Raw genomic sequence first — 72,089 nt, forward strand, 5'->3', positions numbered from 1 at the left:
CAGGTTCTTTCCAAGAAGTATGCGAAGAAGGCAAAATCATGAGCCAGATGCGGGCATAACCCAGACCTAACCCAGACCTAAACGGTGTTACCGACTAAAATACTGACCGAATCCAGGTTTAATTGACTGCTACTGTGTGGTACCACATTACTACGTGATTCAAACCCGAAAAAACCCAGGATCTGGCCAACAGGTATGCGAAGAAGGCAAAATCATGAGCCAGATGGGGGCATAACCCAGACCTAACCCAGACCTAACCGGATTTATCCTCTAAAATATTCATCGAAACCAGGTTTAATTGACTGTTTCACTGTGGTATCACATTACTACGTGATTCAAACCCGAAAATACCCAGGATCTGGCCAACAAGTATGCGAAGAAGGCAAAATCATGAGCCAGATGCGGGCATAACCCAGACCTAACCCAGACCTAAACGGTGTTACCGACTAAAATACTGACCGAATCCAGGTTTAATTGACTGTTTCAGTGTGGTACCACATTACTACGTGATTCAAACCCGGAAAAACCCAGGATCTGGCCAACAGGTTTGCGAGGAAGGCAAAATCATGAGCCAGATGCGGGCATAACCCAGACCTAACCCAGACCTAACCGGATTTATCCTCTAAAATATTCATCGAAACCAGGTTTAATTGACTGTTTCACTGTGGTATCACATTACTACGTGATTCAAACCCGAAAATACCCAGGATCTGGCCAACAAGTATGCGAAGAAGGCAAAATCATGAGCCAGATGCGGGCATAACCCAGACCTAACCCAGACCTAAACGGTGTTACCGACTAAAATACTGACCGAATCCAGGTTTAATTGACTGTTTCAGTGTGGTACCACATTACTACGTGATTCAAACCCGAAAAAACCCAGGATCTGGCCAACAGGTTTGCGAGGAAGGCAAAATCATGAGCCAGATGCGGGCATAACCCAGACCTAACCCAGACCTAACCGGTTTTATCCTCTAAAATATTGCTCGAAACCAAGTTTAATGGACTCTTTCTGTGTGGTACCACATTACTTCGCGATTTAAACCCGAAATAACCCAGGATCTGGCCAACAAGAATCTGATGAAGGCAAAATCATGAGCCAGATGCGGGCATAACCCAGACCTAACACAGTCCTAACCGGTGTTATCCTCTAAAATACTGATCGAAACCAAGTTTAACGAACTGTTTCTGTGTGGTACCACATTACTATGTGATTCAAACCCGAAAAAACCCAGGATCTGGCCAACAGGTATGCGAAGAAGGCAAAATCATGAGCCAGATGCGGGTATAACCCAGACCTAACCCAGACCTAACCGGTGTTACCGACTAAAATACTGACCGAATCCAGGTTTAATTGACTGTTGCTGTGTGGTACCACATTACTATGTGATTCAAACACGAAAAAACCCAGGATCTGGCCAACAAGAATCTGATGAAGGCAAAATCATGAGCCAGATGCGGGCATAACCCAGACCTAACACAGTCCTAACCGGTGTTATCCTCTAAAATACTGATCGAAACCAAGTTTAACGAACTGTTTCTGTGTGGTACCACATTACTATGTGATTCAAACCCGAAAAAACCCAGGATCTGGCCAACAGGTATGCGAAGAAGGCAAAATCATGAGCCAGATGCGGGTACAACCCAGACCTAACCCAGACCTAACCGGTGTTACCGACTAAAATACTGACCGAATCCAGGTTTAATTGACTGTTGCTGTGTGGTACCACATTACTACGTGATTCAAACCCGAAAAAACCCAGGATCTGGCCAACAGGTATGCGAAGAAGGCAAAATCATGAGCCAGATGGGGGCATAACCCAGACCTAACCCAGACCTAACATGTGTTATCCTCTAAAATGTGGATCGAAATCAGGTTTAATTAACTGTTTCTGTGTGGTACCACATTACTATATGATTCTACCACGAAAAAACCCAGGATCTGGCCAACAGGTATGCGAAGAAGGCAAAATCATGAGCCAGATGCGGGTATAACCCAGACCTAACCCAGACCTAACCGGTGTTACCGACTAAAATACTGACCGAATCCAGGTTTAATTGACTGTTGCTGTGTGGTACCACATTACTATGTGCTTCAAACACGAAAAAACCCAGGATCTGGCCAACAAGAATCTGATGAAGGCAAAATCATGAGCCAGATGCGGGCATAACCCAGACCTAACACAGATCTAACCGGTGTTATCCTCTAAAATACTGATCGAAACCAAGTTTAACGAACCGTTTCTGTGTGGTACCACATTACTATGTGATTCAAACCCGAAAAAACCCAGGATCTGGCCAACAGGTATGCGAAGAAGGCAAAATCATGAGCCAGATGCGGGTATAACCCAGACCTAACCCAGACCTAACCGGTGTTACCGACTAAAATACTGACCGAATCCAGGTTTAATTGACTGTTGCTGTGTGGTACCACATTACTATGTGCTTCAAACACGAAAAAACCCAGGATCTGGCGAACAAGAATCTGATGAAGGCAAAATCATGAGCCAGATGCGGGCATAACCCAGACCTAACACAGTCCTAACCGGTGTTATCCTCTAAAATACTGATCGAAACCAAGTTTAACGAACTGTTTCTGTGTGGTACCACATTACTATGTGATTCAAACCCGAAAAAACCCAGGATCTGGCCAACAAGAATGCGTAAAGGCAAAATCATGAGCCAGATGCGGGCATAACCCAGACCTAACTCAGACCTAACCGGTTTTATCCTCTAAAATATTGAACGATACCAACTTTAATGGACTGTTTCTGTGTGGTACCACATTACTACGTGATTCAAACCCGAAAAAACCCAGGATCTGGCCAACAGCTTTGCGAGGAAGGCAAAATCATGAGCCAGATGCGGGCATAACCCAGACCTAACCCAGACCTAACCGGTTTTATCCTCTAAAATATTGCTCGAAACCAAGTTTAATGGACTCTTTCTGTGTGGTACCACATTACTACGCGATTTAAACCCGAAATAACCCAGGATCTGGCCAACAAGAATCTGATGAAGGCAAAATCATGAGCCAGATGCGGGCATAACCAAGACCTAACCCAGACCTAACCGGTGTTACCGACTAAAATACTGACCGAATCCAGGTTTAATTGACTGTTATTGTGTGGTACCACATTACTACGTGATTCAAACCCGAAAAAACCCAGGTTCTTTCCAACAGGTATGCGAAGAAGGCAAAATCATGAGCCAGATGCGGGCATAACCCAGACCTAACCCAGTCCTAACCGGTGTCATCCTCTAAAATACTGATCGAAACCAAGTTTAACGAACTGTTTCTGTGTGGTACCACATTACTATATGATTCAACCCCGAAAAAACCCAGGATCTGGCCAACAGGTATGCGAAGAAGGCAAAATCATGTGCCAGATGCGGGTATAACCCAGACCTAACCCAGACCTAACCGGTGTTACCGACTAAAATACTGACCGAATCCAGGTTTAATTGACTGTTACTGTGTGGTACCACATTACTATGTGCCTCAAACACGAAAGAACCCAGGATCTGGCCAACAAGAATCTGATGAAGGCAAAATCATGAGCCAGATGCGGGCATAACCCAGACCTAACACAGTCCTAACCGGTGTTATCCTCTAAAATACTGACCGAAACCAAGTTTAACGAACTGTTTCTGTGTGGTACCACATTACTATGTGATTCAAACTCGAAAAAACCCAGGATCTGGCCAACAAGAATGCGTAAAGGCAAAATCATGAGCCAGATGCGGGCATAACCCAGACCTAACTCAGACCTAACCGGTTTTATCCTCTAAAATATTGAACGATACCAACTTTAATGGACTGTTTCTGTGTGGTACCACATTACTACGTGATTCAAACCCGAAAAAACCCAGGATCTGGCCAACAGCTTTGCGAGGAAGGCAAAATCATGAGCCAGATGCGGGCATAACCCAGACCTAACCCAGACCTAACCGGTTTTATCCTCTAAAATATTGCTCGAAACCAAGTTTAATGGACTCTTTCTGTGTGGTACCACATTACTACGCGATTTAAACCCGAAATAACCCAGGATCTGGCCAACAAGAATCTGATGAAGGCAAAATCATGAGCCAGATGCGGGCATAACCCAGACCTAACCCAGTCCTAACCGGTGTCATCCTCTAAAATACTGATCGAAACCAAGTTTAACGAACTGTTTCTGTGTGGTACCACATTACTACGTGATTCAAACCCGAAAAAACTCAGGTTCTTTCCAACAGATATGCGAAGAAGGCAAAATCATGAGCCAGATGCGGGCATAACCCAGACCTAACCCTGACCTAACCGGATCTATCATCTAAAATATTGATCGAAACCAGGTTTAATTGACTGTTTCACTGTGGTATCACATTACTACGTTATTCAAACCCGAAAATACCCAGGATCTGGCCAACAAGTATGCGAAGAAGGCAAAATCATGAGCCAGATGCGGGCATAGCACAGACCTAACCCAGACCTAACCGGTGTTACCGACTAAAATACTGACCGAATCCAGGTTTAATTGACTGTTATTGTGTGGTACCACATTACTACGTGATTCAAACCCGAAAAAACCCAGGTTCTTTCCAACAGGTATGCGAAGAAGGCAAAATCATGAGCCAGATGCGGGCATAACCCAGACATAACCCAGACCTAACCGGATTTATCCTCTAAAATATTGATCGAATCCAGGTTTAATTGACTGTTTCACTGTGGTATCACATTACTACGTTATTCAAATCCGAAAATACCCAGGATCTGGCCAACAAGTATGCGAAGAAGGCAAAATCATGAGCCAGATGCGGGCATAACACAGACCTAACCCAGACCTAACCGGTGTTATCCTCTAAAATATTGATCGAAACCAAGTTTAACGGACTGTTTCTGTGTGGTACCACATTACTACGTGATTCAAACCCGAAAAAACCCAGGATCTGGCCAACAGGTATGCGAAGAAGGCAAAATCATGAGCCAGATGCGGGCATAACCCAGACCTAACCCAGACCTAACCGGTGTTATCCTCTAAAATACCGATCGAAACCAAGATTAACGGACCGTTTCAGTGTGGTACCACATTACTATGTGATTCAAACCCGAAAAAACCCAGGATCTGGCCAACAGGTATGCGAAGAAGGCAAAATCATGAGCCAGATACGGGCATAGCACAGACCTAACCCAGACCTAACCGGTGTTACCGACTAAAATACTGACCGAATCCAGGTTTAATTGACTGTTATTGTGTGGTACCACATTACTACGTGATTCAAACCCGAAAAAACCCAGGTTCTTTCCAACAGGTATGCGAAGAAGGCAAAATCATGAGCCAGATGCGGGCATAACCCAGACCTAACCCAGACCTAACCGGATTTATCCTCTAAAATATTGATCGAATCCAGGTTTAATTGACTGTTTCACTGTGGTATCACATTACTACGTTATTCAAATCCGAAAATACCCAGGATCTGGCCAACAAGTATGCGAAGAAGGCAAAATCATGAGCCAGATGCGGGCATAACACAGACCTAACCCAGACCTAACCGGTGTTATCCTCTAAAATATTGATCGAAACCAAGTTTAACGGACTGTTTCTGTGTGGTACCACATTACTACGTGATTCAAACCCGAAAAAACCCAGGATCTGGCCAACAGGTATGCGAAGAAGGCAAAATCATGAGCCAGATGCGGGCATAACCCAGACCTAACCCAGACCTAACCGGTGTTATCCTCTAAAATACTGATCGAAACCAAGTTTAACGGACCGTTTCTGTGTGGTACCACATTACTACGTGATTCAAACCCGAAAAAACCCAGGATCTGGCCAACAGGTATGCGAAGAAGGCAAAATCATGAGCCAGATGCGGGCATAACCCAGACCTAACCCAGACCTAACCGGTGTTATCCTCTAAAATACTGATCGAAACCAAGATTAACGGACCGTTTCAGTGTGGTACCACATTACTATGTGATTCAAACCCGAAAAAACCCAGGATCTGGCCAACAGGTATGCGAAGAAGGCAAAATCATGAGCCAGATGCGGGCATAGCACAGACCTAACCCAGACCTAACCGGTGTTACCGACTAAAATACTGACCGAATCCAGGTTTAATTGACTGTTATTGTGTGGTACCACATTACTACGTGATTCAAACCCGAAAAAACCCAGGTTCTTTCCAACAGGTATGCGAAGAAGGCAAAATCATGAGCCAGATGCGGGCATAACCCAGACCTAACCCAGACCTAACCGGATTTATCCTCTAAAATATTGATCGAATCCAGGTTTAATTGACTGTTTCACTGTGGTATCACATTACTACGTTATTCAATTCCGAAAATACCCAGGATCTGGCCAACAAGTATGCGAAGAAGGCAAAATCATGAGCCAGATGCGGGCATAACACAGACCTAACCCAGACCTAACCGGTGTTATCCTCTAAAATATTGATCGAAACCAAGTTTAACGGACTGTTTCTGTGTGGTACCACATTACTACGTGATTCAAACCCGAAAAAACCCAGGATCTGGCCAACAGGTATGCGAAGAAGGCAAAATCATGAGCCAGATGCGGGCATAACCCAGACCTAACCCAGACCTAACCGGTGTTATCCTCTAAAATACTGATCGAAACCAAGTTTAACGGACCGTTTCAGTGTGGTACCACATTACTATGTGATTCAAACCCGAAAAAACCCAGGATCTGGCCAACAGGTATGCGAAGAAGGCAAAATCATGAGCCAGATGCGGGTATAACCCAGACCTAACCCAGACCTAACCGGTGTTACCGACTAAAATACTGACCGAATCCAGGTTTAAGTGACTGTTACTGTGTGGTACCACATTACTATGTGCTTCAAACACGAAAAAACCCAGGATCTGGCCAACAAGAATCTGATGAAGGCAAAATCATGAGCCAGATGCGGGCATAACCCAGACCTAACACAGTCCTAACCGGTGTTATCCTCTAAAATACTGATCGAAACCAAGTTTAACGAACTGTTTCTGTGTGGTACCACATTACTATGTGATTCAAACCCGAAAAAACCCAGGATCTGGCCAACAAGAATGCGTAAAGGCAAAATCATGAGCGAGATGCGGGCATAACCCAGACCTAACCCAGACCTAACCGGATTTATCCTCTAAAATGTGTATGGAAACCAGGTTTAATTCACTGTTTCAGTGTGGTACCACATTACTACGTGATTCAAACCCGAAAAAAACCCAGGATCTGGCCAACATGCATGCGAAGAAGGCAAAATCATGAGACAGATGCGGGCATAACCCAGACCTAACCCAGACCTAACCGGTGTTACCGACTAAAATACTGACCGAATCCAGGTTTAATTGACTTTTACTGTGTGGTACCACATTACTACGTGATTCTAACCCAGACCTAACCGGATTTATCCTCTAAAATATTGATCGAAACCAGGTTCAATTGACTGTTTCACTGTGGTATCACATTACTACGTGATTCAAACCCGAAAAAACCCAGGTTCTGTGCAACAAGTATGTGAAGAAGGCAAAATCATGAGCCAGATGCGGGCATAACCCAGACCTAACCCAGACCTAACCGGCGTTACCGACTATAATACTGACCGAATCCAGGTTTAATTGCCTGTATCAGTGTGGTACCACATTACTACGTGATTCAAACCCGAAAAAACCCAGGCCCTGTCCAACAAGTATGCGAAGAAGGCAAAATCATGAGCCAGATGCGGGCATAACCCAGACCTAACCCAGACCTAACCGGTGTTACTGACTAAAATACTGACCGAATCCAGGTTTAATTGACTGTTACTGTGTGGTACCTTATTACTACCTGTTTCAAACCCGAAAAAACCCAGGATCTGGCCAACAAGTATGCGAAGAAAACAAAATCATGAGCCAGATGCGGGCATAACCCAGACCTAACCCAGACCTAAGCGGTGTTACCGACTAAGATACTGACCGAATCTAGGTTTAATTGACTGTTACGGTGTTGTACCACATTACTACGTGATTCAAACCCGAAAAAACTCAGGATCTGGCCAACAAGAATGCGTAAAGGCAAAATCATGAGCCAGATGCGGGCATAACCCTGACCTAAATCAGACCTATCCGGTGTCATTCTCTAAAATGTGGATCGAAACCAGGTTTAATTGACTGTTTCAGTGCGGTACCACATTACTACGTGATTCAAACCCGAAAAAACCCAGGTTCTGTCCAACAAGTATGCGAAGAAGGCAAAATCATGAGCCTGATGCGGGCATAACCCAGACCTAACCCAGGCCTAACCGGATTTATCCTCTAAAATGTGGATCGAAACCAGGTTTAATTCACTGTTTCAGTGTGGTACCACATTACTACGTGATTCAAACCCGAAAAAAACCCAGGATCTGGCCAACAGGCATGCGAAGAAGGCAAAATCATGAGCCAGATGCGGGCATAACCCAGACCTAACCCAGACCTAAGCGGATTTATCCTCTAAAATGTGGATCGAAACCAGGTTTAATTGACTGTTTCAGTGTGGTACCACATTACTACGTGATTCAAACCCGAAAAAACCCACGATCTGGCCAACAGGTATGCGAAGAAGGCAAAATCATGAGCCAGATGCGGGCCTAACGCAGACCTAAACCAGACCTAACCGGTGTTACCGACTAAAATACTGACCGAATCCAGGTTTAATTGACTGTTACTGTGTGGTACCACATTACTACGTGTTTCAAACCCGAAAAAACCCAGGTTCTGTCCAACAAGTATGCGAAGAAGGCAAAATCATGAGCCAGATGCGGGCATAACCCAGACCTAACCCAGACCTAACCGGTATTATCCTCTAAAATATTGCTCGAAACCAAGTTTAATGGACTGTTTCTCTGTGGTACCACATTACTACGCGATTTAAACCCGAAATAACCCAGGATCTGGCCAACAAGAATCTGATGAAGGCAAAATCATGAGCCAGATGCGGGCATAACCAAGACCTAACCCAGACCTAACCGGTGTTACCGACTAAAATACTGACCGAATCCAAGTTTAATTGACTGTTATTGTGTGGTACCACATTAGTACGTGATTCAAACCCGAAAAAACCCAGGTTCTTTCCAAGAAGTATGCGAAGAAGGCAAAATCATGAGCCAGATGCGGGCATAACCCAGACCTAACCCAGACCTAAACGGTGTTACCGACTAAAATACTGACCGAATCCAGGTTTAATTGACTGCTACTGTGTGGTACCACATTACTACGTGATTCAAACCCGAAAAAACCCAGGATCTGGCCAACAGGTATGCGAAGAAGGCAAAATCATGAGCCAGATGGGGGCATAACCCAGACCTAACCCAGACCTAACCGGATGTATCCTCTAAAATATTCATCGAAACCAGGTTTAATTGACTGTTTCACTGTGGTATCACATTACTACGTGATTCAAACCCGAAAATACCCAGGATCTGGCCAACAAGTATGCGAAGAAGGCAAAATCATGAGCCAGATGCGGGCATAACCCAGACCTAACCCAGACCTAAACGGTGTTACCGACTAAAATACTGACCGAATCCAGGTTTAATTGACTGTTTCAGTGTGGTACCACATTACTACGTGATTCAAACCCGAAAAAACCCAGGATCTGGCCAACAGGTTTGCGAGGAAGGCAAAATCATGAGCCAGATGCGGGCATAACCCAGACCTAACCCAGACCTAACCGGTTTTATCCTCTAAAATATTGCTCGAAACCAAGTTTAATGGACTCTTTCTGTGTGGTACCACATTACTTCGCGATTTAAACCCGAAATAACCCAGGATCTGGCCAACAAGAATCTGATGAAGGCAAAATCATGAGCCAGATGCGGGCATAACCCAGACCTAACACAGTCCTAACCGGTGTTATCCTCTAAAATACTGATCGAAACCAAGTTTAACGAACTGTTTCTGTGTGGTACCACATTACTATGTGATTCAAACCCGAAAAAACCCAGGATCTGGCCAACAGGTTTGCGAAGAAGGCAAAATCATGAGCCAGATGCGGGCATAACCCAGACCTAACCCAGTCCTAACCGGTTTTATCCTCTAAAATATTGCTCGAAACCAAGTTTAATGGACTCTTTCTGTGTGGTACCACATTACTTCGCGATTTAAACCCGAGATAACCCAGGATCTGGCCAACAAGAATCTGATGAAGGCAAAATCAGGAGCCAGATGCGGGCATAACCCAGACCTAACACAGTCCTAACCGGTGTTATCCTCTAAAATACTGATCGAAACCAAGTTTAACGAACTGTTTCTGTGTGGTACCACATTACTATGTGATTCAAACCCGAAAAAACCCAGGATCTGGCCAACCAGAATGCGTAAAGGCAAAATCATGAGCCAGATGCGGGTATAACCCAGACCTAACCGGTGTTACCGACTAAAATACTGACCGAATCCAGGTTTAATTGACTGTTGCTGTGTGGTACCACATTACTATGTGATTCAAACACGAAAAAACCCAGGATCTGGCCAACAAGAATCTGATGAAGGCAAAATCATGAGCCAGATGCGGGCATAACCCAGACCTAACACAGTCCTAACCGGTGTTATCCTCTAAAATACTGATCGAAACCAAGTTTAACGAACTGTTTCTGTGTGGTACCACATTACTATGTGATTCAAACCCGAAAAAACCCAGGATCTGGCCGACAAGAATGCGTAAAGGCAAAATCATGAGCCAGATGCGGGCATAACCCAGACCTAACTCAGACCTAACCGGTTTTATCCTCTAAAATATTGAACGATACCAACTTTAATGGACTGTTTCTGTGTGGTACCACATTACTACGTGATTCAAACCCGAAAAAACCCAGGATCTGGCCAACAGCTTTGCGAGGAAGGCAAAATCATGAGCCAGATGCGGGCATAACCCAGACCTAACCCAGTCCTAACCGGTTTTATCCTCTAAAATATTGCTCGAAACCAAGTTTAATGGACTCTTTCTGTGTGGTACCACATTACTTCGCGATTTAAACCCGAGATAACCCAGGATCTGGCCAACAAGAATCTGATGAAGGCAAAATCAGGAGCCAGATGCGGGCATAACCCAGACCTAACACAGTCCTAACCGGTGTTATCCTCTAAAATACTGATCGAAACCAAGTTTAACGAATTGTTTCTGTGTGGTACCACATTACTATGTGATTCAAACCCGAAAAAACCCAGGATCTGGCCAACAGGTATGCGAAGAAGGCAAAATCATGAGCCAGATGCGGGTATAACCCAGACCTAACCCAGACCTAACCGGTGTTACCGACTAAAATACTGACCGAATCCAGGTTTAATTGACTGTTGCTGTGTGGTACCACATTACTATGTGCTTCAAACACGAAAAAACCCAGGATCTGGCCAACAAGAATCTGATGAAGGCAAAATCATGAGCCAGATGCGGGCATAACCCAGACCTAACACAGTCCTAACCGGTGTTGTCCTCTAAAATACTGATCGAAACCAAGTTTAACGAACTGTTTCTGTGTGGTACCACATTACTATGTGATTCAAACCCGAAAAAACCCAGGATCTGGCCAACCAGAATGCGTAAAGGCAAAATCATGAGCCAGATGCGGGCATAACCCAGACCTAACTCAGACCTAACCGGTTTTATCCTCTAAAATATTGAACGATACCAACTTTAATGGACTGTTTCTGTGTGGTACCACATTACTACGTGATTCAAACCCGAAAAAACCCAGGATCTGGCCAACAGCTTTGCGAGGAAGGCAAAATCATGAGCCAGATGCGGGCATAACCCAGACCTAACCCAGACCTAACCGGTTTTATCCTCTAAAATATTGCTCGAAACCAAGTTTAATGGACTCTTTCTGTGTGGTACCACATTACTACGCGATTTAAACCCGAAATAACCCAGGATCTGGCCAACAAGAATCTGATGAAGGCAAAATCATGAGCCAGATGCGGGCATAACCAAGACCTAACCCAGACCTAACCGGTGTTACCTACTAAAATACTGACCGAATCCAGCTTTAATTGACTGTTATTGTGTGGTACCACATTACTACCTGATTCAAACCCGAAAAAACCCAGGTTCTTTCCAACAGGTATGCGAAGAAGGCAAAATCATGAGCCAGATGCGGGCATAACCCAGACCTAACTCAGACCTAACCGTTTTTATCCTCTAAAATATTGAACGATACCAACTTTAATGGACTGTTTCTGTGTGGTACCACATTACTACGCGATTTAAACCCGAAATAACCCAGGATCTGGCCAACAAGAATCTGATGAAGGCAAAATCATGAGCCAGATGCGGGCATAACCAAGACCTAACCCAGACCTAACCGGTGTTACCTACTAAAATACTGACCGAATCCAGGTTTAATTGACTGTTATTGTGTGGTACCACATTACTACCTGATTCAAACCCGAAAAAACCCAGGTTCTTTCCAACAGGTATGCGAAGAAGGCAAAATCATGAGCCATATGCGGGCATAACCCAGACCTAACCCAGTCCTAACCGGTGTTATCCTCTAAAATACTGATCGAAACCAAGTTTAACGAACTGTTTCTGTGTGGTACCACATTACTATGTGATTCAAACCCGAAAAAACCCAGGATCTGGCCAATAAGAATCTGATGAAGGCAAAATCATGAGCCAGATGCGGGCATAACCCAGACCTAGCACAGTCCTAACCGGTGTTATCCTCTAAAATACTGATCGAAACCATGTTTAACGAACTGTTTCAGTGTGGTACCACATTACTATGTGATTCAAACCCGAAAAAACCCAGGATCTTGCCAACAAGTATGCGAAGAAAGCAAAATCATGAGCCAGATGCGGGCATATCCCAGACCTAACCCAGACCTAAGCGGTGTTACCGACTAAGATACTGACCGAATCCAGGTTTAATTGACTGTTACGGTGTTGTACCACATTACTACGTGTTTCAAACCCGAAAAAACTCAGGATCTGGCCAACAAGAATGCGTAAAGGCAAAATCATGAGCCAAATGCGGGCATAACCCAGACCTAACTCAGACCTAACCGGTGTTATTCTCTAAAATGTGGATAGAAACCAGGTTTAATTGACTGTTTCAGTGCGGTTCCACATTACTACGTGATTCAAACCCGAAAAAACCCAGGTTCTGTCCAACAAGTATGCGAAGAAGGCAAAATCATGAGCCTGATGCGGGCATAACCCAGACCTAACCCAGGCCTAACCGGATTTATCCTCTATAATGTGGATCGAAACCAGGTTTAATTGACTGTTTCTGTGTGGTACCACATTACTACGTGATTCAAACCCGAAAAAACCCACGATCTGGCCAACAGGTATGCGAAGAAGGCAAAATCATGAGCCAGATGCGGGCCTAACCCAGACCTAACCCAGACCTAAGCGGTGTTACCGACTAACATACTGACCGAATCCAGGTTTAATTGACTGTTATTGTGCGGTACCACATTGCTACGTGTTTCAAACCCGAAAAAACCCAGGTTCTGTCCAACAAGTATGCGAAGACGGCAAAATCATGAGCCAGATGCGGGCATAACCCAGACCTAACTCAGACCTATCCTGTGTTATCCTGTAAAATGTGGATCGAATCCAGGTTTAATTGACTGTTTCAGTGCGGTACCACATTACTACGTGATTCAAACCCGAAAAAACCCAGGATCTGGCCAACAGGTTTGCGAGGAAGGCAAAATCATGAGCCAGATGCGGGCATAACCCAGACCTAACCCAGACCTAACCGGTTTTATCCTCTAAAATATTGCTCGAAACCAAGTTTAATGGACTCTTTCTGTGTGGTACCACATTACTTCGCGATTTAAACCCGAAATAACCCAGGATCTGGCCAACAAGAATCTGATGAAGGCAAAATCAGGAGCCAGATGCGGGCATAACCCAGACCTAACACAGTCCTAACCGGTGTTATCCTCTAAAATACTGATCGAAACCAAGTTGAACGAACTGTTTCTGTGTGGTACCACATTACTATGTGATTCAAACCCGAAAAAACCCAGGATCTGGCCAACAGGTATGCGAAGAAGGCAAAATCATGAGCCAGATGCGGGTATAACCCAGACCTAACCCAGACCTAACCGGTGTTACCGACTAAAATACTGACCGAATCCAGGTTTAATTGACTGCTACTGTGTGGTACCACATTACTACGTGATTCAAACCCGAAAAAACCCAGGATCTGGCCAACAGGTATGCGAAGAAGGCAAAATCATGAGCCAGATGGGGGCATAACCCAGACCTAACCCAGACCTAACCGGATTTATCCTCTAAAATATTCATCGAAACCAGGTTTAATTGACTGTTTCACTGTGGTATCACATTACTACGTGATTCAAACCCGAAAATACCCAGGATCTGGCCAACAAGTATGCGAAGAAGGCAAAATCATGAGCCAGATGCGGGCATAACCCAGACCTAACCCAGACCTAAACGGTGTTACCGACTAAAATACTGACCGAATCCAGGTTTAATTGACTGTTTCAGTGTGGTACCACATTACTACGTGATTCAAACCCGAAAAAACCCAGGATCTGGCCAACAGGTTTGCGAGGAAGGCAAAATCATGAGCCAGATGCGGGCATAACCCAGACCTAACCCAGACCTAACCGGTTTTATCCTCTAAAATATTGCTCGAAACCAAGTTTAATGGACTCTTTCTGTGTGGTACCACATTACTTCGCGATTTAAACCCGAAATAACCCAGGATCTGGCCAACAAGAATCTGATGAAGGCAAAATCATGAGCCAGATGCGGGCATAACCCAGACCTAACACAGTCCTAACCGGTGTTATCCTCTAAAATACTGATCGAAACCAAGTTTAACGAACTGTTTCTGTGTGGTACCACATTACTATGTGATTCAAACCCGAAAAAACCCAGGATCTGGCCAACAGGTATGCGAAGAAGGCAAAATCATGAGCCAGATGCGGGTATAACCCAGACCTAACCCAGACCTAACCGGTGTTACCGACTAAAATACTGACCGAATCCAGGTTTTATTGACTGTTGCTGTGTGGTACCACATTACTATGTGATTCAAACACGAAAAAACCCAGGATCTGGCCAACAAGAATCTGATGAATGCAAAATCATGAGCCAGATGCGGGCATAACCCAGACCTAACACAGTCCTAACCGGTGTTATCCTCTAAAATACTGATCGAAACCAAGTTTAACGAACTGTTTCTGTGTGGTACCACATTACTATGTGATTCAAACCCGAAAAAACCCAGGATCTGGCCAACAAGAATGCGTAAAGGCAAAATCATGAGCCAGATGCGGGCATAACCCAGACCTAACTCAGACCTAACCGGTTTTATCCTCTAAAATATTGAACGATACCAACTTTAATGGACTGTTTCTGTGTGGTACCACATTACTACGTGATTCAAACCCGAAAAAACCCAGGATCTGGCCAACAGCTTTGCGAGGAAGGCAAAATCATGAGCCAGATGCGGGCATAACCCAGACCTAACCCAGACCTAACCGGTTTTATCCTCTAAAATATTGCTCGAAACCAAGTTTAATGGACTCTTTCTGTGTGGTACCACATTACTACGCGATTTAAACCCGAAATAACCCAGGATCTGGCCAACAAGAATCTGATGAAGGCAAAATCATGAGCCAGATGCGGGCATAACCAAGACCTAACCCAGACCTAACCGGTGTTACCGACTAAAATACTGACCGAATCCAGGTTTAATTGACTGTTATTGTGTGGTACCACATTACTACGTGATTCAAACCCGAAAAAACCCAGGTTCTTTCCAACAGGTATGCGAAGAAGGCAAAATCATGAGCCAGATGCGGGCATAACCCAGACCTAACCCAGTCCTAACCGGTGTTATCCTCTAAAATACTGATCGAAACCAAGTTTAACGAACTGTTTCTGTGTGGTACCACATTACTATATGATTCAACCTCGAAAAAACCCAGGTTCTTTCCAACAGGTATGCGAAGAAGGCAAAATCATGAGCCAGATGCGGGCATAACCCAGACCTAACTCAGACCTATCCTGTGTTATCCTGTAAAATGTGGATCGAATCCAGGTTTAATTGACTGTTTCAGTGCGGTACCACATTACTACGTGATTCAAACCCGAAAAAACCCAGGATCTGGCCAACAGGTTTGCGAGGAAGGCAAAATCATGAGCCAGATGCGGGCATAACCCAGACCTAACCCAGACCTAACCGGTTTTATCCTCTAAAATATTGCTCGAAACCAAGTTTAATGGACTCTTTCTGTGTGGTACCACATTACTTCGCGATTTAAACCCGAAATAACCCAGGATCTGGCCAACAAGAATCTGATGAATGCAAAATCAGGAGCCAGATGCGGGCATAACCCAGACCTAACACAGTCCTAACCGGTGTTATCCTCTAAAATACTGATCGAAACCAAGTTTAACGAACTGTTTCTGTGTGGTACCACATTACTATGTGATTCAAACCCGAAAAAACCCAGGATCTGGCCAACAGGTATGCGAAGAAGGCAAAATCATGAGCCAGATGCGGGTATAACCCAGACCTAACCCAGACCTAACCGGTGTTACCGACTAAAATACTGACCGAATCCAGGTTTAATTGACTGTTGCTGTGTGGTACCACATTACTATGTGCTTCAAACACGAAAAAACCCAGGATCTGGCCAACAAGAATCTGATGAAGGCAAAATCATGAGCCAGATGCGGGCATAACCCAGACCTAACACAGTCCTAACCGGTGTTGTCCTCTAAAATACTGATCGAAACCAAGTTTAACGAACTGTTTCTGTGTGGTACCACATTACTATGTGATTCAAACCCGAAAAAACCCAGGATCTGGCCAACCAGAATGCGTAAAGGCAAAATCATGAGCCAGATGCGGGCATAACCCAGACCTAACTCAGACCTAACCGTTTTTATCCTCTAAAATATTGAACGATACCAACTTTAATGGACTGTTTCTGTGTGGTACCACATTACTACGCGATTTAAACCCGAAATAACCCAGGATCTGGCCAACAAGAATCTGATGAAGGCAAAATCATGAGCCAGATGCGGGCATAACCAAGACCTAACCCAGACCTAACCGGTGTTACCTACTAAAATACTGACCGAATCCAGGTTTAATTGACTGTTATTGTGTGGTACCACATTACTACCTGATTCAAACCCGAAAAAACCCAGGTTCTTTCCAACAGGTATGCGAAGAAGGCAAAATCATGAGCCATATGCGGGCATAACCCAGACCTAACCCAGTCCTAACCGGTGTTATCCTCTAAAATACTGATCGAAACCAAGTTTAACGAACTGTTTCTGTGTGGTACCACATTACTATGTGATTCAAACCCGAAAAAACCCAGGATCTGGCCAACAGGTATGGAAGAAGGCAAAATCATGAGCCAGATGCGGGTATAACCCAGACCTAACCCAGACCTAACCGGTGTTACCGACTAAAATACTGACCGAATCCAGGTTTAATTGACTGTTATTGTGTGGTACCACATTGCTACGTGATTCAAACCCGAAAAAACCCAGGATCTGGCCAACAGCTTTGCGAGGAAGGCAAAATCATGAGCCAGATGCGGGCATAACCCAGACCTAACCCAGACCTAACCGGTGTTATCCTCTAAAATACTGATCGAAACCAAGATTAACGGACTGTTTCTGTGTGGTACCACATTACTATGTGCTTCAAACTCGAAAAAACCCAGGATCTGGCCAATAAGAATCTGATGAAGGCAAAATCATGAGCCAGATGCGGGCATAACCCAGACCTAACACAGTCCTAACCGGTGTTATCCTCTAAAATACTGATCGAAACCATGTTTAACGAACTGTTTCAGTGTGGTACCACATTACTATGTGATTCAAACCCGAAAAAACCCAGGATCTTGCCAACAAGTATGCGAAGAAAGCAAAATCATGAGCCAGATGCGGGCATAACCCAGACCTAACCCAGACCTAAGCGGTGTTACCGACTAAGATACTGACCGAATCCAGGTTTAATTGACTGTTACGGTGTTGTACCACATTACTACGTGTTTCAAACCCGAAAAAACTCAGGATCTGGCCAACAAGAATGCGTAAAGGCAAAATCATGAGCCAAATGCGGGCATAACCCAGACCTAACTCAGACCTAACCGGTGTTATTCTCTAAAATGTGGATCGAAACCAGGTTTAATTGACTGTTTCAGTGCGGTTCCACATTACTACGTGATTCAAACCCGAAAAAACCCAGGTTCTGTCCAACAAGTATGCGAAGAAGGCAAAATCATGAGCCTGATGCGGGCATAACCCAGACCTAACCCAGGCCTAACCGGATTTATCCTCTAAAATGTGGATCGAAACCAGGTTTAATTGACTGTTTCTGTGTGGTACCACATTACTACGTGATTCAAACCCGAAAAAACCCAGGTTCTTTCCAAGAAGTATGCGAAGAAGGCAAAATCATGAGCCAGATGCGGGCATAACCCAGACCTAACCCAGACCTAAACGGTGTTACCGACTAAAATACTGACCGAATCCAGGTTTAATTGACTGCTACTGTGTGGTACCACATTACTACGTGATTCAAACCCGAAAAAACCCAGGATCTGGCCAACAGGTATGCGAAGAAGGCAAAATCATGAGCCAGATGGGGGCATAACCCAGACCTAACCCAGACCTAACCGGATGTATCCTCTAAAATATTCATCGAAACCAGGTTTAATTGACTGTTTCACTGTGGTATCACATTACTACGTGATTCAAACCCGAAAATACCCAGGATCTGGCCAACAAGTATGCGAAGAAGGCAAAATCATGAGCCAGATGCGGGCATAACCCAGACCTAACCCAGACCTAAACGGTGTTACCGACTAAAATACTGACCGAATCCAGGTTTAATTGACTGTTTCAGTGTGGTACCACATTACTACGTGATTCAAACCCGAAAAAACCCAGGATCTGGCCAACAGGTTTGCGAGGAAGGCAAAATCATGAGCCAGATGCGGGCATAACCCAGACCTAACACAGTCCTAACCGGTGTTATCCTCTAAAATACTGATCGAAACCAAGTTTAACGAACTGTTTCTGTGTGGTACCACATTACTATGTGATTCAAACCCGAAAAAACTCAGGATCTGGCCAACAGGTATGCGAAGAAGGCAAAATCATGAGCCAGATGCGGGTATAACCCAGACCTAACCCAGACCTAACCGGTGTTACCGACTAAAATACTGACCGAATCCAGGTTTAATTGACTGTTGCTGTGTGGTACCACATTACTATGTGATTCAAACACGAAAAAACCCAGGATCTGGCCAACAAGAATCTGATGAAGGCAAAATCATGAGCCAGATGCGGGCATAACCCAGACCTAACACAGTCCTAACCGGTGTTATCCTCTAAAATACTGATCGAAACCAAGTTTAACGAACTGTTTCTGTGTGGTACCACATTACTATGTGATTCAAACCCGAAAAAACCCAGGATCTGGCCAACAAGAATGCATAAAGGCAAAATCATGAGCCAGATGCGGGCATAACCCAGACCTAACTCAGACCTAACCGGTTTTATCCTCTAAAATATTGAACGATACCAACTTTAATGGACTGTTTCTGTGTGGTACCACATTACTACGTGATTCAAACCCGAAAAAACCCAGGATCTGGCCAACAGCTTTGCAAGGAAGGCAAAATCATGAGCCAGATGCGGGCATAACCCAGACCTAACCCAGTCCTAACCGGTTTTATCCTCTAAAATATTGCTCGAAACCAAGTTTAATGGACTCTTTCTGTGTGGTACCACATTACTTCGCGATTTAAACCCGAAATAACCCAGGATCTGGCCAACAAGAATCTGATGAAGGCAAAATCAAGAGCCAGATGCGGGCATAACCCAGACCTAACACAGTCCTAACCGGTGTTATCCTCTAAAATACTGATCGAAACCAAGTTTAACGAATTGTTTCTGTGTGGTACCACATTACTATGTGATTCAAACCCGAAAAAACCCAGGATCTGGCCAACAGGTATGCGAAGAAGGCAAAATCATGAGCCAGATGCGTGTATAACCCAGACCTAACCCAGACCTAACCGGTGTTACCGACTAAAATACTGACCGAATCCAGGTTTAATTGACTGTTGCTGTGTGGTACCACATTACTATGTGCTTCAAACACGAAAAAACCCAGGATCTGGCCAACAAGAATCTGATGAAGGCAAAATCATGAGCCAGATGCGGGCATAACCCAGACCTAACACAGTCCTAACCGGTGTTGTCCTCTAAAATACTGATCGAAACCAAGTTTAACGAACTGTTTCTGTGTGGTACCACATTACTATGTGATTCAAACCCGAAAAAACCCAGGATCTGGCCAACCAGAATGCGTAAAGGCAAAATCATGAGCCAGATGCGGGCATAACCCAGACCTAACTCAGACCTAACCGGTTTTATCCTCTAAAATATTGAACGATACCAACTTTAATGGACTGTTTCTGTGTGGTACCACATTACTACGTGATTCAAACCCGAAAAAACCCAGGATCTGGCCAACAGCTTTGCGAGGAAGGCAAAATCATGAGCCAGATGCGGGCATAACCCAGACCTAACCCAGACCTAACCGGTTTTATCCTCTAAAATATTGCTCGAAACCAAGTTTAATGGACTCTTTCTGTGTGGAACCACATTACTACGCGATTTAAACCCGAAATAACCCAGGATCTGGCCAACAAGAATCTGATGAAGGCAAAATCATGAGCCAGATGCGGGCATAACCAAGACCTAACCCAGACCTAACCGGTGTTACCTACTAAAATACTGACCGAATCCAGGTTTAATTGACTGTTATTGTGTGGTACCACATTACTACCTGATTCAAACCCGAAAAAACCCAGGTTCTTTCCAACAGGTATGCGAAGAAGGCAAAATCATGAGCCATATGCGGGCATAACCCAGACCTAACCCAGTCCTAACCGGTGTTATCCTCTAAAATACTGATCGAAACCAAGTTTAACGAACTGTTTCTATGTGGTACCACATTACTATGTGATTCAAACCCGAAAAAACCCAGGATCTGGCCAACAGGTATGCGAAGAAGGCAAAATCATGAGCCAGATGCGGGTATAACCCAGACCTAACCCAGACCTAACCGGTGTTACCGACTAAAATACTGACCGAATCCAGGTTTAATTGACTGTTATTGTGTGGTACCACATTGCTACGTGATTCAAACCCGAAAAAACCCAGGTTCTTTCCAACAGGTATGCGAAGAAGGCAAAATCATGAGCCAGATGCGGGCATAACCCAGACCTAACCCAGACCTAACCGGTGTTATCCTCTAAAATACTGATCGAAACCAAGATTAACGGACTGTTTCTGTGTGGTACCACATTACTATGTGCTTCAAACTCGAAAAAACCCAGGATCTGGCCAATAAGAATCTGATGAAGGCAAAATCATGAGCCAGATGCGGGCATAACCCAGACCTAACACAGTCCTAACCGGTGTTATCCTCTAAAATACTGATCGAAACCATGTTTAACGAACTGTTTCAGTGTGGTACCACATTACTATGTGATTCAAACCCGAAAAAACCCAGGATCTTGCCAACAAGTATGCGAAGAAAGCAAAATCATGAGCCAGATGCGGGCATAACCCAGACCTAACCCAGACCTAAGCGGTGTTACCGACTAAGATACTGACCGAATCCAGGTTTAATTGACTGTTACGGTGTTGTACCACATTACTACGTGTTTCAAACCCGAAAAAACTCAGGATCTGGCCAACAAGTATGCGAAGAAGGCAAAATCATGAGCCTGATGCGGGCATAACCCAGACCTAACCCAGGCCTAACCGGATTTATCCTCTAAAATGTGGATCGAAACCAGGTTTAATTGACTGTTTCTGTGTGGTACCACATTACTACGTGATTCAAACCCGAAAAAACCCACGATCTGGCCAACAGGTATGCGAAGAAGGCAAAATCATGAGCCAGATGCGGGCCTAACCCAGACCTAACCCAGACCTAAGCGGTGTTACCGACTAACATACTGACCGAATCCAGGTTTAATTGACTGTTATTGTGTGGTACCACATTAGTACGTGATTCAAACCCGAAAAAACCCAGGTTCTTTCCAAGAAGTATGCGAAGAAGGCAAAATCATGAGCCAGATGCGGGCATAACCCAGACCTAACCCAGACCTAACCGGTGTTACCGACTAAAATACTGTCCAAATCCAGGTTTAATTGACTGTTACTGTGTGGTACCACATTACTACGTGATTCAAACCCGAAAAAACCCAGGATCTGGCCAACAAGAATTGCGTAAAGGCAAAATCATGAGCCAGATGCGGGCATAACCCAGACCTAACTCAGACCTATCCTGTGTTATCCTGTAAAATGTGGATCGAATCCAGGTTTAATTGACTGTTTCTGTGCGGTACCACATTACTACGTGATTCAAACCCGAAAAAACCCAGGATCTGGCCAACAGGTTTGCGAGGAAGGCAAAATCATGAGCCAGATGCGGGCATAACCCAGACCTAACCCAGACCTAACCGGTTTTATCCTCTAAAATATTGCTCGAAACCAAGTTTAATGGACTCTTTCTGTGTGGTACCACATTACTTCGCGATTTAAACCCGAAATAACCCAGGATCTGGCCAACAAGAATCTGATGAAGGCAAAATCAGGAGCCAGATGCGGGCATAACCCAGACCTAACACAGTCCTAACCGGTGTTATCCTCTAAAATACTGATCGAAACCAAGTTTAACGAACTGTTTCTGTGTGGTACCACATTACTATGTGATTCAAACCCGAAAAAACCCAGGATCTGGCCAACAGGTATGCGAAGAAGGCAAAATCATGAGCCAGATGCGGGTATAGCCCAGACCTAACCCAGACCTAACCGGTGTTACCGACTAAAATACTGACCGAATCCAGGTTTAATTGACTGCTACTGTGTGGTACCACATTACTACGTGATTCAAACCCGAAAAAACCCAGGATCTGGCCAACAGGTATGCGAAGAAGGCAAAATCATGAGCCAGATGGGGGCATAACCCAGACCTAACCCAGACCTAACCGGATTTATCCTCTAAAATATTCATCGAAACCAGGTTTAATTGACTGTTTCACTGTGGTATCACATTACTACGTGATTCAAACCCGAAAATACCCAGGATCTGGCCAACAAGTATGCGAAGAAGGCAAAATCATGAGCCAGATGCGGGCATAACCCAGACCTAACCCAGACCTAAACGGTGTTACCGACTAAAATACTGACCGAATCCAGGTTTAATTGACTGTTTCAGTGTGGTACCACATTACTACGTGATTCAAACCCGAAAAAACCCAGGATCTGGCCAACAGGTTTGCGAGGAAGGCAAAATCATGAGCCAGATGCGGGCATAACCCAGACCTAACCCAGACCTAACCGGTTTTATCCTCTAAAATATTGCTCGAAACCAAGTTTAATGGACTCTTTCTGTGTGGTACCACATTACTTCGCGATTTAAACCCGAAATAACCCAGGATCTGGCCAACAAGAATCTGATGAAGGCAAAATCATGAGCCAGATGCGGGCATAACCCAGACCTAACACAGTCCTAACCGGTGTTATCCTCTAAAATACTGATCGAAACCAAGTTTAACGAACTGTTTCTGTGTGGTACCACATTACTATGTGATTCAAACCCGAAAAAACCCAGGATCTGGCCAACAGGTATGCGAAGAAGGCAAAATCATGAGCCAGATGCGGGTATAACCCAGACCTAACCCAGACCTAACCGGTGTTACCGACTAAAATACTGACCGAATTCAGGTTTAATTGACTGTTGCTGTGTGGTACCACATTACTATGTGATTCAATCACGAAAAAACCCAGGATCTGGCCAACAAGAATCTGATGAAGGCAAAATCATGAGCCAGATGCGGGCATAACCCAGACCTAACACAGTCCTAACCGGTGTTATCCTCTAAAATACTGATCGAAACCAAGTTTAACGAACTGTTTCTGTGTGGTACCACATTACTATGTGATTCAAACCCGAAAAAACCCAGGATCTGGCCAACAGGTATGCGAAGAAGGCAAAATCATGAGCCAGATGCGGGTATAACCCAGACCTAACCCAGACCTAACCGGTGTTACCGACTAAAATACTGACCGAATCCAGGTTTAATTGACTGCTACTGTGTGGTACCACATTACTACGTGATTCAAACCCGAAAAAACCCAGGATCTGGCCAACAGCTTTGCGAGGAAGGCAAAATCATGAGCCAGATGCGGGCATAACCCAGACCTAACCCAGACCTAACCGGTTTTATCCTCTAAAATATTGCTCGAAACCAAGTTTAATGGACTCTTTCTGTGTGGTACCACATTACTACGCCATTTAAACCCGAAATAACCCAGGATCTGGCCAACAAGAATCTGATGAAGGCAAAATCATGAGCCAGATGCGGGCATAACCAAGACCTAACCCAGACCTAACCGGTGTTACCGACTAAAATACTGACCGAATCCAGGTTTAATTGACTGTTATTGTGTGGTACCACATTACTACGTGATTCAAACCCGAAAAAACCCAGGTTCTTTCCAACAGGTATGCGAAGAAGGCAAAATCATGAGCCAGATGCGGGCATAACCCAGACCTAACCCAGTCCTAACCGGTGTTATCCTCTAAAATACTTATCGAAACCAAGTTTAACGAACTGTTTCTGTGTGGTACCACATTACTATATGATTCAACCTCGAAAAAACCCAGGATCTGGCCAACAGGTATGCGAAGAAGGCAAAATCATGAGCCAGATGCGGGTATAACCCAGACCTAACGCAGACCTAACCGGTGTTACCGACTAAAATACTGACCGAATCCAGGTTTAATTGACTGTTACTGTGTGGTACCACATTACTATGTGCCTCAAACCCGAAAAAACCCAGGTTCTTTCCAACAGGTATGCGAAGAAGGCAAAATCATGAGCCAGATGCGGGCATAACCCAGACCTAACTCAGACCTATCCTGTGTTATCCTGTAAAATGTGGATCGAATCCAGGTTTAATTGACTGTTTCAGTGCGGTACCACATTACTACGTGATTCAAACCCGAAAAAACCCAGGATCTGGCCAACAGGTTTGCGAGGAAGGCAAAATCATGAGCCAGATGCGGGCATAACCCAGACCTAACCCAGACCTAACCGGTTTTATCCTCTAAAATATTGCTCGAAACCAAGTTTAATGGACTCTTTCTGTGTGGTACCACATTACTTCGCGATTTAAACCCGAAATAACCCAGGATCTGGCCAACAAGAATCTGATGAAGGCAAAATCAGGAGCCAGATGCGGGCATAACCCAGACCTAACTCAGACCTAACCGGTTTTATCCTCTAAAATATTGAACGATACCAACTTTAATGGACTGTTTCTGTGTGGTACCACATTACTACGTGATTCAAACCCGAAAAAACCCAGGATCTGGCCAACAGCTTTGCGAGGAAGGCAAAATCATGAGCCAGATGCGGGCATAACCCAGACCTAACCCAGACCTAACCGGTTTTATCCTCTAAAATATTGCTCGAAACCAAGTTTAATGGACTCTTTCTGTGTGGTACCACATTACTACGCGATTTAAACCCGAAATAACCCAGGATCTGGCCAACAAGAATCTGATGAAGGCAAAATCATGAGCCAGATGCGGGCATAACCAAGACCTAACCCAGACCTAACCGGTGTTACCTACTAAAATACTGACCGAATCCAGGTTTAATTGACTGTTATTGTGTGGTACCACATTACTACCTGATTCAAACCCGAAAAAACCCAGGTTCTTTCCAACAGGTATGCGAAGAAGGCAAAATCATGAGCCATATGCGGGCATAACCCAGACCTAACCCAGTCCTAACCGGTGTTATCCTCTAAAATACTGATCGAAACCAAGTTTAACGAACTGTTTCTGTGTGGTACCACATTACTATGTGCTTCAAACTCGAAAAAACCCAGGATCTTGCCAACAAGTATGCGAAGAAAGCAAAATCATGAGCCAGATGCGGGCATAACCCAGACCTAACCCAGACCTAAGCGGTGTTACCGACTAAGATACCGACCGAATCCAGGTTTAATTGACTGTTACGGTGTTGTACCACATTACTACGTGTTTCAAACCCGAAAAAACTCAGGATCTGGCCAACAAGAATGCGTAAAGGCAAAATCATGAGCCAAATGCGGGCGTAACCCAGACCTAACTCAGACCTAACCGGTGTTATTCTCTAAAATGTTGATCGAAACCAGGTTTAATTGACTGTTTCAGTGCGGTTCCACATTACTACGTGATTCAAACCCGAAAAAACCCAGGTTCTGTCCAACAAGTATGCGAAGAAGGCAAAATCATGAGCCTGATGCGGGCATAACCCAGACCTAACCCAGGCCTAACCGGATTTATCCTCTAAAATGTGGATCGAAACCAGGTTTAATTGACTGTTTCTGTGTGGTACCACATTACTACGTGATTCAAACCCGAAAAAACCCACGATCTGGCCAACAGGTATGCGAAGAAGGCAAAATCATGAGCCAGATGCGGGCCTAACCCAGACCTAACCCAGACCTAAGCGGTGTTACCGACTAACATACTGACCGAATCCAGGTTTAATTGACTGTTATTGTGTGGTACCACATTAGTACGTGATTCAAACCCGAAAAAACCCAGGTTCTTTCCAAGAAGTATGCGAAGAAGGCAAAATCATGAGCCAGATGCGGGCATAACCCAGACCTAACCCAGACCTAAACGGTGTTACCGACTAAAATACTGACCGAATCCAGGTTTAATTGACTGCTACTGTGTGGTACCACATTACTACGTGATTCAAACCCGAAAAAACCCAGGATCTGGCCAACAGGTATGCGAAGAAGGCAAAATCATGAGCCAGATGGGGGCATAACCCAGACCTAACACAGACCTAACCGGATGTATCCTCTAAAATATTCATCGAAACCAGGTTTAATTGACTGTTTCACTGTGGTATCACATTACTACGTGATTCAAACCCGAAAATACCCAGGATCTGGCCAACAAGTATGCGAAGAAGGCAAAATCATGAGCCAGATGCGGGCATAACCCAGACCTAACCCAGACCTAAACGGTGTTACCGACTAAAATACTGACCGAATCCAGGTTTAATTGACTGTTTCAGTGTGGTACCACATTACTACGTGATTCAAACCCGAAAAAACCCAGGATCTGGCCAACAGGTTTGCGAGGAAGGCAAAATCATGAGCCAGATGCGGGCATAACCCAGACCTAACCCAGACCTAACCGGTTTTATCCTCTAAAATATTGCTCGAAACCAAGTTTAATGGACTCTTTCTGTGTGGTACCACATTACTTCGCGATTTAAACCCGAAATAACCCAGGATCTGGCCAACAAGAATCTGATGAAGGCAAAATCATGAGCCAGATGCGGGCATAACCCAGACCTAACACAGTCCTAACCGGTGTTATCCTCTAAAATACTGATCGAAACCAAGTTTAACGAACTGTTTCTGTGTGGTACCACATTACTATGTGATTCAAACCCGAAAAAACCCAGGATCTGGCCAACAGGTATGCGAAGAAGGCAAAATCATGAGCCAGATGCGGGTATAACCCAGACCTAACCCAGATCTAACCGGTGTTACCGACTAAAATACTGACCGAATCCAGGTTTAATTGACTGTTACGGTGTTGTACCACATTACTACGTGTTTCAAACCCGAAAAAACTCAGGATCTGGCCAACAAGAATGCGTAAAGGCAAAATCATGAGCCAAATGCGGGCATAACCCAGACCTAACTCAGACCTAACCGGTGTTATTCTCTAAAATGTGGATCGATACCAGGTTTAATTGACTGTTTCAGTGCGGTTCCACATTACTACGTGATTCAAACCCGAAAAAACCCAGGTTCTGTCCAACAAGTATGCGAAGAAGGCAAAATCATGAGCCTGATGCGGGCATAACCCAGACCTAACCCAGGCCTAACCGGATTTATCCTCTAAAATGTGGATCGAAACCAGGTTTAATTGACTGTTTCTGTGTGGTACCACATTACTACGTGATTCAAACCCGAAAAAACCCACGATCTGGCCAACAGGTATGCGAAGAAGGCAAAATCATGAGCCAGATGCGGGCCTAACCCAGACCTAACCCAGACCTAAGCGGTGTTACCGACTAACATACTGACCGAATCCAGGTTTAATTGACTGTTATTGTGCGGTACCACATTGCTACGTGTTTCAAACCCGAAAAAACCCAGGTTCTGTCCAACAAGTATGCGAAGACGGCAAAATCATGAGCCAGATGCGGGCATAACCCAGACCTAACCCAGACCTAACCGGTGTTATCCTCTAAAATACTGATCGAAACCAAGTTTAATGGACTCTTTCTGTGTGGTACCACATTACTACGCGATATAAACCCGAAATAACCCAGGATCTGGCCAACAAGAATCTGATGAAGGCAAAATCATGAGCCAGATGCGGGCATAACCAGGACCTAACCCAGACCTAACCGGTGTTACCGACTAAAATACTGACCGAATCCAGGTTTAATTGACTGTTATTGTGTGGTACCTCATTACTACGTGATTCAAACCCGAATAAACCCAGGTTCTTTCCAACAGGTATGCGAAGAAGGCAAAATCATGAGCCAGATGCGGGCATAACCCAGACTTAACCCAGACCTAACCGGATCTATCCTCTAAAATATTGATCGAAACCAGGTTTAATTGACTGTTTCACTGAGGTATCACATTACTACGTTATTCAAACCCGAAAATACCCAGGATCTGGCCAACAAGTATGCGAAGAAGGCAAAATCATGAGCCAGATGCGGGCATAGCACAGACCTAACCCAGACCTAACCGGTGTTATCCTCTAAAATATTGATCGAAACCAAGTTTAACGGACTGTTTCTGTGTGGTACCATATTACTACGTGATTCAAACCCGAAAAAACCCAGGATCTGGCCAACAGGTATGCGAAGAAGGCAAAATCATGAGCCAGATGCGGGCATAACCCAGACCTAACCCAGACCTAACCGGATTTATCCTCTAAAATGTGGATCGAAACCAGGTTTAATTGACTGTTTCAGTGTGGTACCACATTACTACGTGATGCAAACCCGAAAAAACCCACGATCTGGCCAACTGGTATGCGAAGAAGGCCAATTCATGAGCCAGATGCGGGCAAAACCCAGACCTAACCCAGACCTAACCGGTGTTACCGACTAAAATACTGACCGAATCCAGGTTTAATTGACTGTTACTGTGTGGTACCACATTACTACGTGTTTCAAACCCGAAAAAACCCTGGTTCTGTCCAACAAGTATGCGAAGAAGGCAAAATCATGAGCCAGATGCGGGCATAACACAGACCTAACCCAGACCTAACCGGTGTTATCCTCTAAAATATTGATCGAAACCAAGTTTAACGGAATGTTTCTGTGTGGTACCACATTACTACGTGATTCAAACCCGAAAAAACCCAGGATCTGGCCAACAGGTATGCGAAGAAGGCAAAATCATCAGCCAGATGCGGGCATAACCCAGACCTAACCCAGACCTAACCGGTGTTATCCTCTAAAATACTGATCGAAATCAAGTTTAACGGACTGTTTCAGTGTGGTACCACATTACTATGTGATTCAAACCCGAAAAAACCCAGGATCTGGCCAACAGGAATGCGTAAAGGCAAAATCATGAGCCAGATGCGGGCATAACCCAGACCTAACTCAGACCTGACCGGTTTTATCCTCTAAAATATTGAACGATACCAACTTTAATGGACTGTTTCTGTGTGGTACCACATTACTACGTGATTCAAACCCGAAATAACCCAGGATCTGGCCAACAGCTTTGCGAGGAAGGCAAAATCATGAGCCAGATGCGGGCATAACCCAGACCTAACCCAGACCTAACCGGTTTTATCCTCTAAAATATTGCTCGGAACCAAGTTTAATGGACTCTTTCTGTGTGGTACCACATTACTACGCGATTTAAACCCGAAATAACCCAGGATCTGGCCAACAAGAATCTGATGAAGGCAAAATCATGAGCCAGATGCGGGCATAACCAAGACCTAACCCAGACCTAACCGGTGTTACCGACTAAAATACTGACCGAATCCAGGTTTAATTGACTGTTATTGTGTGGTACCACATTACTACGTGATTCAAACCCGAAAAAACCCAGGTTCTTTCCAACAGGTATGCGAAGAAGGCAAAATCATGAGCCAGATGCGGGCATAACCCAGACCTAACCCAGTCCTAACCGATTTTATCCTCTAAAATACTGATCGAAACCAAGTTTAACGAACTGTTTCTGTGTGGTACCACATTACTATATGATTCAACCCCGAAAAAACCCAGGATCTGGCCAACAAGAATCTGATGAAGGCAAAATCATGAGCCAGATGCGGACATAACCAAGACCTAACCCAGACCTAACCGGTGTTACCGACTAAAATACTGACCGAATCCAGGTTTAATTGACTGTTACTGTGTGGTACCACATTACTATGTGCCTCAAACACGAAAAAACCCAGGATCTGGCCAACAAGAATCTGATGAAGGCAAAATCATGAGCCAGATGCGGGCATAACCCAGACCTAACACAGTCCTAACCGGTGTTATCCTCTAAAATACTGATCGAAACCAAGTTTAACGAACTGTTTCTGTGTGGTACCACATTACTATGTGATCCAAACCCGAAAAAACCCAGGGTCTGGCCAACAAGAATGCGTAAAGGCAAAATCATGAGCCAGATGCGGGCATAACCCAGACCTAACTCAGACCTAACCGGTTTTATCCTCTAAAATATTGAACGATACCAACTTTAATGGCCTGTTTCTGTGTGGTACCACATTACTACGTGATTCAAACCCGAAAAAACCCAGGATCTGGCCAACAGCTTTGCGAGGAAGGCAAAATCATGAGCCAGATGCGGGCATAACCCAGACATAACCCAGACCTAACCAGTTTTATGCTCTAAAATATTGCTCGAAACCAAGTTTAATGGACTCTTTCTATGTGGTACCACATTACTACGCGATTTAAACCCGAAATAACCCAGGATCTGGCCAACAAGAATCTGATGAAGGCAAAATCATGAGCCAGATGCGGACATAACCAAGACCTAACCCAGACCTAACCGGTGTTACCGACTAAAATACTGACCGAATCCAGGTTTAATTGACTGTTATTGTGTGGTACCACATTACTACGTGATTCAAACCCGAAAAAACCCAGGTTCTTTCCGACAGGTATGCGAAGAAGGCAAAATCATGAGCCAGATGCGGGCATAACCCAGACCTAGCCCAGACCTAACCGGATCTATCCTCTAAAATATTGATCGAAACCAGGTTTAATCGACTGTTTCACTGTGGTATCACATTACTACGTGATTCAAACCCGAAAATACCCAGGATCTGCCCAACAGGTATGCGAAGAAGGCAAAATCATGAGCCAGATGCGGGCATAACCCAGACCTAACCCAGACCTAACCGGTGTTAAGCTCTAAAATACTGATCGAAACCAAGTTTAACGGACTGTTTCTGTGTGGTACCACACTACTATGTGATTCAAACCCGAAAAAATCCAGGATCTGGCCAACAGGTATGCGAAGAAGGCAAAATCATGAGCCAGATGCGGGCATAACCCAGACCTAACCCAGACCTAACCGGATTTATCCTCTAAAATGTGGATCGAAACCAGGTTTAATTGACTGTTTCAGTGTGGTACCACATTACTACGTGATTCAAACCCGAAAAAACCCACGATCTGGCCGACTGGTATGCGAAGAAGGCCAATTCATGAGCCAGATGCGGGCATAACCCAGACCTAACCCAGACCTAACCGGATTTATCCTCTAAAATGTGGATCGAAACCAGGTTTAATTGACTGTTTCAGTGTGGTACCACATTACTACGTGATTCAAACCCGAAAAAACCCACGATCTGGCCGACTGGTATGCGAAGAAGGCCAATTCATGAGCCAGATGTGGGCAAAACCCAGACCTAACCCAGACCTAACCGGTGTTATCCTCTAAAATACTGATCGAAACCAAGTTTAACGGACTGTTTCTGTGTGGTACCACATTACTATGTGCTTCAATCTTGAAAAAACCCAGGATCTGGCCAATAAGAATCTGATGAAGGCAAAATCATGAGCCAGATGCGGGTATAACCCAGACCTAACACAGTCCTAACCGGTGTTACCGACTAAAATACTGACCGAATCGAGGTTAAATTGACTGTTACTGTGTGGTACCACATTACTACGTGATTCAAACCCGAAAAAACCCAGGATCTGGCCAACAGCTTTGCGAGGAAGGCAAAATCATGAGCCAGATTCGGGCATAACCCAGACCTAACCCAGACCTAACCGGTTTTATCCTCCAAAATATTGCTCGAAACCAAGTTTAATGGACTGTTTCTGTGTGGTACCACATTACTATGTGCTTCAAACACGAAAAAACCCAGGATCTGGCCAATAAGAATCTGATGAAGGCAAAATCATGAGCCAGGTGCGGGCATAACCCAGACCTAACACAGTCCTAACCGGTGTTATCCTCTAAAATACTGATCGAAACCAAGTTTAACGAACTGTTTCTGTGTGGTACCACATTACTATGTGATTCAAACCCGAAAAAACCCAGGATCTGGCCAACAAGAATGCGTAAAGGCAAAATCATGAGCCAGATGCGGGCATAACCCAGACCTAACACAGTCCTAACCGGTGTTATCCTCTAAAATATTGCTCGAAACCAAGTTTAATGGACTGTTTCTGTGTGGTACCACATTACTATGTGCTTCAAACACGAAAAAACCCAGGATCTGGCCAATAAGAATCTGATGAAGGCAAAATCATGAGCCAGATGCGGGTATAACCCAGACCTAACACAGTCCTAACCGGTGTTACCGACTAAAATACTGACCGAATCGAGGTTAAATTGACTGTTACTGTGTGGTACCACATTACTACGTGATTCAAACCCGAAAAAACCCAGGATCTGGCCAACAGCTTTGCGAGGAAGGCAAAATCATGAGCCAGATTCGGGCATAACCCAGACCTAACCCAGACCTAACCGGTTTTATCCTCCAAAATATTGCTCGAAACCAAGTTTAATGGACTGTTTCAGTGTGGTACCACATTACTATGTGCTTCAAACACGAAAAAACCCAGGATCGGGCCAATAAGAATCTGATGAAGGCAAAATCATGAGCCAGATGCGGGCATAACCCAGACCTAACACAGTCCTAACCGGTGTTATCCTCTAAAATATTGATCGAAACCAGGTTTAATTGACTGTTTCACTGTGGTATCACGTTACTACGTTATTCAAACCCGAAAATACCCAGGATCTGGCCAACAAGTATGCGAAGAAGGCAAAATCATGAGCCAGATGCGGGCATAACACAGACCTAACCCAGACCTAACCGGTGTTATCCTCTAAAATATTGATCGAAACCAAGTTTAACGGACTGTTTCTGTGTGGTACCACATTACTACGTGATTCAAACCCGAAAAAACCCAGGATCTGGCCAACAGGTATGCGAAGAAGGCAAAATCATGAGCCAGATGCGGGCATAACCCAGACCTAACCCAGACCTAACCGGTGTTATCCTCTAAAATACTGATCGAAACCAAGTTTAACGGACTGTTTCAGTGTGGTACCACATTACTATGTGATTCAAACCCGAAAAAACCCAGGATCTGGCCAACAGGTATGCGAAGAAGGCAAAATCATGAGCCAGATGCGGGTATAACCCAGACCTAACCCAGACCTAACCGGTGTTACCGACTAAAATACTGACCGAATCCAGGTTTAATTGACTGTTACTGTGTGGTACCACATTACTATGTGCTTCAAACACGAAAAAACCCAGGATCTGGCCAATAAGAATCTGATGAAGGCAAAATCATGAGCCAGATGCGGGCATCACCCAGACCTAACCCAGTCCTAACCGGTGTTATCCTCTAAAATACTGATCGAAACCAAGTTTAACGGACTGTTTCTGTGTGGTACCACATTACTACGTGATTCAAACCCGAAAAAACCCAGGATCTGGCCAACAGGTATGCGAAGAAGGCAAAATCATGAGCCAGATGCGGGCATAACCCAGACCTAACCCAGACCTAACCGGTGTTATCCTCTAAAATACTGATCGAAACCAAGTTTAACGGACTGTTTCAGTGTGGTACCACATTACTATGTGATTCAAACCCGAAAAAACCCAGGATCTGGCCAACAGGTATGCGAAGAAGGCAAAATCATGAGCCAGATGCGGGCATAACCCAGACCTAACCCAGACCTAACCGGATTTATCCTCTAAAATGTGGATCGAAACCAGGTTTAATTGACTGTTTCAGTGTGGTACCACATTACTACGTGATTCAAACCCGAAAAAACCCACGATCTGGCCGACTGGTATGCGAAGAAGGCCAATTCATGAGCCAGATGCGGGCAAAACCCAGACCTAACCCAGACCTAACCGGTGTTATCCTCTAAAATACTGATCGAAACCATGTTTAACGATCTGTTTCAGTGTGGTACCACATTACTATGTGATTCAAACCCGAAAAAACCCAGGATCTTGCCAACAGGTATGCGAAGAAGGCAAAATCATGAGCCAGATGCGGGCATAACCCAGACCTAACCCAGACCTAACCGGTGTTATCCTCTAAAATGTGGATCCAAACCAAGTTTAACGAACTGTTTCTGTGTGGTACCACATTACTATATGATTCAACCACGAAAAAACCCAGGATCTGGGCAACAGGTATGCGAAGAAGGCAAAATCATGAGCCAGATGCGGGTATAACCCAGACCTAACCCAGACCTAACCGGTGTTACCGACTAAAATACTGACCGAATCCAGGTTTAATTGACTGTTACTGTGTGGTACCACATTACTATGTGCCTCAAACACGAAAAAACCCAGGATCTGGCCAACAAGAATCTGATGAAGGCAAAATCATGAGCCAGATGCGGGCATAACCCAGACCTAACACAGTCCTAACCGGTGTTATCCTCTAAAATACTGATCGAAACCAAGTTTAACGAACTGTTTCTGTGTGGTACCACATTACTATGTGATTCAAACCCGAAAAAACCCAGGATCTGGCCAACAAGAATGCGTAAAGGCAAAATCATGAGCCAGATGCGGGCATAACCCAGACCTAACTCAGACCTAACCTGTGTTATCCGCTAAAATGTGGATCGAAACCAGGTTTACTTGTCTGTTTCAGTGCGGTACCACATTACTACGTGATTCGAACCCGAAAAATCCCAGGATCTGGCCAACAAGTATCCGAAGAATACAAAATCATGAGCCAGATGCGGGCATAACCCAGACCTAACACAGTCCTAACCGGTGTTATCCTCTAAAATACTGATCGAAACCAAGTTTAATGGACTCTTTCTGTGTGGTACCACATTACTACGCGATATAAACCCGAAATAACCCAGGATCTGGCCAACAAGAATCTGATGAAGGCAAAATCATGAGCCAGATGCGGGCATAACCAGGACCTAACCCAGACCTAACCGGTGTTACCGACTAAAATACTGACCGAATCCAGGTTTAATTGACTGTTATTGTGTGGTACCTCATTACTACGTGATTCAAACCCGAATAAACCCAGGTTCTTTCCAACAGGTATGCGAAGAAGGCAAAATCATGAGCCAGATGCGGGCATAACCCAGACTTAACCCAGACCTAACCGGATCTATCCTCTAAAATATTGATCGAAACCAGGTTTAATTGACTGTTTCACTGAGGTATCACATTACTACGTTATTCAAACCCGAAAATACCCAGGATCTGGCCTACAAGTATGCGAAGAAGGCAAAATCATGAGCCAGATGCGGGCATAGCACAGACCTAACCCAGACCTAACCGGTGTTATCCTCTAAAATATTGATCGAAACCAAGTTTAACGGACTGTTTCTGTGTGGTACCATATTACTACGTGATTCAAACCCGAAAAAACCCAGGATCTGGCCAACAGGTATGCGAAGAAGGCAAAATCATGAGCCAGATGCGGGCATAACCCAGACCTAACCCAGACCTAACCGGTGTTACCGACTAAAATACTGACCGAATCCAGGTTTAATTGACTGTTACTGTGTGGTACCACATTACTACGTGTTTCAAACCCGAAAAAACCCCGGTTCTGTCCAACAAGTATGCGAAGAAGGCAAAATCATGAGCCAGATGCGGGCATAACACAGACCTAACCCAGACCTAACCGGTGTTATCCTCTAAAATATTGATCGAAACCAAGTTTAACGGAATGTTTCTGTGTGGTACCACATTACTACGTGATTCAAACCCGAAAAAACCCAGGATCTGGCCAACAGGTATGCGAAGAAGGCAAAATCATCAGCCAGATGCGGGCATAACCCAGACCTAACCCAGACCTAACCGGTGTTATCCTCTAAAATACTGATCGAAACCAAGTTTAACGGACTGTTTCAGTGTGGTACCACATTACTATGTGATTCAAACCCGAAAAAACCCAGGATCTGGCCAACAAGAATGCGTAAAGGCAAAATCATGAGCCAGATGCGGGCATAACCCAGACCTAACTCAGACCTAACCGGTTTTATCCTCTAAAATATTGAACGATACCAACTTTAATGGACTGTTTCTGTGTGGTACCACATTACTACGTGATTCAAACCCGAAATAACCCAGGATCTGGCCAACAGCTTTGCGAGGAAGGCAAAATCATGAGCCAGATGCGGGCATAACCCAGACCTAACCCAGACCTAACCGGTTTTATCCTCTAAAATATTGCTCGGAACCAAGTTTAATGGACTCTTTCTGTGTGGTACCACATTACTACGCGATTTAAACCCGAAATAACCCAGGATCTGGCCAACAAGAATCTGATGAAGGCAAAATCATGAGCCAGATGCGGGCATAACCAAGACCTAACCCAGACCTAACCGGTGTTACCGACTAAAATACTGACCGAATCCAGGTTTAATTGACTGTTATTGTGTGGTACCACATTACTACGTGATTCAAACCCGAAAAAACCCAGGTTCTTTCCAACAGGTATGCGAAGAAGGCAAAATCATGAGCCAGATGCGGGCATAACCCAGACCTAACCCAGTCCTAACCGATTTTATCCTCTAAAATACTGATCGAAACCAAGTTTAACGAACTGTTTCTGTGTGGTACCACATTACTATATGATTCAACCCCGAAAAAACCCAGGATCTGGCCAAGAAGAATCTGATGAAGGCAAAATCATGAGCCAGATGCGGACATAACCAAGACCTAACCCAGACCTAACCGGTGTTACCGACTAAAATACTGACCGAATCCAGGTTTAATTGACTGTTACTGTGTGGTACCACATTACTATGTGCCTCAAACACGAAAAAACCCAGGATCTGGCCAACAAGAATCTGATGAAGGCAAAATCATGAGCCAGATGCGGGCATAACCCAGACCTAACACAGTCCTAACCGATTTTATCCTCTAAAATACTGATCGAAACCAAGTTTAACGAACTGTTTCTGTGTGGTACCACATTACTATATGATTCAACCCCGAAAAAACCCAGGATCTGGCCAACAAGAATGCGTAAAGGCAAAATCATGAGCCAGATGCGGGCATAACCCAGACCTAACTCAGACCTAACCGGTTTTATCCTCTAAAATATTGAACGATACCAACTTTAATGGACTGTTTCTGTGTGGTACCACATTACTACGTGTTTCAAACCCGAAAAAACCCTGGTTCTGTCCAACAAGTATGCGAAGAAGGCAAAATCATGAGCCAGATGCGGGCATAACACAGACCTAACCCAGACCTAACCGGTGTTATCCTCTAAAATATTGATCGAAACCAAGTTTAACGGAATGTTTCTGTGTGGTACCACATTACTACGTGATTCAAACCCGAAAAAACCCAGGATCTGGCCAACAGGTATGCGAAGAAGGCAAAATCATCAGCCAGATGCGGGCATAACCCAGACCTAACCCAGACCTAACCGGTGTTATCCTCTAAAATACTGATCGAAACCAAGTTTAACGGACTGTTTCAGTGTGGTACCACATTACTATGTGATTCAAACCCGAAAAAACCCAGGATCTGGCCAACAAGAATGCGTAAAGGCAAAATCATGAGCCAGATGCGGGCATAACCCAGACCTAACTCAGACCTAACCGGTTTTATCCTCTAAAATATTGAACGATACCAACTTTAATGGACTGTTTCTGTGTGGTACCACATTACTACGTGATTCAAACCCGAAAAAACCCAGGATCTGGCCAACAGCTTTGCGAGGAAGGCAAAATCATGAGCCAGATGCGGGCATAACCCAGACATAACCCAGACCTAACCAGTTTTATGCTCTAAAATATTGCTCGAAACCAAGTTTAATGGACTCTTTCTATGTGGTACCACATTACTACGCGATTTAAACCCGAAATAACCCAGGATCTGGCCAACAAGAATCTGATGAAGGCAAAATCATGAGCCAGATGCGGACATAACCAAGACCTAACCCAGACCTAACCGGTGTTACCGACTAAAATACTGACCGAATCCAGGTTTAATTGACTGTTATTGTGTGGTACCACATTACTACGTGATTCAAACCCGAAAAAACCCAGGTTCTTTCCGACAGGTATGCGAAGAAGGCAAAATCATGAGCCAGATGCGGGCATAACCCAGACCTAGCCCAGACCTAACCGGATCTATCCTCTAAAATATTGATCGAAACCAGGTTTAATCGACTGTTTCACTGTGGTATCACATTACTACGTGATTCAAACCCGAAAATACCCAGGATCTGCCCAACAGGTATGCGAAGAAGGCAAAATCATGAGCCAGATGCGGGCATAACCCAGACCTAACCCAGACCTAACCGGTGTTATCCTCTAAAATACTGATCGAAACCAAGTTTAACGGACTGTTTCTGTGTGGTACCACACTACTATGTGATTCAAACCCGAAAAAATCCAGGATCTGGCCAACAGGTATGCGAAGAAGGCAAAATCATGAGCCAGATGCGGGCATAACCCAGACCTAACCCAGACCTAACCGGATTTATCCTCTAAAATGTGGATCGAAACCAGGTTTAATTGACTGTTTCAGTGTGGTACCACATTACTACGTGATTCAAACCCGAAAAAACCCACGATCTGGCCGACTGGTATGCGAAGAAGGCCAATTCATGAGCCAGATGCGGGCATAACCCAGACCTAACCCAGACCTAACCGGATTTATCCTCTAAAATGTGGATCGAAACCAGGTTTAATTGACTGTTTCAGTGTGGTACCACATTACTACGTGATTCAAACCCGAAAAAACCCACGATCTGGCCGACTGGTATGCGAAGAAGGCCAATTCATGAGCCAGATGTGGGCAAAACCCAGACCTAACCCAGACCTAACCGGTGTTATCCTCTAAAATACTGATCGAAACCAAGTTTAACGGACTGTTTCTGTGTGGTACCACATTACTATGTGCTTCAATCTTGAAAAAACCCAGGATCTGGCCAATAAGAATCTGATGAAGGCAAAATCATGAGCCAGATGCGGGTATAACCCAGACCTAACACAGTCCTAACCGGTGTTACCGACTAAAATACTGACCGAATCGAGGTTAAATTGACTGTTACTGTGTGGTACCACATTACTACGTGATTCAAACCCGAAAAAACCCAGGATCTGGCCAACAGCTTTGCGAGGAAGGCAAAATCATGAGCCAGATTCGGGCATAACCCAGACCTAACCCAGACCTAACCGGTTTTATCCTCCAAAATATTGCTCGAAACCAAGTTTAATGGACTGTTTCTGTGTGGTACCACATTACTATGTACTTCAAACACGAAAAAACCCAGGATCTGGTCAATAAGAATCTGATGAAGGCAAAATCATGAGCCAGGTGCGGGCATAACCCAGACCTAACACAGTCCTAACCGGTGTTATCCTCTAAAATACTGATCGAAACCAAGTTTAACGAACTGTTTCTGTGTGGTACCACATTACTATGTGATTCAAACCCGAAAAAACCCAGGATCTGGCCAACAAGAATGCGTAAAGGCAAAATCATGAGCCAGATGCGGGCATAACCCAGACCTAACACAGTCCTAACCGGTGTTATCCTCTAAAATATTGCTCGAAACCAAGTTTAATGGACTGTTTCTGTGTGGTACCACATTACTATGTGCTTCAAACACGAAAAAGCCCAGGATCTGGCCAATAAGAATCTGATGAAGGCAAAATCATGAGCCAGATGCGGGTATAACCCAGACCTAACACAGTCCTAACCGGTGTTACCGACTAAAATACTGACCGAATCGAGGTTAAATTGACTGTTACTGTGTGGTACCACATTACTACGTGATTCAAACCCGAAAAAAACCAGGATCTGGCCAACAGCTTTGCGAGGAAGGCAAAATCATGAGCCAGATTCGGGCATAACCCAGACCTAACCCAGACCTAACCGGTTTTATCCTCCAAAGTATTGCTCGAAACCAAGTTTAATGGACTGTTTCAGTGTGGTACCACATTACTATGTGCTTCAAACACGAAAAAACCCAGGATCTGGCCAATAAGAATCTGATGAAGGCAAAATCATGAGCCAGATGCGGGCATAACCCAGACCTAACACAGTCCTAACCGGTGTTATCCTCTAAAATATTGATCGAAACCAGGTTTAATTGACTGTTTCACTGTGGTATCACGTTACTACGTTATTCAAACCCGAAAATACCCAGGATCTGGCCAACAAGTATGCGAAGAAGGCAAAATCATGAGCCAGATGCGGGCATAACACAGACCTAACCCAGACCTAACCGGTGTTATCCTCTAAAATATTGATCGAAACCAAGTTTAACGGACTGTTTCTGTGTGGTACCACATTACTACGTGATTCAAACCCGAAAAAACCCAGGATCTGGCCAACAGGTATGCGAAGAAGGCAAAATCATGAGCCAGATGCGGGCATAACCCAGACCTAACCCAGACCTAACCGGTGTTATCCTCTAAAATACTGATCGAAACCAAGTTTAACGGACTGTTTCAGTGTGGTACCACATTACTATGTGATTCAAACCCGAAAAAACCCAGGATCTGGCCAACAGGTATGCGAAGAAGGCAAAATCATGAGCCAGATGCGGGTATAACCCAGACCTAACCCAGACCTAACCGGTGTTACCGACTAAAATACTGACCGAATCCAGGTTTAATTGACTGTTACTGTGTGGTACCACATTACTATGTGCTTCAAACACGAAAAAACCCAGGATCTGGCCAATAAGAATCTGATGAAGGCAAAATCATGAGCCAGATGCGGGCATCACCCAGACCTAACCCAGTCCTAACCGGTGTTATCCTCTAAAATACTGATCGAAACCAGGTTTAACGAACTGTTTCTGTGTGGTACCACATTACTATGTGATTCAAACCCGAAAAAACCCAGGATCTGGCCAACAGGTATGCGAAGAAGGCAAAATCATGAGCCAGATGCGGGCATAACCCAGACCTAACCCAGACCTAACCGGATTTATCCTCTAAAATGTGGATCGAAACCAGGTTTAATTGACTGTTTCAGTGTGGTACCACATTACTACGTGATTCAAACCCGAAAAAACCCACGATCTGGCCGACTGGTATGCGAAGAAGGCCAATTCATGAGCCAGATGCGGGCAAAACCCAGACCTAACCCAGACCTAACCGGTGTTATCCTCTAAAATACTGATCGAAACCATGTTTAACGATCTGTTTCAGTGTGGTACCACATTACTATGTGATTCCAACCCGAAAAAACCCAGGATCTTGCCAACAGGTATGCGAAGAAGGCAAAATCATGAGCCAGATGCGGGCATAACCCAGACCTAACCCAGACCTAACCGGTGTTATCCTCTAAAATGTGGATCCAAACCAGGTTTAATTGACTGTTTCAGTGTGGTACCACATTACTACGTGATTCAAACCCGAAAAAACCCACTGATCTGGCCAACTGGTATGCGAAGAAGGCCAATTCATGAGCCAGATGCGGGCAAAACCCTGACCTAACCCAGACCTAACCGGTGTTACCGACTAAAATACTGACCGAATCCAGGTTTAATTGACTGTTACTGTGTGGTACCACATTACAACGTGTTTCAAACCCGAAAAAACCCTGGTTCTGTCCAACAAGTATGCGAAGAAGGCCAATTCATGAGCCAGATGCGGGCAAAACCCAGACCTAACCCAGACCTAACCGGTGTTATCCTCTAAAATACTGATCGAAACCAAGTTTAACGGACTGTTTCTGTGTGGTACCACATTACTACGTGATTCAAACCCGAAAAAACCCAGGATCTGGCCAACAGGTATGCGAAGAAGGCAAAATCATGAGCCAGATGCGGGCATAACCCAGACCTAACCCAGACCTAACCGGTTTTATCCTCCAAAATATTGCTCGAATCCAAGTTTAATGGACTGTTTCTGTGTGGTACCACATTACTATGTGCTTCAAACACGAAAAAACCCAGGATCTGGCCAATAAGAATCTGATGAAAGCAAAATCATGAGCCAGATGCGGGCATAACCCAGACCTAACACAGTCCTAACCGGTGTTATCCTCTAAAATACTGATCGAAACCAAGTTTAATTGACTGTTTCACTGTGGTATCACATTACTACGTTATTCAAACCCGAAAATACCCAGGATCTGGCCAACAAGTATGCGAAGAAGGCAAAATCATGAGCCAGATGCGGGCATAACTCAGACCTAACCCAGACCTAACCGGTGTTACCGACTAAAATACTGACCGAATCGAGGTTAAATTGACTGTTACTGTGTGGTACCACATTACTACGTGATTCAAACCCGAAAAAACCCAGGATCTGGCCAACAGCTTTGCGAGGAAGGCAAAATCATGAGCCAGATGCGGGCATAACCCAGACCTAACCCAGACCTAACCGGTTTTATCCTCCAAAATATTGATCGAAACCAAGTTTAACGGACTGTTTCTGTGTGGTACCACATTACTACGTGATTCAAACCCGAAAAAACCCAGGATCTGGCCAACAGGTATGCGAAGAAGGCAAAATCATGAGCCAGATGCGAGCATAACCCAGACCTAACCCAGACCTAACCGGTGTTATCCTCTAAAATACTGATCGAAACCAAGTTTAACGGACTGTTTCAGTGTGGTACCACATTACTATGTGATTCAAACCCGAAAAAACCCAGGATCTGGCCAACAGGTATGCGAAGAAGGCAAAATCATGAGTCAGATGCGGGTATAACCCAGACCTAACCCAGACCTAACCGGTGTTACCGACTAAAATACTGACCGAATCCAGGTTTAATTGACTGTTACTGTGTGGTACCACATTACTATGTGCTTCAAACACGAAAAAACCCAGGATCTGGCCAATAAGAATCTGATGAAGGCAAAATCATGAGCCAGATGCGGGCATAACCCAGACCTAACCCAGTCCTAACCGGTGTTATCCTCTAAAATACTGATCGAAACCATGTTTAACGAACTGTTTCAGTGTGGTACCACATTACTATGTGATTCAAACCCGAAAAAACCCAGGATCTTGCCAACAGGTATGCGAAGAAGGCAAAATCATGAGTCAGATGCGGGCATAACACAGACCTAACCCAGACCTAACCGGTGTTATCCTCTAAAATACTGATCGAAACCAGGTTTAACGAACTGTTTCTGTGTGGTACCACATTACTATGTGATTCAAACCCGAAAAAACCCAGGATCTGGCCAACAGGTATGCGAAGAAGGCAAAATCATGAGCCAGATGCGGGCATAACCCAGACCTAACCCAGACCTAACCGGATTTATCCTCTAAAATGTGGATCGAAACCAGGTTTAATTGACTGTTTCAGTGTGGTACCACATTACTACGTGATTCAAACCCGAAAAAACCCACGATCTGGCCGACTGGTATGCGAAGAAGGCCAATTCATGAGCCAGATGCGGGCAAAACCCAGACCTAACCCAGACCTAACCGGTGTTATCCTCTAAAATACTGATCGAAACCATGTTTAACGAACTGTTTCAGTGTGGTACCACATTACTATGTGATTCAAACCCGAAAAAACCCAGGATCTTGCCAACAGGTATGCGAAGAAGGCAAAATCATGAGCCAGATGCGGGCATAACCCAGACCTAACCCAGACCTAATCGGTGTTATCCTCTAAAATGTGGATCGAAACCAGGTTTAATTGACTGTTTCAGTGTGGTACCACATTACTACGTGATTCAAACCCGAAAAAACCCACTGATCTGGCCAACTGGTATGCGAAGAAGGCCAATTCATGAGCCAGATGCGGGCAAAACCCAGACCTAACCCAGACCTAACCGGTGTTACCGACTAAAATACTGACCGAATCCAGGTTTAATTGGCTGTTACTGTGTGGTACCACATTACAACGTGTTTCAAACCCGAAAAAACCGTGGTTTTGTCCAACAAGTATGCGAAGAAGGCAAAATCATGAGCCAGATGCGGGCATAACCCAGACCTAACCCAGACCTAACCGGTGTTACCGACTAAAATACTGACCGAATCGAGGTTAAATTGACTGTTACTGGGTGGTACCACATTACTACGTGATTCAAACCCGAAAAAACCCAGGATCTGGCCAACAGCTTTGCGAGGAAGGCAAAATCATGAGCCAGATTCGGGCATAACCCAGACCTAACCCAGACCTAACCGGTTTTATCCTCCAAAATATTGCTCGAATCCAAGTTTAATGGACTGTTTCTGTGTGGTACCACATTACTATGTGCTTCAAACACGAAAAAACCCAGGATCTGGCCAATAAGAATCTGATGAAGGCAAAATCATGAGCCAGATGCGGGCATAACCCAGACCTAACACAGTCCTAACCGGTGTTATCCTCTAAAATACTGATCGAAACCAAGTTTAACGAACTGTTTCTGTGTGGTACCACATTACTATGTGATTCAAACCCGAAAAAACCCAGGATCTTGCCAACAGGTATGCGAAGAAGGCAAAATCATGAGCCAGATGCGGGTATAACCCAGACCCAACCCAGACCTAACCGGTGTTACCGACTAAAATACTGACCGAATCCAGGTTTAATTGACTGTTACTGTGTGGTACCAAATTACTACGTGTTTCAAACACCAAATAACCCAGGTTCTCTCCAACAAGTATGCGAAGAAGGCAAAATCATGAGCCAGATGCGGGCATAACCCAGACCTTACCCAGACCTAACCGGTGTTACCGACTAAAATACTGACCGAATCCAGGTTTAATTGACTGTTACTGTGTGGTACCACATTACTACGTGTTTCAAACCCGAAAAAACCCTGGTTCTGTCCAACAAGTATGCGAAGAAGGCAAAATCGTGAGCCAGATGCGGGCATAACCCAGACCTAACCCATACCTAACCGGTGTTATCCTCTAAAATACTGATCGAAACCAAGTTTAACGGACTGTTTCTGTGTGGTACCACACTACTATGTGATTCAAACCCGAAAAAATCCAGGATCTGGCCAACAGGTATGCAAAATCATGAGCCAGATGCGGGCATAACCCAGACCTTACCCAGACCTAACCGGTGTTACCGACTAAAATACTGACCGAATCCAGGTTTAATTGACTGCTACTGTGTGGTACCACATTACTACGTGATTCAAACCCGAAAAAACCCAGTATCTGGCCAACAGGTATGCGAAGAAGGCAAAATCATGAGCCAGATGCGGGCATAACCCAGACCTAACCCAGACCTAACCGGTGTTATCCTCTAAAATACTGATCGAAACCAAGTTTAACGGACTGTTTCTGTGTGGTACCACACTACTATGTGATTCAAACCCGAAAAAATCCAGGATCTGGCCAACAGGTATGCAAAATCATGAGCCAGATGCGGGCATAACCCAGACCTAACCGGTTTTATCCTCTAAAATATTGCTCGAAACCAAGTTTAATGGACTCTTTCTGTGTGGTACCACATTACTATGTGATTCAAACCCGAAAAAACCCAGGATCTGGCCAACAGGTATGCGAAGAAGGCAAAATCATGAGCCAGATGCGGGTATAACCCAGACCTAACCCAGACCTAACCGGTGTTACCGACTAAAATACTGACCGAATCCAGGTTTAATTGACTGTTACTGTGTGGTACCACATTACTATGTGCTTCAAACACGAAAAAACCCAGGATCTGGCCAACAAGAATCTGATGAAGGCAAAATCATGAGCCAGATGCGGGCATAACCCAGACCTAACCCAGTCCTAACCGGTGTTATCCTCTAAAATACTGATCGAAACCAAGTTTAACGAACTGTTTCTGTGTGGTACCACATTACTATGTGATTCAAACCCGAAAAAACCCAGGATCTGGCCAACAGGTATGCGAAGAAGGCAAAATCAGGAGCCAGATGCGGGCATAACCCAGACCTAACCCAGACCTAACCGGATTTATCCTCTAAAATGTGGATCGAAACCAGGTTTAATTGACTGTTTCAGTGTGGTACCACATTACTACGTGATTCAAACCCGAAAAAACCCACGATCTGGCCGACTGGTATGCGAAGAAGGCCAATTCATGAGCCAGATGCGGGCAAAACCCAGACCTAACCCAGACCTAACCGGTGTTATCCTCTAAAATACTGATCGAAACCAAGTTTAACGGACAGTTTCTGTGTGGTACCACATTACTATGTGCTTCAAACTCGAAAAAACCCAGGATCTGGCCAATAAGAATCTGATGAAGGCAAAATCATGAGCCAGATGCGGGCATAACCCAGACCTAACACAGTCCTAACCGGTGTTATCCTCTAAAATACTGATCGAAACCATGTTTAACGAACTGTTTCAGTGTGGTACCACATTACTATGTGATTCAAACCCGAAAAAACCCAGGATCTTGCCAACAGGTATGCGAAGAAGGCAAAATCATGAGCCAGATGCGGGCATAACCCAGACCTAACCCAGACCTAACCGGTGTTATCCTCTAAAATGTGGATCGAAACCAGGTTTAATTGACTCTTTCAGTGTGGTACCACATTACTACGTGATTCAAACCCGAAAAAACCCACTGATCTGGCCAACTGGTATGCGAAGAAGGCCAATTCATGAGCCAGATGCGGGCAAAACCCAGACCTAATCCAGACCTAACCGGTGTTACCGACTAAAATACTGACCGAATCCAGGTTTAATTGACTGTTACTGTGTGGTACCACATTACAACGTGTTTCAAACCCGAAAAAACCCTGGTTCTGTCCAACAAGTATGCGAAGAAGGCAAAATCATGAGCCAGATGCGGGCATAACCCAGACCTAACCCAGACCTAACCGGTGTTACCGACTAAAATACTGACCGAATCGAGGTTAAATTGACTGTTACTGTGTGGTACCACATTACTACGTGATTCAAACCCGAAAAAACCCAGGATCTGGCCAACAGGTATGCGAAGAAGGCAAAATCATGAGCCAGATGCGGGTATAACCCAGACCCAACCCAGACCTAACCGGTGTTACCGACTAAAATACTGACCGAATCCAGGTTTAATTGACTGTTACTGTGTGGTACCAAATTACTACGTGTTTCGAACACCTAATAACCCAGGTTCTGTCCAACAAGTATGCGAAGAAGGCAAAATCATGAGCCAGATGCGGGCATAACCCAGACCTTACCCAGACCTAACCGGTGTTACCGACTAAAATACTGACCGAATCGAGGTTAAATTGACTGTTACTGTGTGGTACCACATTACTACGTGATTCAAACCCGAAAAAACCCAGGATCTGGCCAACAGCTTTGCGAGGAAGGCAAAATCATGAGCCAGATGCGGGCATAACCCAGACCTAACCCAGACCTAACCGGTTTTATCCTCTAAAATATTGCTCGAAACCAAGTTTAATGGACTCTTTCTCTGTGGTACCACATTACTACGCGATTTAAACCCGAAATAACCCAGGATCTGGCCAACAAGAATCTGATGAAGGCAAAATCATGAGCCAGATACGGGCATAACCAAGACCTAACCCAGACCTAACCGGTGTTATCCTCTAAAATACTGATCGAAACCAAGTTTAACGGACTGTTTCTGTGTGGTACCACATTACTACGTGTTTCAAACCCGAAAAAACCCAGGTTCTGTCCAACAAGTATGCGAAGAAGGCAAAATCATGAGTCAGATGCGTGCATAACCCAGACCTAACCCAGACCTAACCGGTGTTACCGTCTAAAATACGGACCGAATCCAGGTTTAATTGGCTGTTACTGTGTGGCACCACATTACTACGTGATTCTAACTCAGACCTAACCGGATTTATCCTCTAAAATACTGATCGAAACCAGGTTCAATTGACTGTTTCACTGTGGTATCACATTACTACGTGATTCAAACCCGAAAAAACCCTGGTTCTGTGCAACAAGTATGTGAAGAAGGCAAAATCATGAGCCAGATGCGGGCATAACCCAGACCTAACCCAGACCTAACCGGTGTTACCGACTAAAATACTGACCGAATCCAGGTTTAATTGACTGTTACTGTGTGGTACCTTATTACTACGTGTTTCAAACCCGAAAAAACCCAGGATCTGGCCAACAAGTATGCGAAGAAAGCAAAATCATGAGCCAGATGCGGACATAACCCAGACCTAAGCGGTGTTACCGACTAAGACACTGACCGAATCCAGGTTTAATTGACTGTTACGGTGTTGTACCACATTACTACGTGATTCAAACCCGAAAAAACTCAGGATCTGGCCAACAAGAATGCGTAAAGGCAAAATCATGAGCCAAATGCGGGCATAACCCAGACCTAACACAGACCTAACCGGTGTTATTCTCTAAAATGTGGATCGAAACCAGGTTTAATTGACTGTTTCAGTGCGGTTCCACATTACTACGTGATTCAAACCCGAAAAAACCCAGGTTCTGTCCAACAAGTATGCGAAGAAGGCAAAATCATGAGCTTGATGCGGGCATAACCCAGACCTAACCCAGGCCTAACCGGATTTATCCTCTAAAATGTGGATCGAAACCAGGTTTAATTGACTGTTTCAGTGTGGTACCACATTACTACGTGATTCAAACGTGAAAAAAACCCAGGATCTGGCCAACAGGTATGCGAAGAAGGCAAAATCATCAGTCAGATGCGGGCATAACCCAGACCTAACCCAGACCTAAACGGATTTATCCTCTAAAATGTGGATCGAAACCAGGTTTAATTGACTGTTTCAGTGTGGTACCACATTACTACGTGATTCAAACCCGAAAAAACCCACGATCTGGCCAACAGGTATGCGAAGAAGGCAAAATCATGAGCCAGATGCGGGCATAACCCAGACCTAACCCAGACCTAACCGGATTTATCCTCTAAAATATTAATCGATACCAAGTTTAATGGACTGTTTCTGTGTGGTACCACATTACTACGTGATTCAAACCCGAAAAAACCCAGGTTCTGTCCAACAAGTATGCGAAGAAGGCAAAATCATGAGCCAGATGCGGGCATAACCCAGACCTAACCCAGACCTAACCGGTGTTACCGACAAAAATACTGTCCAAATCCAGGTTTAATTGACTGTTATTGTGTGGTACCACATTACTACGTGATTCAAACCCGAAAAAACCCAGGATCTGGCCAACAAGAATGCGTAAAGGCAAAATCATGAGCCAGATGCGGGCATAACCCAGACCTAACCCAGACCTAACCGGTTTTATCCTCTAAAATATTGCTCGAAACCAAGTTTAATGGACTCTTTCTGTGTGGTACCACATTACTACGCGATTTAAACCCGAAATAACCCAGGATCTGGCCAACAAGAATCTGATGAAGGCAAAATCATGAGCCAGATGCGGGCATAACCAAGACCTAACCCAGACCTAACCGGTGTTACCGACTAAAATACTGACCGAATCCAGGTTTAATTGACTGTAATTCTGTGGTACCACATTACTACGTGATTCAAACCCGCAAAAACCCAGGTTCTTTCCAACAGGTATGCGAAGAAGGCAAAATCAGGAGCCAGATGCGGGCATAACCCAGACCTAACCCAGACCAAACCGGATTTATCGTCTAAAATATTGATCGACACCAGGTTTAATTGACTGTTTCACTGTGGTATCACATTACTACGTTATTCAAACCCGAAAATACCCAGGATCTGGCCAACAAGTATGCGAAGAAGGCAAAATCATGAGCCAGATGCGGGCATAACACAGACCTAACCCAGACCTAACCGGTGTTATCCTCTAAAATATTGATCGAAACCAAGTTTAACGGACTGTTTCTGTGTGGTACCACATTACTACGTGATTCAAACCCGAAAAAACCCAGGATCTGGCCAACAGGTATGCGAAGAAGGCAAAATCATGAGCCAGATGCGGGCATAACCAAGACCTAACCCAGACCTAATCGGTGGTACCGACTAAAATACTGACCGAATCCAAGTTTAATTGACTGTTATTGTGTGGTACCACATTAGTACGTGATTCAAACCCGAAAAAACCCAGGATCTGGCCAACAGGTATGCGAAGAAGGCAAAATCATGAGCCAGATGCGGGCATAACCCAGACCTAACCCAGACCTAACCGGATTTATCCTCTAAAATATTAATCGATACCAAGTTTAATGGACTGTTTCTGTGTGGTACCACATTACTACGTGATTCAAACCCGAAAAAACCCAGGATCTGGCCAACAGGTTTGCGACGAAGGCAAAATCATGAGCCAGATGCGGGCATTACCCAGACCTAACCCAGACCTAAACGGTGATACCGACTAAAATACTGACCGAATCCAGCTTTAATTGACTGTTACTGTGTGGTACCACATTACTACGTGATTCAAACCCGAAAACACCCAGGATCTGGCCAAGCAGAATGCGTAAAGGCAAAATCATGAGCCAGATGCGGGCATAACCCAGACCTAACTCAGACCTAACCTGTGTTATCCTCTAAAATGTGGATCGAAACCAGGTTTAATTGACTGTTTCAGTGCGGTACCACATTACTACGTGATTCAAACCCGAAAAAACCCAGGATCTGGCCAACAGGTTTGCGAGGAAGGCAAAATCATGAGCCAGGTTCGGGCATAACCCAGACCTAACCCAGACCTAACCGGTTTTATCCTCTAAAATATTGCTCGAAACCAAGTTTAATGGACTGTTTCTGTGTGGTACCACATTACTATGTGCTTCAAACTCGAAAAAACCCAGGATCTGGCCAATAAGAATCTGATGAAGGCAAAATCATGAGCCAGATGCGGGCATAACCCAGACCTAACACAGTCCTAACCGGTGTTATCCTCTAAAATACTGATCGAAACCAAGTTTAACGAACTGTTTCTGTGTGGTACCACATTACTATGTGATTCAAACCCGAAAAAACCCAGGATCTTGCCAACAGGTATGCGAAGAAGGCAAAATCATGAGCAAAATGCGTGCATGACCCAGACCTAACCCAGACCTAACCGGTGTTACCGACTAAAATACGGACCGAATCCAGGTTTAATTGACTGTTACTGTGTGGCACCACATTACTACGTGATTCTAACCCAGACCTAACCGGATTTATCCTCTAAAATATTGATCGAAACCAGGTTCAATTGACTGTTTCACTGTGGTATCACATTACTACGTGATTCAAACCCGAAAAAACCCAGGTTCTGTGCAACAAGTATGTGAAGAAGGCAAAATCATGAGCCAGATGCGGACATAACCCAGACCTAATCCAGACCTAACCGGTGTTACCGACTATAATACTGACCGAATCCAGGTTTAATTGACTGTATCAGTGTGGTACCACATTACTACGTGATTCAAACCCGAAGAAACCCAGGATCTGGCCAACAGGTTTGCGACGAAGGCAAAATCATGAGCCAGATGCGGGCATTACCCAGACCTAACCCAGACCTAAACGGTGATACCGACTAAAATACTGACCGAATCCAGCTTTAATTGACTGCTACTGTGTGGTACCACATTACTACGTGATTCAAACCCGAAAACACCCAGGATCTGGCCAAGAAGAATGCGTAAAGGCAAAATCATGAGCCAGATGCGGGCATAACCCAGACCTAACTCAGACCTAACCTGTGTTATCCTCTAAAATGTGGATCGAAACCAAGTTTAACGGACTGTTTCTGTGTGGTACCACACTACTATGTGATTCAAACCCGAAAAAATCCAGGATCTGGCCAACAGGTATGCAAAATCATGAGCCAGATGCGGGCATAACCCAGACCTAACCTATACCTAACCGGTTTTATCCTCTAAAATATTGCTCGAAACCAAGTTTAATGGACTCTTTCTGTGTGGTACCACATTACTACGCGATTTAAACCCGAAATAACCCAGGATCTGGCCAACAAGAATCTGATGAATGCAAAATCATGAGCCAGATGCGGGCATAACCAAGACCTAACCCAGACCTAACCGGTGTTACCGACTAAAATACTGACCGAATCCAGGTTTAATTGACTGTTATTGTGTGGTACCACATTACTACGTGATTCAAACCCGAAAAAACCCAGGTTCTTTCCAACAGGTATGCGAAGAAGGCAAAATCATGAGCCAGATGCGGGCATAACCCAGACCTAACCCAGACCTAACCGGATTTATCCTCTAAAATATTGATCGAAACCAGGTTTAATTGACTGTTTCACTGTGGTATCACATTACTACGTTATTCAAACCCGAAAATACCCAGGATCTGGCCAACAAGAATGCGAAGAAGGCAAAATCATGAGCCAGATGCGGGCATAACACAGACCTAACCCAGACCTAACCGGTGTTATCCTCTAAAATATTGATCGAAACCACGTTTAACGGAATGTTTCTGTGAGGTACCACATTACTACGTGATTCAAACCCGAAAAAACCCAGGATCTGGCCAACAGGTATGCGAAGAAGGCAAAATCATGAGCCAGATGCGGGCATAACCCAGACTTAACCCAGACCTAACCGGTGTTATCCTCTAAAATACTGATCGAAACCAAGTTTAACGGACTGTTTCAGTGTGGTACCACATTACTATGTGATTCAAACCCGAAAAAACCCAGGATCTGGCCAACAGGTATGCGAAGAAGGCAAACTCATGAGCCAGATGCGGGTATAACCCAGACCTAACCCAGACCTAACCGGTGTTACCGACTAAAATACTGACCGCATCCAGGTTTAATTGACTGTTACTGTGTGGTACCACATTACTATGTGCCTCAAACACGAAAAAACCCAGGATCTGGCCAACAAGAATCTGATGAAGGCAAAATCATGAGCCAGATGCGGGCATAACCCAGACCTAACACAGTCCTAACCGGTGTTATCCTCTAAAATACTGATCGAAACCAAGTTTAACGAACTGTTTCTGTGTGGTACCACATTACTATGTGATTCAAACCCGAAAAAACCCAGGATCTGGCCAACAAGAATGCGTAAAGGCAAAATCATGAGCCAGATGCGGGCATAACCCAGACCTAACCCAGACCTAACCGGTGTTACCGTCTAAAATACTGACCGAATACAGGTTTAATTGACTGTTACTGTGTGGTACCAGATTACTACGTGATTCAAACCCGAAAAAACCCAGGATCTGGCCAACAAGAATCTGATGAAGGCAAAATCATGAGCCAGATGCGGGCATAACCCAGACCTAACACAGTCCTAACCGGTGTTATCCTCTAAAATACTGATCGAAACCAAGTTTAACGAACTGTTTCTGTGTGGTACCACATTACTATGTGATTCAAACCCGAAAAAACCCAGGATCTGGCCAACAAGAATGCGTAAAGGCAAAATCATGAGCCAGATGCGGGCATAACCCATACATAACCCAGACCTAACCGGTTTTATCCTCTAAAATATTGCTCGAAACCAAGTTTAATGGACTCTTTCTATGTGGTACCACATTACTACGCGATTTAAACCCGAAATAACCCAGGATCTGGCCAACAAGAATCTGATGCAGGCAAAATCATGAGCCAGATGCGGACATAACCAAGACCTAACCCAGACCTAACCGGTGTTACCGACTAAAATACTGACCGAATCCAGGTTTAATTGACTATTATTGTGTGGTACCACATTACTACGTGATTCAAACCCGAAAAAACCCAGGTTCTTTCCAACAGGTATGCGAAGAAGGCAAAATCATGAGCCAGATGCGGGCATAACCCAGACCTAACCCAGACCTAACCGGATCTATCCTCTAAAATATTGATCGAAACCAGGTTTAATTGACTGTTTCACTGTGGTATCACATTACTACGTTATTCAAACCCGAAAATACCCAGGATCTGCCCAACAAGTATGCGAAGAAGGCAAAATCATGAGCCAGATGCGGGCATAGCACAGACCTAACCCAGACCTAACCGGTGTTATCCTCTAAAATATTGATCGAAACCAAGTTTAACGGACTGTTTCTGTGTGGTACCACATTACTACGTGATTCAAACCCGAAAAAACCCAGGATCTGGCCAACAGGTATGCGAAGAAGGCAAAATCATGAGCCAGATGCGGGCATAACCCAGACCTAACCCAGACCTAAACGGTGTTATCCTCTAAAATACTGATCGAAACCAAGTTTAACGGACTGTTTCTGTGTGGTACCACATTACTATGTGTTTCAAACCCGAAAAAACCCAGGATCTGGCCAACAGGTATGCGAAGAAGGCAAAATCATGAGCCAGATGCGGGCATAACCCAGACCTAACCCAGACCTAACCGGATTTATCCTCTAAAATGTGGATCGAAACCAGGTTTAATTGACTGTTTCAGTGTGGTACCACATTACTACGTGATTCAAACCCGAAAAAACCCACGATCTGGCCAACTGGTATGCGAAGAAGGCCAATTCATGAGCCAGATGCGGGCAATACCCAGACCTAACCCAGACCTAACCGGTGTTACCGACTAAAATACTGACCGAATCCAGGTTTAACTGACTGTTACTGTGTGGTACCACATTACTACGTGTTTCAAACCCGAAAAAACCCTGGTTCTGTCCAACAAGTATGCGAAGAAGGCAAAATCGTGAGCCAGATGCGGGCATAACCCAGACCTAACCCAAACCTAAACGGTGTTACCGACTAAAATACTGACCGAATCCAGGTTTAATTGACTGCTACTGTGTGGTACCACATTACTACGTGATTCAAACCCGAAAAAACCCAGGATCTGGCCAACAGGTATGCGAAGAAGGCAAAATCATGAGCCAGATGCGGGCATAACCCAGACCTAACCCAGACCTAACCGGTGTTATCCTCTAAAATACTGATCGAAACCAAGTTTAACGGACTGTTTCTGTGTGGTACCACACTACTATGTGATTCAAACCCGAAAAAATCCAGGATCTGGCCAACAGGTATGCAAAATCATGAGCCAGATGCGGGCATAACCCAGACCTAACCGGTTTTATCCTCTAAAATATTGCCCGAAACCAAGTTTAATGGACTCTTTCTGTGTGGTACCACATTACTTCGCGATTTAAACCCGAAATAACCCAGGATCTGGCCAACAAGAATCTGATGAAGGCAAAATCATGAGCCAGATGCGGGCATAACCAAGACCTAACCCAGACCTAACCGGTGTTACCGACTAAAATACTGACCGAATCCAGGTTTAATTGACTGTTATTGTGTGGTACCACATTACTACGTGATTCAAACCCGAAAAAACCCAGGTTCTTTCCAACAGGTATGCGAAGAAGGCAAAATCATGAGCCAGATGCGGGCATAACCCAGACCTAACCCAGACCTAACCGGATTTATCCTCTAAAATATTGATCGAAACCAGGTTTAATTGACTGTTTCACTGTGGTATCACATTACTACGTTATTCAAACCCGAAAATACCCAGGATCTGGCCAACAAGTATGCGAAGAAGGCAAAATCATGAGCCAGATGCGGGCATAACACAGACCTAACCCAGACCTAACCGGTGTTATCCTCTAAAATATTGATCGAAACCAAGTTTAACGGACTGTTTCTGTGTGGTACCACATTACTACGTGATTCAAACCCGAAAAAACCCAGGATCTGGCCAACAGGTATGCGAAGAAGGCAAAATCATGAGCCAGATGCGGGCATAACCCAGACCTAACCCAGACCTAACCGGTGTTATCCTCTAAAATACTGATCGAAACCAAGTTTAACGGACTGTTTCAGTGTGGTACCACATTACTATGTGATTCAAACCCGAAAAAACCCAGGATCTGGCCAACAGGTATGCGAAGAAGGCAAAATCATGAGCCAGATACGGGTATAACCCAGACCTAACCCAGACCTAACCGGTGTTACCGACTAAAATACTGACCGAATCCAGGTTTAATTGACTGTTACTGTGTGGTACCACATTACTATGTGCTTCAATCACGAAAAAACCCAGGATCTGGCCAACAAGAATCTGATGAAGGCAAAATCATGAGCCAGATGCGGGCATAACCCAGACCTAACACAGTCCTAACCGGTGTTATCCTCTAAAATACTGATCGAAACCATGTTTAACGAACTGTTTCAGTGTGGTACCACATTACTATGTGATTCAAACCCGAAAAAACCCAGGATCTTCCCAACAGGTATGCGAAGAAGGCAAAATCATGAGCCAGATGCGGGCATAACCCAGACCTAACCCAGGCCTAACCGGTGTTATCCTCTAAAATGTGGATCGAAACCAGGTTTAATTGACTGTTTCTTTGTGGTACCACATTACTACGTGATTCAAACCCGAAAAAACCCACGATCTGGCCAACTGGTATGCGAAGAAGGCCAATTCATGAGCCAGATGCGGGCAAAACCCAGACCTAACCCAGACCTAACCGGTGTTACCGACTAAAATACTGACCGAATCCAGGTTTAATTGACTGTTACTGTGTGGTACCACATTACAACGTGTTTCAAACCCGAAAAAACCCTGGTTCTATCCAACAAGTATGCGAAGAAGGCATAATCATGAGCCAGATGCGGGCATAACCCAGACCTAACCCAGGCCTAACCGGTGTTACCGACTAAAATACTGACCGAATCGAGGTTAAATTGACTGTTACTGTGTGGTACCACATTACTACGTGATTCAAACCCGAAAAAACCCAGGATCTGGCCAACAGCTTTGCGAGGAAGGCAAAATCATGAGCCAGATTCGGGCATAACCCAGACCTAACCCAGACCTAACCGGTTTTATCCTCCAAAATATTGCTCGAAACCAAGTTTAATGGACTGTTTCTGTGTGGTACCACATTACTATGTGCTTCAAACACGAAAAAACCCAGGATCTGGCCAATAAGAATCTGATGAAGGCAAAATCATGAGCCAGATGCGAGCATAACCCAGACCTAACACAGTCCTAACCGGTGTTATCCTCTAAAATACTGATCGAAACCAAGTTTAACGAACTGTTTCTGTGTGGTACCACATTACTATGTGATTCAAACCCGAAAAAACCCAGGATCTTGCCAACAGGTATGCGAAGAAGGCAAAATCATGAGCCAGATGCGGGTATAACCCAGACCCAACCCAGACCTAACCGGTGTTACCGACTAAAATACTGACCGAATCCAGGTTTAATTGACTGTTACTGTGTGGTACCAAATTACTACGTGTTTCAAACACGAAATAAACCAGGTTCTGTCCAACAAGTATGCGAAGAAGGCAAAATCATAAGCCAGATGCGGGCATAACCCAGACCTAACCCAGACCTAACCGGATTTATCCTCTAAAATATTGATCGACACCAGGTTTAATTGACTGTTTCACTGTGGTATCACATTACTACGCGATTTAAACCCGAAATAACCCAGGATCTGGCCAACAAGAATCTGATGAAGGCAAAATCATGAGCCAGATGCGGGCATAACCCAGACCTAACCCAGACCTAACCGGTTTTATCCTCTAAAATATTGCTCGAAACCAAGTTTAATGGACTCTTTCTGTGTGGTACCACATTACTACGCGATTTAAACCCGAAATATCCCAGGATCTGGCCAACAAGAATCTGATGAAGGCAAAATCATGAGCCAGATGCGGGCATAACCAAGACCTAACCCAGACCTAACCGGTGTTACCGACTAAAATACTGACCGAACCCAGGTTTAATTGACTGTTATTGTGTGGTACCACATTACTACGTAATTCAAACCCGAAAAAACCCAGGTTCTTTCCAACAGGTATGCGAAGAAGGCAAAATCATGAGCCAGATGCGGGCATAACCCAGACCTAACCCAGACCTAACCGGATTTATCCTTTAAAATATTGATCGACACCAGGTTTAATTGACTGTTTCACTGTGGTATCACATTACTACGTTATTCAAACCCGAAAATACCCAGGATCTGGCCAACAAGTATGCGAAGAAGGCAAAATCATGAGCCAGATGCGGGCATAACACAGACCTAACCCAGGCCTAACCGGTTTTATCCTCTAAAATATTGCTCGAAACCAAGTTTAATGGACTGTTTCTGTGTGGTACCACATTACTACGCGATTTAAACCCGAAATAACCCAGGATCTGGCCAACAAGAATCTGATGAAGGCAAAATCATGAGCCAGATGCGGGGATGACCCAGACCTAACCCAGACCTAACCGGTGTTATCCTCTAAAATACTGATCGAAACCAAGTTTAACGGACTGTTTCTGTGTGGTACCACATTACTACGTGTTTCAAACCCGAAAAAACCCAGGTTCTGTCCAACAAGTATGCGAAGATGGCAAAATCATGAGTCAGATGCGTGCATAACCCAGACCTAACCCAGACCTAACCGGTGTTACCGTCTAAAATACGGACCGAATCCAGGTTTAATTGACTGTTACTGTGTGGCACCACATTACTACGTGATTCTAACCCAGACCTAACCGGATTTATCCTCTAAAATACTGATCGAAACCCGGTTCAATTGACTGTTTCACTGTGGTATCACATTACTACGTGATTCAAACCCGAAAAAACCCAGGTTCTGTGCAACAAGTATGTGAAGAAGGCAAAATCATGAGCCAGATGCGGACATAACCCAGACCTAACACAGACCTAACCGGTGTTATTCTCTAAAATGTGGATCGAAACCAGGTTTAATTGACTGTTTCAGTGCGGTTCCACATTACTACGTGATTCAAACCCGAAAAAACCCAGGTTCTGTCCAACAAGTATGCGAAGAAGGCAAAATCATGAGCCTGATGCGGGCATAACCCAGACCTAACCCAGGCCTAACCGGATTTATCCTCTAAAATGTGGATCGAAACCAGGTTTAATTGACTGTTTCAGTGTGGTACCACATTACTACGTGATTCAAACCCGAAAAAACCCACGATCTGACCAACAGGTATGCGAAGAAGGCAAAATCATGAGCCAGATGCGGGCCTAACCCAGACCTAACCCAGACCTAAGCGGTGTTACCGACTAACATACTGACCGAATCCAGGTTTAATTGACTGTTACTGTGCGGTACCACATTGCTACGTGTTTCAAACCCGAAAAAACCCAGGTTCTGTCCAACAAGTATGCGAAGAAGGCAAAATCATGAGCCAGATGCGGGCATAACCCAGACCTAACCCGAGACCTAACCGGTGTCACCGACAAAAATACTATCCAAATCCAGGTTTAATTGACTGTTATTGTGTGGTACCACATTACTACGTGATTCAAACCCGAAAAAACCCAGGATCTGGCCAACAAGAATGCGCAAAGGCAAAATCATGAGCCAGATGCGGGCATAACCCAGACCTAACTCAGACCTAACCTGTGTTATCCTCTAAAATGTGGATCGAAACCAGGTTTAATTGACTGTTTCAGTGCGGTACCACATTACTACGTGATTCAAACCCGAAAAATCCAGGATCTGGCCAACAGGTTTGCGAGGAAGGCAAAATCATGAGCCAGATTCGGGCATAACCCAGACCTAACCCAGACCTAACCGGATTTATCCTCCAAAATATTGCTCGAAACCAAGTTTAATGGACTGTTTCTGTGTGGTACCACATTACTATGTGCTTCAAACACGAAAAAACCCAGGATCTGGCCAATAAGAATCTGATGAAGGCAAAATCATGAGCCAGATGCGGGCATAACCCAGACCTAACAACAGTCCTAACCGGTGTTATCCTCTAAAATACTGATCGAAACCAAGTTTAACGAACTGTTTCTGTGTGGTACCACATTACTATGTGATTCAAACCCGAAAAAACCCAGGATCTTGCCAACAGGTATGCGAAGAAGGCAAAATCATGAGCCAGATGCGGGTATAACCCAGACCTAACCCAGACCTAACCGGTGTTACCGACTAAAATACTGACCGAATCCAGGTTTAATTGACTGTTACTGTGTGGTACCAAATTACTACGTGTTTCAAACACGAAAAAACCCAGGTTCTGTCCAACAAGTATGCGAAGAAGGCAAAATCATGAGCCAGATGCGGGCATAACCCAGACCTAACCCAGACCTAACCGGTGTTACCGACTAAAATACTGACCGAATCGAGGTTAAATTGACTGTTACTGTGTGGTACCACATTACTACGTGATTCAAACCCGAAAAAACCCAGGATCTGGCCAACAGCTTTGCGAGGAAGGCAAAATCATGAGCCAGATGCGGGCATAACCCAGACCTAACCCAGACCTAACCGGTTTTATCCTCTAAAATATTGCTCGAAACCAAGTTTAATGGACTCTTTCTGTGTGGTACCACATTACTACGCGATTTAAACCCGAAATAACCCAGGATCTGGCCAACAAGAATCTGATGAAGGCAAAATTATGAGCCAGATGCGGGCATAACCAAGACCTAACCCAGACCTAACCGGTGTTACCGACTAAAATACTGACCGAAACCAGGTTTAATTGAATGTAGTTGTGTGGTACCACATTACTACGTGATTCAAACCCGAATAAACCCAGGTTCTTTCCAACAGGTATGCGAAGAAGGCAAAATCATGAGCCAGATGCGGGCATAACCCAGACCTAACCCAGACCTAACCGGATTTATCCTCTAAAATATTGATCGACACCAGGTTTAATTGACTGTTTCACAGTGGTATCACATTACTACGTTATTCAAACCCGAAAATACCCAGGATCTGGCCAACAAGTATGCGAAGAAGGCAAAATCATGAGCCAGATGCGGGCATAACACAGACCTAACGCAGACCTAACCGGTGTTATCCTCTAAAATATTGATCGAAACCAAGTTTAACGGACTGTTTCTGTGTTGTACCACATTACTACGTGATTCAAACCCGAAAAAACTCAGGACCTGGCCAACAAGAATGCGCAAAGGCAAAATCATGAGCCAAATGCGGGCATAACCCTGACCTAACTCAGACCTAACCGGTGTTATTCTCTAAAATGTGGATCGAAACCAGGTTTAATTGACTGTTTCAGTGCGGTTCCACATTACTACGTGATTCAAACCCGAAAAAACCCAGGTTCTGTCCAACAAGTATGCGAAGAAGGCAAAATCATGAGCCTGATGCGGGCATAACCCAAACCTAACCCAGGCCTAACCGGATTTATCCTCTAAAATGTGGATCGAAACCAGGTTTAATTGACTGTTTCAGTGCGGTACCACATTACTACGTGATTCAAACCCGAAAAAACCCAGGATCTTGCCAACAGGTATGCGAAGAAGGCAAAATCATGAGCCAGATGCGGGTATAACCCAGACCTAACCCAGACCTAACCGGTGTTACCGACTGAAATACTGACCGAATCCAGGTTAAATTGACTGTTACTGTGTGGTACCACATTACTACGTGATTCAAACCCGAAAAAACCCAGGATCTGGCCAACAGCTTTGCGAGGAAGGCAAAATCATGAGCCAGATGCGGGCATAACCCAGACCTAACCCAGACCTAACCGGTTTTATCCTCTAAAATATTGCTCGAAACCAAGTTTAATGGACTCTTTCTGTGTGGTACCACATTACTACGCGATTTAAACCCGAAATAACCCAGGATCTGGCCAACAAGAATCTGATGAAGGCAAAATCATGAGCCAGATGCGGGCATAACCAAGACCTAACCCAGACCTAACCGGTGTTACCGACTAAAATACTGACCGAATCCAGGTTTAATTGAATGTAATTGTGTGGTACCACATTACTACGTGATTCAAACCCGAATAAACCCAGGTTCTTTCCAACAGGTATGCGAAGAAGGCAAAATCATGAGCCAGATGCGGGCATAACCCAGACCTAACCCAGACCTAACCGGATTTATCCTCTAAAATATTGATCGACACCAGGTTTAATTGACTGTTTCACTGTGGTATCACATTACTACGTTATTCAAACCCGAAAATACCCAGGATCTGGCCAACAAGTATGCGAAGAAGGCAAAATCATGAGCCAGATGCGGGCATAACACAGACCTAACCCAGACCTAACCGGTGTTATCCTCTAAAATATTGATCGAAACCAAGTTTAACGGACTGTTTCTGTGTGGTACCACATTACTACGTGATTCAAACCCGACAAAACCCAGGATCTGGCCAACAGGTATGTGAAGAAGGCAAAATCATGAGCCAGATGCGGGCATAACCAAGACCTAACCCAGACCTAATCGGTGGTACCGACTAAAATACTGACCGAATCCAAGTTTAATTGACTGTTATTGTGTGGTACCACATTAGTACGTGATTAAAACCCGAAAAAACCCAGGATCTGGCCAATAAGAATCTGATGAAGGCAAAATCATGAGCCAGATGCGGGCATAACCCAGACCTAACACAGTCCTAACCGGTGTTATCCTCTAAAATACTGATCCAAACCAAGTTTAACGAACTGTTTCACTGTGGTATCACATTACTACGTGATTCGAACCCGAAAAAACCCAGGTACTGTGCAACAAGTATGTGAAGAAGGCAAAATCATGAGCCAGATGCGGACATAACCCAGACCTAACCCAGACCTAACCGGTGTTACCGACTATAATACTGACCGAATCCAGGTTTAATTGACTGTATCAGTGTGGTACCACATTACTACGTGATTCAAACCCGAAAAAACCCAGGTCCTGTCCAACAAGTATGCGAAGAAGGCAAAATCATGAGCCAGATGCGGGCATAACCCAGACCTAACCCAGACCTAACCGGTGTTACCGACTAAAATACTGACCGAATCCAGGTTTAATTGACTGTTACGGTGTTGTACCACATTACTACGTGATTCAAACCCGAAAAAACTCAGGACCTGGCCAACAAGAATGCGTAAAGGCAAAATCATGAGCCAAATGCGGGCATAACCCTGACCTAACTCAGACCTAACCGGTGTTATTCTCTAAAATGTGGATCGAAACCAGGTTTAATTGACTGTTTCAGTGCGGTTCCACATTACTACGTGATTCAAACCCGAAAAAACCCAGGTTCTGTCCAACAAGTATGCGAAGAAGGCAAAATCATGAGCCTGATGCGGGCATAACCCAGACCTAACCCAGGCCTAACCGGATTTATCCTCTAAAATGTGGATCGAAACCAGGTTTAATTGACTATTTCAGTGCGGTACCACATTACTACGTGATTCAAACCCGAAAAAACCCAGGATCTTGCCAACAGGTATGCGAAGAAGGCAAAATCATGAGCCAGATGCGGGTATAACCCAGACCTAACCCAGACCTAACCGGTGTTACCGACTAAAATACTGACCGAATCCAGGTTTAATTGACTGTTACTGTGTGGTACCAAATTACTACGTGTTTCAAACACGATAAAACCCAGGTTCTGTCCAACAGGTATGCGAAGAAGGCAAAATCATGAGCCAGATGCGGACATAACCCAGACCTAACCCAGACCTAACCGGTTTTATCCTCTAAAATATTGCTCGAAACCAAGTTTAATGGACTCTTTCTGTGTGGTACCTCATTACTACGCGATTTAAACCCGAAATAACCCAGGATCTGGCCAACAAGAATCTGATGAAGGCAAAATCATGAGCCAGATGCGGGCATAACCAAGACCTAACCCAGACCTAACCGGTGTTACTGACTAAAATACTGACCGAATCCAGGTTTAATTGACTGTTATTGTGTGGTACCACATTACTACGTAATTCAAACCCGAAAAAACCCAGGTTCTTTCCAACAGGTATGCGAAGAAGGCAAAATCATGAGCCAGATGCGGGCATAACCCAGACCTAACCCAGACCTAACCGGATTTATCCTCTAAAATATTGATCGACACCAGGTTTAATTGCCTGTTTCACTGTGGTATCACATTACTACGTTATTCAAACCCGAAAATACCCAGGATCTGGCCAACAAGTATGCGAAGAAGGCAAAATCATGAGCCAGATGCGGGCATAACACAGACCTAACCAAGACCTAACCGGTGTTATCCTCTAAAATATTGATCGAAACCAACTTTAACGGACTGTTTCTGTGTGGCACCACATTACTACGTGATTCAAACCTGAAAAAACCCAGGATCTGGCCAACAGGTATGCGAAGAAGGCAAAATCATGAGCCAGATGCGGGCATAACCAAGACCTAACCCAGACCTAATCGGTGGTACCAACTAAAATACTGACCGAATCCAAGTTTAATTGACTGTTATTGTGTGGTACCACATTAGTACGTGATTCAAACCCGAAAAAACCCAGGATCTGGCCAACAGGTATGCGAAGAAGGCAAAATCATGAGCCAGATGCGGGCATAACCCAGACCTAACCCAGACCTAACCGGATTTATCCTCTAAAATATTAATCGATACCAAGTTTAATGGACTGTTTCTGTGTGGTACCACATTACTACGTGATTCAAACCCGAAAAAACCCAGGATCTGGCCAACAGGTTTGCGACGAAGGCAAAATCATGAGCCAGATGCGGGCATAACCCAGACCTAACCCAGACCTAAACGGTGATACCGACTAAAATACTGACCGAATCCAGCTTTAATTGACTGCTACTGTGTGGTACCACATTACTACGTTATTCAAACCCGAAAAAACCCAGGATCTGGCCAACAAGAATGCGTAAAGGCAAAATCATGAGCCAGATGCGGGCATAACCCAGACCTAACTCAGACCTAACCTGTGTTATCCTCTAAAATGTGGATCGAAACCAGGTTTAATTGACTGTTTCAGTGCGGTACCACATTACTACGTGATTCAAACCCGAAAAAACCCAGGATCTGGCCAACAGGTTTGCGAGGAAGGCATAATCATGAGCCAGGTTCGGGCATAACCCAGACCTAACCCAGACGTAACCGGTTTTATCCTCTAAAATATTGCTCGAAACCAAGTTTAATGGACTCTTTCTGTGTGGTACCACATTACTACGCGATTTAAACCCGAAATAACCCAGGATCTGGCCAACAAGAATCTGATGAAGGCAAAATCATGAGCCAGATGCGGGCATAACCATGACCTAACCCAGACCTAACCGGTGTTACCGACTAAAATACTGACCGAATCCAGGTTTAATTGACTGTTATTGTGTGGTACCACATTAGTACGTGATTCAAACCCGAAAAAACCCAGGATCTGGCCAACAGGTATGCGAAGAAGGCAAAATCATGAGCCAGATGCGGGCATAACCCAGACCTAACCCAGACCTAACCGGATTTATCCTCTAAAATATTAATCGATACCAAGTTTAATGGACTGTTTCTGTGTGGTACCACATTACTACGTGATTCAAACCCGAAAAAACCCAGGATCTGGCCAACAGGTTTGCGACGAAGGCAAAATCATGAGCCAGATGCGGGCATAACCCAGACCTAACCCAGACCTAAACGGTGATACCGACTAAAATACTGACCGAATCCAGCTTTAATTGACTGCTACTGTGTGGTACCACATTACTACGTTATTCAAACCCGAAAAAACCCAGGATCTGGCCAACAAGAATGCGTAAAGGCAAAATCATGAGCCAGATGCGGGCATAACCCAGACCTAACTCAGACCTAACCTGTGTTATCCTCTAAAATGTGGATCGAAACCAGGTTTAATTGACTGTTTCAGTGCGGTACCACATTACTACGTGATTCAAACCCGAAAAAACCCAGGATCTGGCCAACAGGTTTGCGAGGAAGGCATAATCATGAGCCAGGTTCGGGCATAACCCAGACCTAACCCAGACGTAACCGGTTTTATCCTCTAAAATATTGCTCGAAACCAAGTTTAATGGACTCTTTCTGTGTGGTACCACATTACTACGCGATTTAAACCCGAAATAACCCAGGATCTGGCCAACAAGAATCTGATGAAGGCAAAATCATGAGCCAGATGCGGGCATAACCATGACCTAACCCAGACCTAACCGGTGTTACCGACTAAAATACTGACCGAATCCAGGTTTAATTGACTGTTATTGTGTGGTACCACATTACTACGTGATTCAAACCCGAAAAAACCCAGGTTCTTTCCAACAGGTATGCGAAGAAGGCAAAATCATGAGCCAGATGCGGGCATAACCCAGACCTAACCCAGACCTAACCGGATTTATCCTCTAAAATATTGATCGACACCAGGTTTAATTGACTGTTTCACTGTAGTATCACATTACTACGTTATTCAAACCCGAAAATACCCAGGATCTGGCCAACAAGTATGCGAAGAAGGCAAAATCATGAGCCAGATGCGGGCATAACACAGACCTAACCCAGACCTAATCGGTGGTACCGACTAAAATACTGACCGAATCCAAGTTTAATTGACTGTTATTGTGTGGTACCACATTAGTACGTGATTCAAACCCGAAAAAACACAGGATCTGGCCAACAGGTATGCGAAGAAGGCAAAATCATGAGCCAGATGCGGGCATAACCCAGACCTAACCCGAACCTAACCGGATTTATCCTCTAAAATATTGATCGATACCAAGTTTAATGGACTGTTTCTGTGTGGTACCACATTACTACGTGATTCAAACCCGAAAAAACCCAGCATCTGGCCAACAGGTTTGCGACGAAGGCAAAATCATGAGCCAGATGCGGGCATAACCCAGACCTAACTCAGACCTAACCTGTGTTATCCTCTAAAATGTGGATCGAAACTAGGTTTAATTGACTGTTTCAGTGCGGTACCACATTACTACGTGATTCGAACCCGAAAAAACCCAGGATCTGGCCAACAGGTATGCGAAGAAGGCAAAATCATGAGCCAGATGCGGGCCTAACCCAGACCTAACCCAGACCTAAGCGGTGTTACCGACTAACATACTGACCGAATCCAGGTTTAATTGACTGTTACTGTGCGGTACCACATTGCTACGTGTTTCAAACCCGAAAAAACCCAGGTTCTGTCCAACAAGTATGCGAAGAAGGCAAAATCATGAGCCAGATGCGGGCATAACCCAGACCTAACCCAGACCTAACCGGTGTTACCGACTAAAATACTGTCCAAATCCAGGTTTAATTGACTGTTACTGTGTGGTACCACATTACTACGTGATTCAAACCCGAAAAAACCCAGGATCTGGCCAAGAAGAATGCGCAAAGGCAAAATCATGAGCCAGATGCGGGCATAACCCAGACCTAACTCAGACCTAACCTGTGTTATCCTCTAAAATGTGGATCGAAACCAGGTTTAATTGACTGTTTCAGTGCGGTACCACATTACTACGTGATTCAAACCCGAAAAAACCCAGGATCTGGCCAACAGGTTTGCGAGGAAGGCAAAATCATGAGCCAGATTCGGGCATAACCCAGACCTAACCCAGACCTAACCGGTTTTATCCTCCAAAATATTGCTCGAAACCAAGTTTAATGGACTGTTTCTGTGTGGTACCACATTACTATGTGCTTCAAACACGAAAAAACCCAGGATCTGGCCAATAAGAATGTGATGAAGGCAAACTCATGAGCCAGATGCGGGCATAACCCAGACCTAACACAGTCCTAACCGGTGTTATCCTCTAAAATATTGCTCGAAACCAAGTTTAATGGACTCTTTCTTGGTGGTACCACATTACTACGCGATTTAAACCCGAAATAACCCGGGATCTGGCCAACAAGAATCTGATGAAGGCAAAATCATGAGCCAGATGCGGGCATAACCAAGACCTAACCCAGACCTAACCGGTGTTACCGACTAAATTACTGACCGAATCCAGGTTTAATTGACTGTTATTGTGTGGTACCACATTACTACGTGATTCATCCCGAGAAAACCCAGGTTCTTTCCAACAGGTATGCGAAGAAGGCAAAATCATGAGCCAGATGCGGGCATAACCCGGACCTAACCCAGACCTAACCGGATTTATCCTCTAAAATATTGATCGACACCAGGTTTAATTGACTGTTTCACTGCGGTATCACATTACTACGTTATTCAAACCTGAAAATACCCAGGATCTGGCCAACAAGTATGCGAAGAAGGCAAAATCATGAGCCAGATGCGGGCATAACACAGACCTAACCCAGACCTAATCGGTCGTACCGACTAAAATACTGACCGAATCCAAGTTTAATTGACTGTTATTGTGTGGTACCACATTAGTACGTGATTCAAACCCGAAAAAACCCAGGATCTGGCCAACAGGTTTGCGACGAAGGCAAAATCATGAGCCAGATGCGGGCATAACCCAGACCTAACCCAGACCTAAACGGTGATACCGACTAAAATACTGACCGAATCCAGCTTTAATTGACTGCTACTGTGTGGTACCACATTACTACGTGATTCAAACCCGAAAAAACCCAGGATCTGGCCAACAAGAATGCGTAAAGGCAAAATCATGAGCCAGATGCGGGCATAACCCAGACCTAACTCAGACCTAACCTGTGATATCCTCTAAAATGTGGATCGAAACCAGGTTTAATTGACTGTTTCAGTGCGGTACCACATTACTACGTGATTCAAACCCGAAAAAACCCAGGATCTGGCCAACAAGAATGCGTAAAGGCAAAATCATGAGCCAGATGCGGGCATAACCCAGACCTAACTCAGACCTAACCTGTGTTATCCTCTAAAATGTGGATCGAAACCAAGTTTAACGGACTGTTTCTGTGTGGTACCACACTACTATGTGATTCAAACCCGAAAAAATCCAGGATCTGGCCAACAGGTATGCAAAATCATGAGCCAGGTTCGGGCATAACCCAGACCTTACCCAGACCTAACCGGTTTTATCCTCTAAAATATTGCTCGAAACCAAGTTTAATGGATTGTTTCTGTGTGGTACCACATTACTATGTGCTTCAAACTCGAAAAAATCCAGGATCTGGCCAATAAGAATCTGATGAAGGCAAAATCATGAGCCAGATGCGGGCATAACCCAGACCTAACACAGTCCTAACCGGTGTTATCCTCTAAAATACTGATCGAAACCAAGTTTAACGAACTGTTTCTGTGTGGTACCACATTACTATGTGATTCAAACCCGAGAAAACCCAGGATCTTGCCAACAGGTATGCGAAGAAGGCAAAATCATGAGCCAGATGCGGGTATAACCCAGACCTAACCCAGACCTAACCGGTGTTACCGACTAAAATACTGACCGAATCCAGGTTTAATTGACTGTTACTGTGTGGTACCAAATTACTACGTGTTTCAAACACGAAAAAACCCAGGTTCTGTCCAACAAGTATGCGAAGAAGGCAAAATCATGAGCCAGATGCGGGCATAACCCAGACCTTACCCAGACCTAACCGGTGTTACCGACTAAAATACTGACCGAATCGAGGTTAAATTGACTGTTACTGTGTGGTACCACATTACTACGTGATTCAAACCCGAAAAAACCCAGGTTCTTTCCAACAGGTATGCGAAGAAGGCAAAATCATGAGCCAGATGCGGGCATAACCAAGACCTAACCCAGACCTAATCGGTGGTACCGACTAAAATACTGACCGAATCCAAGTTTAATTGACTGTTACTGTGTGGCACCACATTACTACGTGATTCTAACCCAGACCTAACCGGATTTATCCTCTAAAATATTGATCGAAACCAGGTTCAATTGACTGTTTCACTGTGGTATCACATTACTACGTGATTCAAACCCGAAAAAACCCAGGTTCTGTGCAACAAGTATGTGAAGAAGGCAAAATCATGAGCCAGATGCGGACATAACCCAGACCTAACCCAGACCTAACCGGTGTTACCGACTATAATACTGACCGGTTCCAGGTTTAATTGACTGTATCAGTGTGGTACCACATTACTACGTGATTCAAACCCGAAAAAACCCAGGTCCTGTCCAACAAGTATGCGAAGAAGGCAAAATCATGAGCCAGATGCGGGCATAACCCAGACCTAACCCAGACCTAACCGGTGTTACCGACTAAAATACTGACCGAATCCAGGTTTAATTGACTGTTACTGTGTGGTACTTTATTACTACGTGTTTCAAACCCGAAAACACCCAGGATCTGGCCAACAAGTATGCGAGGAAAGCAAAATCATGAGCCAGATGCGGGCATAACCCAGACCTAACCCAGACCTAAGCGGTGTTACCGACTAAGATACTGACCGAATCCAGGTTTAATTGACAGTTACGGTGTTGTACCACATTACTACGTGATTCAAACCCGAAAAAACTCAGGACCTGGCCAACAAGAATGCGTAAAGGCAAAATCATGAGCCAAATGCGGGCATAACCCTGACCTAACTCAGACCTAACCGGTGTTATTCTCTAAAATGTGGATCGAAACCAGGTTTAATTGACTGTTTCAGTGCGGTTCCACATTACTACGTGATTCAAACCCGAAAAAACCCAGGTTCTGTCCAACAAGTATGCGAAGAAGGCAAAATCATGAGCCTGATGCGGGCATAACCCAGACCTAACCCAGGCCTAACCGGATTTATCCTCTAAAATGTGGATCGAAACCAGGTTTAATTGACTGTTTCAGTGCGGTACCACATTACTACGTGATTCAAACCCGAAAAAACCCAGGATCTTGCCAACAGGTATGCGAAGAAGGCAAAATCATGAGCCAGATGCGGGTATAACCCAGACCTAACCCAGACCTAACCGGTGTTACCGACTAAAATACTGACCGAATCCAGGTTTAATTGACTGTTACTGTGTGGTACCAAATTACTACGTGTTTCAAACACGATAAAACCCAGGTTCTGTCCAACAGGTATGCGAAGAAGGCAAAATCATGAGCCAGATGCGGGCATAACCCAGACCTAACCCAGACCTAACCGGTTTTATCCTCTAAAATATTGCTCGAAACCAAGTTTAATGGACTCTTTCTGTGTGGTACCTCATTACTACGCGATTTAAACCCGAAATAACCCAGGATCTGGCCAACAAGAATCTGATGAAGGCAAAATCATGAGCCAGATGCGGGCATAACCAAGACCTAACCCAGACCTAATCGGTGGTACCAACTAAAATACTGACCGAATCCAAGTTTAATTGACTGTTATTGTGTGGTACCACATTAGTACGTGATTCAAACCCGAAAAAACCCAGGATCTGGCCAACAGGTATGCGAAGAAGGCAAAATCATGAGCCAGATGCGGGCATAACCCAGACCTAACCCAGACCTAACCGGATTTATCCTCTAAAATATTAATCGATACCAAGTTTAATGGACTGTTTCTGTGTGGTACCACATTACTACGTGATTCAAACCCGAAAAAACCCAGGATCTGGCCAACAGGTTTGCGACGAAGGCAAAATCATGAGCCAGATGCGGGCATAACCCAGACCTAACCCAGACCTAAACGGTGATACCGACTAAAATACTGACCGAATCCAGCTTTAATTGACTGCTACTGTGTGGTACCACATTACTACGTTATTCAAACCCGAAAAAACCCAGGATCTGGCCAACAAGAATGCGTAAAGGCAAAATCATGAGCCAGATGCGGGCATAACGCAGACCTAACTCAGACCTAACCTGTGTTATCCTCTAAAATGTGGATCGAAACCAGGTTTAATTGACTGTTTCAGTGCGGTACCACATTACTACGTGATTCAAACCCGAAAAAACCCAGGATCTGGCCAACAGGTTTGCGAGGATGGCAAAATCATGAGCCAGGTTCGGGCATAACCCAGACCTAACCCAGACGTAACCGGTTTTATCCTCTAAAATATTGCTCGAAACCAAGTTTAATGGACTCTTTCTGTGTGGTACCACATTACTACGCGATTTAAACCCGAAATAACCCAGGATCTGGCCAACAAGAATCTGATGAAGGCAAAATCATGAGCCAGATGCGGGCATAACCATGACCTAACCCAGACCTAACCGGTGTTACCGACTAAAATACTGACCGA

Source organism: Colletes latitarsis, chromosome 5 (assembly GCF_051014445.1).
Source record: "Colletes latitarsis isolate SP2378_abdomen chromosome 5, iyColLati1, whole genome shotgun sequence".
Classification (NCBI taxonomy): domain Eukaryota; kingdom Metazoa; phylum Arthropoda; class Insecta; order Hymenoptera; family Colletidae; genus Colletes; species Colletes latitarsis.